We start from the raw sequence: 72,089 nt of genomic DNA, 5'->3' as shown, positions 1-72,089 counted from the left end.
ACAGGCAGAAACATGGGTGTGCCATGGGCTCCCCAGTTTCACCCATCGTGGCCAATCTGTACATGGAAGAAGTGGAAAAGAGGGCGTTTCTATCCTACCCTGGAACACCACCAAGCTATTGGCTCAGATATGTGGATGACACCTGGGTGAAAATCAAATCTCAGGACGTACCACATTTCACGGATCACATTAACTCGGTGGACCGACACATCAAATTCACCAGGGAGGATATGAAAAGTGGCAGGTTAGCCTTCTTAGACTGTGAGATTTCCATCAGTAATGGGGGACATCTAAAAGCTGACGTGTAACGTAAACCTACACATACGGATCAGTATCTAAGGTTTGACTCTCATCATCCACTGGAGCACAAACTGGGTGTCATCAGGACGCTACAACACCGAACGAACACCATCCCCACTGACACAGCGGCCAGGGAGGCAAAAGAACAGCACAACAAGAAGGCCCTGAGTAAATGTGGTTATCCCAGCTGGACTTTTGTCAAAGCTGGAAAGGCACCTAAAGAAAGCTCCAGCTGATCCATGAGAGAAGGACAACCGCTGCCCAAGCGAAAACCTGTAGTGATCCCATATGTGTCAGGAGTATCGGAGCAGTTGAGACACATTTTTTCTAAACACCGGGTCTCTGTGGCTTTTAGGTCCCCCGACACAAACAGAGTAACATAGTGTACGCTGTTAAGTGCCAGGAGGATTGCCAGGATTTATACATCGGGGAAACCAAACAACCTTTGGCGAAGCAGATGGCACAACACAGAAGAGCTACCTCGTCAGGCCAGGACTCTGCAGTCTATTTACAGCTACAGGCCAGTGGACACTCTTTCAAGGATGGGGATGTACACATCCTGGACAGGGAGGAACGCTGGTTTGAGCGCGGAGTCAAGGAGGCCATTTACGTGAAAAGGGAAAGACCATCTCTGAATCGAGGAGGGGGCCTAAGGGTACATCTTTCACCATCTTACAATGCTGTGATTGCAGCCATTCCCCAACTCTCTGTGAATGGTACTCATGGCCATTGATCAGTGGTCTTTGATCAGTGGTCTTTGATCAATGGGTTTTGGTCAGTGGTTGTTGATCAATGGTCATGAGAATTTGCATAATTATGATTAAGGAACTGACCTCCCAGCCCATTGTCCCTTCAGTGGGCTGGTTTCAGTCATTATGCAAATGTACTGTTTATAAGATTGGGGAAACCTGCAGTCAGCTGAGACTGAAGAAGTCACTTGGATGAGTGACGAAACGTTTCTCCCACAAAACGCTACGTCCAGATGAACAGAATCAACTTTTGGAGAGAGTCTATTCAGTCTTTTAAATCACGTCTTAAAATTCACTTTTTTACTTTGGCTTTTAATTCGAGTTCAGCATGAGTACCATCAGGCCTGTTTTATGTTTTTATTGTTAATTCACTGCCTTCTTATCTACCTGTATTTGTTTCTAATTTATCTACATTTGTTTCTCTGTCATTTGCTCTTGTGTTTAACCGATTGTGAAGCACTTTGGTCAAGTCTGTTGTTTTTAAATGTGCTATACAAATACATTTTGAATTGAAACACAAACTACATGAGAAAAATAAATAACATAGAATAGAAGCATATAAATGCAGTGAGAGTGGTGGCAGTCAGTCTAGGCTCCACCTTAACTTTGACTACAATGGATTTATTTTGTCACGTTTGTGAATTTTAGAACATTTTTAAAGCAACCATATAGAGGGATAATGTAGTTTTGTTGTTAATTGTACAAAGATTTTTTTCTTTTTAATCTAACCAAGCTAGCTAGCATTAGCTGATAGGCTAGCACCCAAACACCAAACACACACACACACACACACACACACACACACACACACACACACACACACTACTTAAAAAAAACACAATACCCATCGTAAAAGAAGCAAAGATCTTAAACTCAAGGTTTAAAAGTCCTCTCCACACAGCTACTTTCATCTTTTATATACAGTCAATGGCTCTGATGCCCTGTTAAAAATTTGTATTCCTCAATCATCTGATACAAACTAGCCACGGCGGTCTACATCCCACCCCAAGCGGACACAGGTATGGCTTTGTCCGAATTACATGATGTGCTGAGCTCGCTTCAAAACAAGGACCCGGGCGCAGCCCTCATTGTAGCAGGAGACTTTAACAAAGCGAACCTCAGACAAGTCATGCCAAACTTTTACCAGCATGTCTCGTGTCCAACGAGAGGGGATCGGATTTTGGATCACTGCTACAAGCCATACAAGCAGGGCTACAAAGCTGTCTCACACCCGGCTTTTGGGAAGTCTGACCACAACGCCATCTTCCTCATTCCCCAGTATAAACAAAGCATACGGAGGGAAGACGTGACCAAGAGGGAAGTAAAACGGTGGACTGCCCAATCAGAAGCTACGCTACAGGACGCACTCAACGACGTAGACTGGGACATGTTCAGAGCATGCGCAGTCGACATCAGCGAGTTTACGGAAGTAGCAGTATGCTTCGTCAATATGCTAACGGAGGAGATTATCCCCACTGCGACAGTCACCACATTCCCAAACCAGAAACCGTGGATGGACAGATCGATCCGCACTGCAGTAAACGCCAGGACCGCCTCCTACAACGCGGGTCTCGCCACTGGCGATATGAGCGCCTACAAAGCGGCCTCATACGGCGTGCGGCGCGCGGTGAGAGATGCCAAACGCCGGTACCGGGAATGTGTGGAGTCCCGCTTCCACCAGGGCGACACACGGAGTATGTGGCACGGACTACGCACCATTACGGACTACAAAGCCAGGGACACTGCGCCGATCAACGCCGACTCTGCATTCACCAACGAGCTGAATCGGTTCTACGCCCGTTTCGAGGTTAGCCAGGCGGCTAATGCTATCTACCGCCTGACTACCGAGGACAGTGACGTCATCAGCGAGAGACCGGTGACCAGCATCGCGGAGCATGACGTCCGAGCGGCACTGAGGAGAGTGAACACAAGGAAAGCGGCGGGGCCAGACGGCATCACCGGCCGTCTGCTGCGCTGCTGTGCTGACCAGCTAGCAGGTGTGTTCACTTACATCTTCAACGAGTCCCTGGCGAAGTCTGTGGTCCCCACATGCTTCAAAAGATCCACCATCATCCCTGTGCCCAAGAACAGCAAACCCTCATCCCTGAACGATTACCGGCCAGTTGCACTGACCTCGGTAGTAATGAAGGTGTTTGAGAGGCTGCTGAAGAACATCATCTCCTCCTCCATCCCAGACACCACAGATCCGCTGCAGTTCGCCTACAGATCCAACAGATCCACAGAGGATGCCATCGCCCACGTCCTACACACCACTCTCAGCCACGTGGACAAGAAACAGGGTAACTATGTGCGAATGCTGTTTGTTGATTACAGTTCAGCGTTTAACACAATAGTGCCCTGCAGACTGTTCACAAAGCTGAGGGATCTGGGACTTAACAGCCGTCTGTGTGCATGGGTGTTGGACTTCCTCACTGGCAGAACTCAGGTGGTGAGGGTGGGCAGGTGCTTCTCCAACAGCATCACCATCAACACAGGAGCACCTCAGGGATGTGTCCTCTCGCCACTGCTCTACTCCCTCTACACTTCAGACTGTGTGGCCACCCATGGCTCCAACACCATTGTGAAGTTTGCTGACGACACAGTGGTGTTGGGTGCCATCTCCAACAACGATGAGGCGGCCTACCTGGATGAAGTGAAGAATCTGGCATCGTGGTGCCAGGACAACCACCTCCAGCTGAACGTCAGCAAGACCAAGGAGCTGGTGGTGGACTTTAGAAGGGGTCAGCACAGAGACTACAAGCCCATTATCATCAATGGAGCTCCAGTGGAGAGGGTGCAGTCCTTCAAGTATCTTGGTGTCCACATCTCCTCAGACCTGACATGGGCTGCCCACATTCAGGTCCAGACCAAAAAGGCTAGGCAGCGCCTGTATCACCTACGACAACTGAGGAAGTTCAGGGTCTCTCCAAAGATCCTCACACAGAACATGACATCGTGGTTCGGGAACAGCTGTGTGAAGGACCATAAAGCTCTCCAGAGAGTGATCCGTACAGTAGAACGCTGCTGCAGGATTGCTCTCCCCCCGCTTCAGGACACCTACACCAGGAGATGCCGGACTAGAGCAGCGCAGATACTGAAGGACCCGTCCCATCCTGGCAACAAACTGTTCCAACTTCTGCAATCTGGTAGAAGGTTCCACATCTTCCGGGCAAGGACAGAGAGACTCAAGAGGAGCTTCTATCCCCAAGCCATCCGTGCCCTAAACACACACCCGCCCTCTCACATCATCTATAATTGACTGAGACAGGACTCTCTTCCAGACACTCTAAACCAAGGCACAATGTACATTTCAATTCCTTTAATTTTAAATATGTTTATATTGTCTATCCTGTAAAATAGTCAGATGTCTATTCATATTAATGTACAGAATTCACCTGCTTGCTGCTACTACTGCACATTCACCCAGTGTATATACTATATGTATATATATATATATATTAGGGGTGCAACGATATTTGTATCGATATTGAACCGTTCGATACAGTGCTTTCGGTTCGGTACGCGTATGTATCGAACAATACAACATTTGTAATTTATTTTATCAACTTTCCTTCTGACGATGCTGTCTGTGTGGAGCGCTCAGTGAATCTGTGTTCGACTACTCCGCCTAGGCTGCACTGTCGAGCGCAGATCCACTGAGCGCTCAACACAGACAGCATCGTCAGAAGGAAGAGCGCAGGGCACCTCCCCCACCCTCATTCAGATCTGGCGTTTGGAATTATTTTGGTTTTCATGTGACGTATGACCCTGAAGGTAAGCGAGTCATGGACTAAAGTAAAACAGTATGTTGGATGTGCCATGCAATGCTCAATTACATGGGTGGGAACTAGTGTGTTAGCGCAGTTAGCTCGTTAACGTGTTGGCCGTCTAGCCCCATGCACGGGGCGATCGGCGGTAGCTCGTTAACGGAGATTTGCCATGTTGTGGTGTTAAGGTCATTTCAACGAGATTAACCTGAAAGCACTAGTGGGAACACAACGAATATGACTGCACATTTACGCCGACATCATCCTAGTGCAAAGACAAAAACAACAAGCATGCTACTAACTTTAGCCGAGTCATTTAGACAGCTGTTAGCACATGATTCTCCTTATGCTGCTGAGAATATAACCCAGAAGAAGCGGATAGTATAGCTTTTATTTTGGAAAGAGCCATTTCTCTGTAATAAACTCTCTTTTCCAAAGATGCATGATTCCTCAATCAGATACAGGGCTTGCAATATCGCTAGCCTGACGTCCTGGGGCTAGCGATTTTTTCAGTCGGGCTACCAAAATCTATCTCTTCCCTGCCCGTCGGGCTATTGTAAGAAGGAAAAATATATGTCAATGCTTTTGCATTCTTTCAGAAATGTAGCTGGGTAATTATGTCATTGGCATCGGTGAGCCACTGTCAATATGTGACATATTGAAATCGCGTTTGAATTTGCGCTTGTTTTTTTGCTTTCACTTTGCAATCGTGCGAACTGTGTATTGAGAGCGACAGCACTGATCTGTGAGTGATGATAATTTGTGCACCAATTCCTCTGACATCGTCTTATTAATCGTTAGCTTACTATGCAAACATGACAAGTGAAATCTCCCGCAGCTTAAACATGTGAGAGGTTGATCGCGCAGAGAATCGCTGAGCTTATGTGAGTGCGTGTGTAAAAGCATTTCAGTTCTGCTGAGCCAAATAAGACAGGTCAGGGTGAAGAAGTGACAGCCAAAGAAAAGCTTACCACAAAACGGAGAAGTTATGACAAATCAGACTATAAGGCAAAAAGAAAGTGCAGCTTTATGGTTTCATGGACAAAAGAATTTCTGTGGCTGCAATATGACAAGCTAAATAACCAGGGCTGCACATAAGTGGTCCGCAGGTGCGCATTCGCTGTCAAAATAAAAAACACGCACAAGGGTTAGGGTTAAATTTAAAAACTGTACTTTTGAGTTAAAATATATATTTATAATTTTAATAAATGACAAATTAAAAAGGCATGAACATTTTTTTGTATCGAAAAAATATCGAACCGTGACACCAAAGTATCGAACCGAACCGTGAATTTTGTGTATCGTTGCACCCCTAGTATATATATATAATGTTCTTCCTCTACACTCCCCCCCCCCCCCCCCCCCCCAATTTCTGCACATGTCGAGGAGCGTGTCAGGCTACATTTCACTGTGTGTTATACTTGTATAACTATGCATGTGACAAATAAAGAACCTTGAACCTTGAACCTAGCTCATAAATAAATAAGGTCTTTAAAAAAACCTGTTGTTTCCATCTTGAAGCTCTGACTGCCATTTTTCCTTGGTTAAGTGGAATTTCCTACAATCCACAATCCCAGAAAACACCAAAAGAACCATAAAGTTACATAAAGGCATTGAATGATTTCTGTTTCATGGCTGTTGCTCCTGCTGAGTTTAAAGCATTTAATTTCAGATCCCATTCACCCCTTTTCTACTGTTTCCATCTTCATCTTATCTCAATTCATGAGATTTTTTCTATTTTACTGCTGCTTTTTTAAATACTTTGATAGTTTGATTATTTTTGTCAGACAGCAGAAGAAGTTTGCAAATAAAATGTGTTTCATAGCAAAAGTAAACCATTCAAAAGTGGTTATTTTCCTTAAATATGGTGGGTTTTTTTGTTTTACTGGCAACACTAATCTGCTTTCTTGTTAATTCTCCTCTCAGCTGCTCTGTCATCAGTGTCATGCTGGTTTGCTTTACAACAGAACCTGCCATTGTGGCCAAACACTGATTCCTTTCAGTGTAAAGCAGAATTACAGTGAACCTATCAGCCGCACTGACTTACAGGAACTATAGAGGTCATTCTTGAGTCATCAGGATGTTTATCAGAGGAGTGTCTGCACTCCCTGTGGGATAAATACAGGGAATTGTTATGCAAAGCAGACTTTCATCCAGAATAGATGAAGCTCAATCCTCTCAGCGCAGAGCTTGGTGGCTTGTGTGTGTTTGGCTCTAGGTATTGGAGGTTTTAAATCAAATCCCTCTTTAACTGGACCCTCATCCACTTACCTAACGCTCACCTTGCACACACAGCTCACGCCTAAACCTCCTCTAATTCTATGTTATGTGTGTGACTCACCTAATATTTTCTACCATAAACTACTATTGCGAACCTGGTCACCCCATGGCCTGACAGACACGTCACAGCACCCACTTGGAGCAGAGTCAGCGAGAGGTGTTACAAGATGAGGAAGGTTTCCAAAGCTTAGCGCTGTACGAAGCATTGAAGGATTACTGAATGGGTCGTCATAGGCGCCATGGGTCTGGGGATCTGGTCCACAGCCTTTGTTGGAAAGTCAGTAAAAACTGCAGGCAAGCATGTAGAGAGAGGGACATAAATACAAATAAAAAATCATCACAAATGACCACAAGCAGATGATATAAGCGACCCTCGAAGACCACAAGCAACCACCATCAGAGAACAAATGGCCGCAGAGATATAAGAACAGAGAATGTCCACACATGCACAAAACTATCCAAAGAAAACAAAAAGGAAACATCCGTAAATATCCGTGAAATGGCCACAAACATACAAAGTATATTTAAAAAGTCTGCAAAAAAATGCAAAATGTCTACAACCAAATTCAAACAATCACAAACATACACTTGCTTTATATAGTACACCTGTCAAGCTGCTCATACCTAATGCACTAGATATCTAATCGGCCAATCACATGGTAGTCAATGCTTTTAGACATGTAGCAGTTGTGGTCAAGATGGCCTGCTGAAGTTGGTCTGAGTATTTCAGAAACTGCTGATCTGCTGGGATTTTCCCACATCTCTAGAGTTAAAAGAAAGAATGAAAACATCCAGTGAGCTGCACTTGTCTGAGTGAAACAGCCAGATTGCTTCAAACGGAAAGAAATTTGCCATCAGCAGCATGAAAGCACGGATCCATCCTGCCTTGTGTCAACATTTACGTCTGGTTGTGGTGGGGCGAGTATTGTTGCTGATCATGTCCATCCCTTTTTGATCACAGTGTACCCATCTTCTGATGGCTACTTCCAGCAGGATAACACAACATGCCACAAACCTAAAACCATCTCACACCTGTGCTTTAAACGTAACATTAAGTTCCCTGTATTCAAATGTATCTCCACAGTCACCAGATCTCGATCCAATCAAGCGCCTTTCGGATGTGATGAAAAAAGAGGGTTCACGTAGAGCCAATAAATCTGACCTGCAGCAACTACGTGATGCTATCAAATCGACAAGGATTAAAAGAACTGTTGCATCCACGTCACAACAAATTTGCTCTGAAGGCATGATGTGTACTCAAAATGACCTCAAAAGAGAATATCCACCAAAAAGATGCAAGGAAGTCACAAAGACACAAAAAAGCCACATCAAAAGGAGCATCACGTGTGGTTATCTGCATTGCCAGGTCATTGAAAATTGAGATTGTCCATCCATCCATCCATCTTCATCCGCTTTATCCGGGACCGGGTCGCGGGGGCAGCAGCCTAAGCAAAGAGGCCCCTCTCCACAGCCACCTCCTCCAGCTTATCCGGGGGAATACCAAGGCGTTCCCAGGCCAGCCGAGAGATATAAGACTGAAAATTGAGATTGTTCACAAGGAAATCATTTCTGACAGCTTATGTCACCTGCACATGTAGACTTCTCACCCCATAAGTAGAGCTGGGCGATAGAACGATAACGATATGTATCGCGATATAACTTTTACTCGATAGAGAAATTAAGCTATCGCGATAGACCTCACCGCTCTTGTCCTCTTAAAAAAAAAAAAAGGTCAGCCAATCCAAATTAAGTAGCGCAGAGCCGAACCAATCACAGCCGCAGCATCACGTCGCGTGGCTTGTTAGGTACAGCACAAGTGCCAAGCCGCACGTGTGTTTGTTTGGGAAGCGGGTAATGGAGCCAGCGCGTAATGGAGGAAATGAGTGTGCCGACTAGAAAAATCAACCGAGCGTGACCGAAGAGAAAACAGATGATGGTTCCAATGCCGGAGAGATTGTCGAACGGAAGAGCCATAGAAGTTCCGTAGTGTGAAGGTATTTCGGCTATTTCAAGTCTGACAAAAAACAGAGTAGCGTGCACTGTAAATTGTGCCGAAAGCAAGTCTGGAAATACAATAAACTGGTGCATGCGTCACACTGTGCGCCACGTTATTGTTTCGGTGAAATGAATTTCTACAATACTGTTACTGTTAATTCTACTCTCTGCAGTGTTTAAATGCTTACATATACACACAGTTACTGTCCCTCCACACATACGACTCTTTTCTGCTTCTATGCCCCAGCTTTGTTTACTTTTTCCCACCGAGGCTTCTAGACTTCTGATTGGCCAACATTTCTGCACGGTTAGGAATGTAGCGCCACCTGCTGCTTTGGCATGTTCATAGCAGCGTTTTCCTTCATTTCTGCCTTTATGTGTGGACGGGATTATTTTTTTAAAACGAAAACGGAAAATCTCCGTTTTCAAAAATACCCGTGTACGTGTGGACGTAGCCTCAGTCTCTGACTGGAAGCGCTAATTCGTCATTCGGCTTTTGTCAGACTAAAGTAACTGTTTGAAAAGCTCAGCTATACAACAAGGAGAGATTGAGAATTTCCTTTTAGTTCTCAGTTTATTTGATATTGACAAAAGTTAGTCAGTTTTGTCTGTTCTTCTGTAAAACAAACTAAGATTTATTTTTAGAATTAATATTTTGTTTCTAAGTGGAATTGACAATTTAGTCTGTTTCATTTGTTCTATTTTGAAACTTAAACGCTTTAGCGGCTGCCTTTTGTGTAGTTTGCAATATTTGCCTTTATTTATCTGAAAAAGTCTCATGTTCCTTAAGTACATCTACCCTGTTGAACTTATTATGGGAAATAAATATTTAAATAAAAACAAGCTGCTGATTATTTCACATTTTACTTGTGAGCAACGGCACATTTAAATCTTACAAATATAGTTATTTGGCTTATATCGTGATAGATATCGTTATCGCCTGAAATGAAAAAAACATATCGTGATATGAAAAAATCTCATATCGCCCAGCTCTACCCATAAGCAGTGATGTTTGTGGGATTCATGGAGCTAAGTTAATGTTTCCATAATGTGTTGTTAGTGTGCTCATTTTAAAAGTGAAAATGTGTTTCTTGAAAACCCTGCAATACCAAAATCAGAGGCCTGGGTGAAGTGAGACGGCGGCAGATGGAGTGCTGGATGTACATTCCCACATATACAGAGCACATAAGGACATGGACAGCTGCACATGAGCAGGCATGTTTGTAAAGCCAATTAGGCGTACTCTGTTCGCAGAATCAACACACTGACTAGACCAGCCAATAAACCAGATCCGCTGTAATCAGCAGACTGTCAGAGCTCTGACTGTACCCGACTGCAGCTTAGGTGAATCTCCCGTGGAGCCACAGGGTATTAGATGCTGATATGAGTTCTGTCAGAGGAAGATTTTCCCAGACCTTTGACTGGAAGTCTGGGGAGTTTGATTTATTTTCTGAAAAATGAAAAACAGAAATGTTTCTCTCTAATATTTAAGAACCTCAACCTGTGTAATTGTGTGTTTTTGAAGTTAGTCTGTCTTTGCACTGATGTTCTTTACGTGAACTAGGGTGCCATGATAGCCTGGTACTCAATGATAACTGGGATATTGTGATAGAAAAAAGGAAGGAGAAAAAGATACATGTGTTTATGAAACTCAAGTTTCAAGTCTTTCAAGTTTTCTGTAATAATTTTTACAATATTATACCTATATTATCAAGTTAGATTTGCTGTTAGCCAAATTTTACTTACTCATGTTGGTTGGAAAATAATCTGAAGTTTATTTTTCCCCTCATAACAACTGTGCACAGGATGATTTCTTCAGATGACTCTTCATTTAAAAGGCTTCGATGCTTACAGTTATGCAGAGTCAGGCTTGGAAAGGCTGCTCTTTGTGACAGGTGGGTGCTCTCATACATGGGTGTAGCTGCCAGATGTCATCTAGGCTTCACCTCTGCTAAACCCGTGTCTCTGAGCTGGACCTCGTCAGTGTTTGTGGCCTCATAAGCTCTCCTGTGATATTCAGTTTGCATACTTGGATTATTCAAATGAATGATTAATATAATATGCTACATCTATACAATTTTTCCCACATTGGATATGACAGTAAGAGTTTGTATACCTCTATTAAAGTCTCCCTCTACAGCCTGTTGTTTCTTAGATTGTGCAATGAAACTGAATTTAAAACAAAACATAGATCGTCTGTCGTCTAGGCAACCACCAAGATCCCATTGCCTACAGACATTCAGTAAAATGTGCTGGTCATTGGAGAGTGTTAATAAATATCTTTAACTAAATATAAAAGTTTACATTATGGAAGAAGTTATGAATGAGAAGGTCAAATACTTTTCCACTAAAAAGTCATCGTCTACTTTGACTAGGGTTGTTTTTAACAACCATTTATTAAAACCTATGTTTTGCTTTTATTTTATTTTTTACTGCAATTCTGTTCGAATAGCTTTTATAGTTTTAATTCAACATATACTAAAAATAAAAGTCTTTCCTTACAGTGGGTTTGTGGGCATATTATTTTGAAATGTATCCAATCACAGCACTACAAAAGGCACAAAACCTGTGATGTCATCACATGGACACAAAGCATTTCACTACATGTTGTACCCCGTATGATTTTGTATGTGCCAAATAAAGTTTGTTTATATGTTTTTTGTTGTTTAAATGCATAAAGTGGGGAGAAATTCGGCCAACTTAAACAACTTGGTTGTTAAAACAAAGATAAGGCAGACGCAGAGAAATGCGGACGCAAACGCTGAAGCATCTAAAATGGCAGAAGCAAAAATGGAAACGGCCGTCAGACCAAAAATAAGGATTTTGCAAAGACCGAAAAATTAGCATGAAAACCCCAAAACCCCAAATCCTGAAACATGTCCTGTGGCACAAGCTCAAACACAAGAAACACAAGAAAAAAAAGTGTCTGAAGAACCCAGAAGACCGATTACTCGGGCATATGCTCGGGCTCTTCTAGAAGCTCAAAACAACACGGCTGATGGAACAAACCAGAGGAATGAAGAAATGCAAGAAAACACCGAAGCAACTTCCGATAGGGAAGACCCTGAATCCCTCACAATTTCAGAAGCAAAGGAGGATATGAATATGGAGACAAAGGGAAATGCGAATAACCCCAGCCGGCAAAACCCTGGGCATAATGGATGGACTTGGCAACATCAGCCCAATCCCAGATTTAGACCCCATCAGGACAGACTCCAGCTTAATCCATGGAGTGAGATTGCTGCTCTCAGACATCAACTTCAAGCCTCCCAAAACCATCAGAACGAGCTTTATTGGAAACTGGTAGCTGCTAATAAGAGGGCTTCTTATTACCAGTCTAAGGTGAACAAACGTCATGCACAGACAAACTACGACAAAAAGAATGCATGAAGAAACAATTAAAGAGCTCATAGAGCAGCTGGAGGAGGCTTCTAATAATAAGCCTGATAACAGGGAAAAATAGGTTCGCACAAAAGACAACCAAGCAGTTGTCATACTGGATGACATTATCCGTGTCCTGCACGAAGATGTCAGCAACCCTACCACAGAGCAGTGCATGGATTCTTCAAAGCAAAGCACAAAGGCTTCACACATGGACTCCGTAGGCCTGAAGGAGGCTGAATTTGAGGTCCAATGCAGGACTCAACAAGAGCAGATAGAAATGCTCCAACAACAGCTCCTAGAAGCTCAAAACCAACTCAAAGAATAGGCGGTTAAACATAGGCAAGACCAGGAGACACTGAACATGGAAATTAGTGAGCTTAAATCCCAGGTCTGCTGCAACAAGGCCCTTCATGACATGAAGGTAGAGACTCTTGGTCGAGAGCTGAAAGCAGCCAAAGCGTCCTACCTTAAAATCACACAAGAGCAACATGAACAAAATTCCACCATTGCAAATGAAAAATCTGAGCCTCTGGTGGAAAAAGACGCTGGAGAACAGGACAAAGAAGAAGAGGACTCCCTGCTAAAGACTGCAGTGTCTGTACATAACTCTTTACAACAAACAGAAGACAGACAGAAAATGACTACTAGCAAGCCAGCTGAAGTCAAAACTGAAGCTAAGACTGTGCAAGAGAAAAAAACAAAGAAGAAGAGGAAGTGGGGCTGCTTGGGCTTTTTAGCTGTGCCAGTCCCAGATAGACAGATTAGACAATTGTGGGGGGAACAAATAAAAAAAAAAAGGGAAAAAATAGATTTCATATAGATTTCTAATAACATACCATTTGATGTCAACATATTTTTGTTACATTTGCAGTGCTAGTGGTGTTATATTCTTATAATTCTGTTCATCTTATATCATCTTATATCCTTCTGCCTTGCTTCACATATTTACTGCTGCTTGGCTAGCTTTACTCATGCTTGCATCAGCAAAGGTAGAAACAGCCATGCATCGGCCAGTCTAAATACAAAACATTAGCTAAGTTATTGGCTAATGAGTGAGATGCTAAACTGAGGGGTAAAAGTAGAACATGTAATTTAAAAAAAAAAATGGTTGTAGCCACCAGACGCTAACAGTCCTTCTAGTAAAGACCAAACCAAACAAAAAAGCCTTTGACTGTTTTGAGAGGAACATCGCTTTTTAGTAATGGGATGCAGAGTCATGATGCACTTCACTCAGCTTTATCACTCTCTGTGTTTATGCACCACTGTGCATTAGTTAATAATAACTTATGATTAAATTAGTTAATATTAATCTCTGTCTCTCCTTCACAGTGCATCTTTATCCCATGTTCCTCCCCTTGTGCTCAACCGGTCGTGGCAGATAGGTGCCCCTGTCTGAGCCCAGTTTTTCCTGTTAAAACTGAGTTTTTCCTTCCCACTGTCGCAAAAGCACTTTCTCATAAGAAGTCATCTGATTGTGTGATTTTCTCTGTATTATTGTAGTTTCTATACCTTACAATTTAAAAGTGCCTTGAGGCAACTGTTGTTTTTATTTGCTGCTATATAAATAAAATCAAATTGAACTTAATCTTTCCATAATTTATAGAAAGCCTCTCATTTCAGTGTGGTTTGAAAAGAAATACCCCACTGAGAAACAGAAACGGAAACATAGTCAACAAATCAGGCTGTTACATTGAAGTCATGTCTTTCTTTCTTTTAAAAATGTTCTGCTGTTACAGAAAAGTGAAATTTCAGAAGCTATTTGCAAAATTCAAATTCAAAATTCAGGTTTTTGTCTCCTGGGTTTGAGTCGCTGAGAGAGCAGCTTTAGGGATATTGATGCAAAAAAAAAAGAAGAGGCAGCTCACCAGCAAAGCAGCAAACAATAAATAAATCAATCAATTGAACTATGTGTTTACGCTTCTCTTAAACTTGTATGTCTTGTGCTGTACCATAGTCTCTCATTATCCGTTTAGGGCACTTTGTAATTATATTTTAAGAGCCATTTAAATAACATTTTATATTTTGGCATAATGACACGGATAAGTCAGAAATCACCGCAGATATTTTCTTCGGGACAAACCAAATAAATGTTTGGCTGTCACAGTAGAGGGGCAGTAACATTCCTAATGGAATCACACACACGCACACATAACTCTAATCATGCACAATTACTGCTGGCCTATATTGCTACATCCAAACCGCGTGACATGGCAGGATAATAGGAACATGACAATTTATGAGGAAAGATGAGGTCCTATCGCTTTGCCCCTGCTGTGTGTTTTTGTCATTCTGTGGTTTGTGATGACATCTGACTGTCACTGTGGATTTGAAGCAGAAACGGTATACTGGTATTTCTCCATTTGTGCATTATTAACATGAATCTTTCTACATCTTCACATCTGACTAAAAATTTGTCAATCTTCTTTCACAGGAAATGATGTAGGTACAGTTTGAAGTTCCAGTGAAGTGTTAAATTAGACCACAAACTTCCTTCCTTCCTTCCTTCCTTCCTTCCTTCCTTCCTTCCTTCCCTGGTTTTATTTTATCAAGAATTTTGGTGGGTTTGCAGGCATCTTTGTTTTGTGTTGCTCATTACTTCATTGCTCACGCTTCCCCACTGCTGATAATACCGACACTACAGCTCATGGTTTCTTGTGAAATACATTAGTGGTTATGTCACGGCCAGAATGGCCAGTGTTTTTGTGGAGCAGACCTAAAGGCAGACAAGCGAGAGACGGAACTGAATCATTAACAAAAAGTGAGCCGTTTATTTTGGGCTGATGTCAAAAACAGAGAACAAGGCTAAACGTACTGGGAGCAGCTAAATTACTATGATAACTGGAACATGAAACCAAAACTGAACAGGTATATGCGAAACATGAACCTGAGCAGTAGAAATAAAACTCTGTGACCAGTCGTGACTTGACGTGGAGACAACAAACAACCTGACAAAGAACAGAGAAGGAAAGAGGACTCAAATACACAGAAGGGTAATAAGGGAAGTGGAAACACCTGGGGAAACACAGCTGACACAAATGAACCTGAACACCACAGGGGAAACAAAACTAAACACACTGAACATGGAATACGACACACCTTCTCATTTAATGTTTTTTCTTTACTTTCATTCTACATTATAGATTCTCACTGAAGGCATCAAAACTATGAATGAGCACATATGAAATGATGTATTAAACAAAAAAGTCTGAAATAACTCAAAGCACCCCATCACTCTCCTTCCTGGTCAAACAGCCTGGAGGTGTGTTTGGGGTCATTGCAAACCGGATTGGATGGTATGTCGCTGCAGGATGCTGTGGTAGTCATGCTGGTTCAGTGGGCCTTCAATTTTGAATAAACCCTCAAGGTGTCACCAGCAAAGCACCCCAACACCGTCACACCTGAATTTGCAGTCTTTCTGCTTTTGCTTCAAATACAGGGACCAGGTCTGCAACCACTTGCAGTCTTCAAAGCAACTTTGGTGACAGTACTAAAAGTCCTTTGTGATTATAGGGGGATTAACCATAGAAGAAAAAATCCACTGATGAAACAACCCAGACATTCAGTATGTTCAGATAGCTTCATTTTTTTGGACTCATAATGTTGGACCAACTGAAGGAGCCCTGGATCTTAACGATGACATCATCGGTTTATATAAGGTAGGCACTGGGCATCACTTCACATGCCTTTTTTCCTACCCAGGAACAGAGTAAATCTGGACTCGTCAGATCACATGACCCTTTTTCCATTGCTCCAGACACTAGTCTTTATGCTCCCTAGCAACCTGAGGCCTGTTTCTTTTTTTCCAGATTAGCCTCACTGAGAAGTGGTTTTCTTGAGGCTTTTACTTTCACACTGAAGACGTTGGTTCACCACTTTTCTTTCTGCTATTCATAGTGTGTTGGGCTGTTCTTAATCTGGTTTTAGTAGTTTCAACAACCTCATTAGTTGTCTTCTTTGCTTGATGCATGCCAGTAGTTTGACCCTTCTGAAAAAACAAATATGTTTTCCACAACCACACAATATGTCTTCCAATGAGAAATGAGAAGCTTCTCTCTGCATCACTGGGTTAAATAGCCTGTTGGTAGCTGTAGTAATTATCCAGTGGAAAGTGCTTACCTATTTGCTTTGTTAAATCCAGGTGTTTACCTGATGATTTCATACATGTCAGAAAAAAGACAAAGAAAAGATGCTGAGATGGTTGCAACCGAAACACTGTTGTTTAAACATGATCTGAAACCTGAGACTCTTTATTATATCAGCACTGATTACTTCAGTTAAATGTCTGGCAATGACTTCTCCATTTGCTTTCTAGGGGCATGATGATAGGATGTGGGGATTTGTGCAAGCAAGGCTTCCAGAAAATATGGAAAAGTGAGGGACATGAGTGCATTTGAAGCATGAGAACGGAGCAAGCCTGTGTGTGTCCTGGCTGTGCAGCTAGCTGAAGTAAATGCTGTGTAACTGTGAGAAATGTATCTGATCCCAGAGTTTGGTCACATCATGTCTCCTGTGTCTTTATACGTGAACTCACCCGCTCTTCCTTCCAGTGATGTGAAGCTTTTATTAGGAAGTGGAGGTCACAGTGGACGTAGATTTATTTAGTTACTTATTTTCTGAATGGAGAGTATCAATGATTTCCTCAGAAGCAACATTTTATTTTCCCCACGATCTTTAATCAAAAGAATATTTTTAATACAAAAACTATTGTAGTTGAATTGAATGTAAATCATTTTCATATTTCAAAAAAATGAAAAAATATATTAAGATACAAAATGACAGCTACTTACTTGCATTCCTTAAAAGAAAAAAAAAAATAGTTTTAGTGGTTGAATATTAAATTTGAAATACATATTGCTTGTCAAGGAAATACACAGACTTTAAAAACTTTTTAAAACTTGCTTCACCCAATTAATGTCTTTTCTATGAACATAATTTTTCAGACATGTAACTGGTCAGTGAGCAGTAATTTCATATCTACTGATCTTTTATCATGAACCTGATCCAGTCCAGGTTAGGTCTGCAGTGTAAGTTATCATTACACTGGTTTTAAAATGCTAAAGACGCAGGCTTAAAGTGACCTCAGTACGCTCAAATCTGCTGTAGTACAGGCCTCTGATGAGGTCATGCAGTGATAACACACATAAATATCACATTCAACAGCTGAAAATAACATGTAACCCATGAGCAGTACAATAACTGCTATTTTTCAACCCTTTCTAATTGCACCTCTGCAGCACAATTCTGTTGCTCTATGGCAGCTTTTAATGAAACCGTCTTAAAAAATAATCTAAATGCACACAAATGATTTACTCCAACCACAAATGATGTCAAACCAGAATCAGCTCTTTGCACATTCACTGGTGAAAATAAATTTACAACGTTACTGTACTTAAATCCAGTTTTTAAAGTATTTTATTCAAGTGCTTCTATTTTACTCTTCTTTCTTCTAGTATATCATTATGGTGTATTTTACACTATTGATACATAACATATAATATTAAAGTAATCCTGCAGATTGCAGACTTCATTCTGCTTTATATGTGCTAACAAAATGTCTGGACATTTGTTTGTAGTAGCTTTGATACCATGTATTTGTGCTTCTTCCATCACTGGTCAGAGACCTTTAAGAAAACAACTTTAGAGAATAGATGATAGTTTTTGAATTGCTTCACCCCCATCCTCCACCCCCCCCCCTCCCACCATCTCATTTTAAAACCAGGCCACCCTCATTTCTCTTGATCCCTGAAAACAAGCTCCATGTGTGTGCCTGAGCGTGTGGAAGGAACACGCTGTGAGCTCTGTTTATGCTTCTTGTCGGGGGGGTTGCAGTGTAATAAAGGGTCTAAGGTACAATCAAAGCCTACTGGAGACAGTCTGGGTCAGACCAACCTGAACACAATGTAACAATGTTACAGTAGCAATCGTTTTATAACTACACTGTGACTGGTGCTACATGAAAATATTATTCTATAAGTTTGCTGGTTTGGTGCTTTTTAGAATCATTACAGAGAACTTCCATAGCTCATACAGAGCTGTTATAGTAGTATAGATAGTGGTGAAAGGTAATGGCAGAGTTAGACAGACACTACAAGATCGCGAGCACATGTAATGTGTATAACTGAGGTGGTGGAGGTAAAGGAGAAGAGGTGGAAATGGAAGGGGAGGGTAGTCTGTGCCACACAAGTTGCCCCTGGGGCCTGAGCGGTCATGTTGGCTTGGCAGAAGGAGAGAGGAAGCACAGAGGGGGGAGTGGGGCATGTGGGTGTGTGGAGGGAGGGCAGCTCCGGGTGCCACGTTTGCATCACAGGACTGTATTTCCTTTCACCTCAGAGCAGAGCCGGCACAGTGGCTGCTTCACTTTTCTTCTTTTTTTTTTTGACTTACTTCGACCAGTCGTTGCTCAGCTGACACCCACAGAGGGACATTTTAACATCAGAAAATAGCTTTACCATTTTTAGACTATGACCGACAAAAGTGGGCTTTTCTTTTTTACCCAGTGACCGTGAAGTTTGCCATTTAAAATGACTTGTTCTAAAAGTTTGCACGTGGGGTTTGGACAACCAGGTGAATGATGGGAAACTGAGGTGCGTGAATGTGATTGTTCTGAAACATGTACAAATGTGCAGATGCTATCAGGCTAATCTTTGTTTGGCGGCTGATAGAAATAGTGAGTTGTGGGGGTCAGAATTTGCTTCTAAATTGGGGCAAGCCAGAAGGCGTTTGAGAACCACGTTGTTCACAGGAGCTGAAAACATATTTGTTGCTTTCAGCTGTGCGTAGGAGTCTTCCCTTCCTTTGGGGAGCAGGATCCAAAGCAAGAGACTTGCACATGGCACAAAAGTGGGAAGTTTGATAGTTATTCATAACTATTAATTATTAGTATTAGTTTAGTAATAGCTGACGGTTTTTATGTTACAGTTGTAGATTCTTTGTAGAGCTGAGGACTGACCCATTGTGAGTTATGATAACAAACACAGCTTAATGCGACAAAAGTACATGTATTTGTGGTTGGTGGAAAGCGAGTGGACCCACACAAACACATCTGACAGGATGTTCCTAACTGTCATTTCTGTTGCTACAAAGATGGGATATTGTACGAGCTTGCAGCCATCATATCTTGATTAATATAAAGAGTGTGGAAGATTAAATTTAAATGCATTCAGGACGTTTTAGTAAACTGAAGGTAATATACACTAATATATTACTTAATACTGGGTTGGAGCCTCTGTTGCCTTTGGAACCGCCTTTAATTCTTCCCGACATCCATTCAACAAGGTGCTGGAAAACGTTCTTCAGAGATTTTGGTTCACATTGACATCACAGCATCACATAACTGCTGCAGATTTGTCAGCTGCACATTCATGACATGAATCTCTTGTTGCACCAAATCCCAAAGGTGGAGAACTGGACTGAGATATGGTGACTGTGGAGGCCATTTGAATGCAGTTAAAAGAGTGAATTGGCGTGTTCAAGAAACCCGTTTGAGATCATTTAATGAGAACACTGTGGTCATAAAGGGCTGGACAGCAACAATAACTCAGGCAGGCTGATGCATTAAAACCATGCTCAGTTGCTACCATAGTGTGCAAAGTATATCCCCCACACCATTACACCTTCACCACCATTGTTACAAGGCAGGATGGATCCATGTTTTATGTTTAAGTATGCCACATTCTCACCTTAACTTCTGAATGCTACACAAGAGATCGAGACTTATCCACTCTTACAATCATCCAGTTGTGTGTGATTTGTAATCTCATTTTCCTGTTCATAGCTGACAAGAGTGGCACTGAGATGCTCCTCTGAAAAAAGTTTGATGTAATTAATGGTTACTTGAGTTACTGTTGCCTTCTGACCATTCTCCTCTGATCTTTAATATCAGTGAAGCTTTGTCACCCAGAGAACTGACACTCACTGTTATTTTCTTCTCTTTTTCTGATTGTTCTCTGTAAACCCTAAATATGACTGTTTGGGAAAATCCCAGCAGATCAGCACTTTCTGAAATACTAACACCCGCCTGTCTGGTCCTAGCAACAATGGCACTTTCAAATAGTGATGGGATTTCCAGCTCTTTTTAGAGAACCGGCTCTTTCGGCTCGGCTCACTAAAAAGAGCCGGCTCTTTAGGTTGTTTTGTTGCTTTAATTAATTTATTCTTAACAACAATATAAAATCATGCACAAAAGGAATTACTAATGTAAAAAAAGTGGTTTTATTTATATATGTTTGTATATAAATATATGCATTTAACTATTTAAATTTTCAGCTTTTTCCTTTTAAACATATTTAAAATGAAACAACACAAAACACTGCAAACCACAACACAATTAAATATAAATTAAAATATGAAAACAAACAGAAGATGCATATTCTCTGTCATATGGACCTGCATGAATAAACTTTCTGAATCGTTTATCATCCGCAACTGAAAACAGTTGTGGATGATTACTATACCTTTCTAATGTGACGTTGTTGTCCCTGGCTCTCTTTCTCTCTCTCTCCCTCCTGCTCTGTTCCTGTGCTACTGCGAGTGTAACTACGGCCCCTCCCCTTCCCAGTGCAAGCACAAGGCTCGTGTGCGGAGTGAAGCGGGACAAAGTGCGAGAGAGAGGGTGAGAGAAAGAAGAAAAAAAACCACACAGCTCGCGATAAGGAGCCGGCTCGCGTCGTTCACGTCAAAGATCTGGCTCTAAGAGCCATTTCGTTCGCGACCGACACATCACTACTTTCAAAGTAACTTAAATCACTTTTTTTCCTCATTCTGATGCTCGGTTTGGACTTCAGCTTCCATTAATGCATTGAGTAGCTGCCATAGGATTAGTTTATTAAATACATGTGTTATTGCTGAACTTGCTAAGTGCTAAGTGGCCAGTGAGTATACTGTATATGATTTGGCAGACATAGATCCAGACACTGGCAGTTGTTACTGTGGGGCATGATTAGGGATTAGTGTTAATACAGTAAGTGTAAATGAAAAGAGTTGAATGAAAGCCTGAAATCAAATTGAAAGCCGAACACACACACACACACACACACACACACACACACACACACACACACACACACACACACACACACACACACACACACACACACACACACACACACACAGTCTTGCAGCAGTATGAGTCAGCAGTAGCTTCCAGTGGAAGGTTGGAGCAGCCTTCTGTGACACTTGGGGTTTTCCAAAGTCCACAACATCACCAGTGCTGGAAAACTCCTTCAGAGTTGACGGCCAGGTGGTCTTTATTGAACCGATCGCGGGATGGCTGTCGCGACCTTCAATCTCAGGCTGAAAGCACAGATATTATGACCCCAGCAACGTGCACTTTTGATATATGATTCATATTTCCAAAATCGTGCTGGAGGTCTAAAATTTAGCTTTTTTTCCTCTTTACGATGCAACTCAAGTTGTCAATGCTGAGTAAAAAAGCGACATTAGAAATACGCTATGGCTAAATCTTTGTAACAAATGTATCCCCACATGCCCGCAGCAAGAATTGTGATTTAATGGGAAAAAAGAGATTCTCGTGTTGCATTAACATTTTCAAGTGACTGTGCAGAAATATTAATAAAGTTAAAATTAACATTCATGCGTTGTAGTCATGTGTGGAGGTTCAGAAATAGCAAATACGGTCATAATGAACCACCGCAGTGCTAACGGGACAGCTTTCTATCTTTCCAGCCTGCTGTTTGCACTAACACCAGTTACCATGGATACTAAGGGCATCAAAATACAGGCACAATGACAAATACCAGTGTGTGTGTGTGTGTGTGTGTGTGCGTGCATGCTGGGTCAGTGAGGTTCAGTCTTGGTGGTAATGTGAGACCAAGATGAAACCCTCAGCCATCAGCACATTCCTATGGGCCTCGGTTTTCTTCAGCCTCGAGAGAGAAAGAGGGAGGGAGGGAAAGAAACAGCTGTAAACATGTCTTGGACTATAAATGATGCAGCTGCCATTTAGTCACAATCATAATCATATGGCAATAACTCATCCACCTCTCATTACTCTGTATGTTGACTTAAATTTTACATAAAGAAATGTTTCGCGGGAGCTTTACGCAGATACATTGTGGTGTTTTGGGGGTGGATGGGTGGGTTGCCGAATTTACTTGCCACAAATATCGTCTGAATATCTGTGAGCCAGACTATAAACAGAGAGCTATCTTGAAAATTATTGTTGTGGTGTGGCTGCAGAGCCGCTTAATTCCCACTTGTAACCCTGTGCAGCTTTGTTAAGAGTAAATTAGGATGCAGAGAACTTTTTAGCTGTCAGCTGTAGGTTTGAGAAGTGGAAAAATATGTTTCTTTTAATCAAGGCCACAAAGTTTAGTTAGAGCACTGCTATAAACCTGAGATATACTCAAACTGTGCTTTGATAGAGCATTCTGGCTGAGCTAATCTCTCAGTGTGTGTCCAATTATCCAGGCGGGATTTATGGTTTATTATTTTGAACAAAAACAAAAAAGCAAAGACATAAACATTTAAGCAAAAGTGAAGGATGACAAGGACGGAGGATCGGGAAGGTGATGCGACAGGAAGGGAGAGTCCCACCTGCTGTTATTCTTACTTTTCTGCTTTCTTCAGCTCTCCCTCAAGTCTGTTTGAGGACCGACTGCCTCATTTTCTCCATTCTTTTCTCCATTTTTTCTCATTCAGCCCTCCCCTTTCAACATCCCACATCCTTCTCTCCTCTGCATGCAGAGGGGAAAAACGCAGACTCCACAGTAATTATCCAGCTGGATCTGCTCATGGGGACTGTTCAGGCTGTATTAAACTCATTACCAACCAAAGACAAAGAGATTCTGAGTATGCTCTAAGCGCAGATTGTGTCTTCATATATACTAATTTATCAGTGTTACATGGAGGGTTGTTGGCAATTTACTGAGCAGGAAGGTGATGCTCTGATACACTTGAATTCAGGTCTTCCTGTGACATCATTTCCTGACAATTAGGGAGGCAGAGGTTGACAGGTTACCAATAAGCTTATGATAAGATAAGATAAGATAACCTTTATTAGTCCCACACGTGGGAAATTTGTTTTGTCACAGCAGGAAGTGGACAGTGCAAAAGTTATGAGGCAAAAATTAGAATACAATAAGAATAAATACAGTACACAGCTGTACAGAATAGAATAAAATAAAATACTATATACAGTAGAATAAAATAAAATAAATATACAATAAGATAAAAATAGAATACAAATACAAATACTATATACTATATATCAGGAAGGAGCCAATGGTGTATTCCTGAAGTATTCAGGAAAATTAAAGGGAAATCACTCCATCTGAAATAAAGAAGCCACGGGAGAATGAAGGCATGTGGAAAATCCTCTCTGTTCCTCTCCCTCTCTCCCTCTCTGTTCCTCTCCCTCTCCCTCTCTGTTCCTCTCCCTCTCTCCCTCTCTCTCCCTCTCTGTTCCTCTCTCTCCCTCTCTGTTCCGCTCTCTCCCTCTCTGTTCCTCCCTCTCTGTTCTGCTCTCTCCCTCTCTCTCCCTCTCTGTTCCTCTGTCTCCCTCTCTCTCCCTCTCTGTTCCTCTCTCTCTGTTCCTCTCTCTCCCTCTCTGTTCCGCTCTCTCCCTCTCTGTTCCGCTCTCTCCCTCTCTCTCTCCCTCTCTGTTCCTCTCTCTCCCTCTCTCTCCCTCTCTGTTCCTCTCTCTCTGTTCCTCTCTCTCCCTCTCTGTTCCTCTCTCTCCCTCTCTGTTCCTCTCTCTCTGTTCCTCTCTCTCCCTCTCTGTTCCGCTCTTTCCCTCTCTGTTCCGCTCTCTCCCTCTCTCTCTCCCTCTCTGTTCTTCCCTCTCTGTTCCTCTCCCTCTCTCCCTCTCTGTTCCTCTCTCTCTCCCTCTCTGTTCCTCTCCCTCTCTCCCTCTCTGTTCCTCTCTCTCTCTCCCTCTCTGTTCCTCTCTCTCCCTCTCTGTTCCTCTCTCTCCCTCTCTCTCCCTCTCTGTTCCGCTCTCTCCCTCTCTCTCTCCCTCTCTGTTCTTCCCTCTCTGTTCCTCTCCCTCTCTCCCTCTCTGTTCCTCTCTCTCTCTCCCTCTCTGTTCCTCTCTCTCTTTCCCTCTCTGTTCTTCCCTCTCTGTTCCTCTCCCTCTCTCCCTCTCTGTTCCTCTCCGTCTCTCCCTCTCTGTTCCTCTCTCTCTCTCCCTCTCTGTTCCTCTCTCTCCCTCTCTGTTCCTCCCTCTCTGTTCTGCTCTCTCCCTCTCTCTCTCCCTCTCTGTTCCTCTGTCTCCCTCTCTCTCCCTCTCTGTTCCTCTCTCTCCCTCTCTGTTCCGCTCTCTCCCTCTCTCTCTCCCTCTCTGTTCCTCCCTCTCTGTTCTGCTCTCTCCCTCTCTCTCTCCCTCTCTGTTCCTCTCTCTCCCTCTCTCTCCCTCTCTGTTCCTCTCTCTCCCTCTCTGTTCCTCTCCCTCTCTCTCTCTCTGTTCCTCTCCCTCTCCCTCTCTGTTCCTCTCTCTCCCTCTCTGTTCCTCTCTCTCTCTCCCTCTCTGTTCCTCCCTCTCTCTCCCTCTCTGTTCCTCTCTCTCCCTCTCTGTTCCGCTCTCTCCCTCTCTGTTCCTCCCTCTCTGTTCTGCTCTCTCCCTCTCTCTCCCTCTCTGTTCCTCTCTCTCCCTCTCTCTCCCTCTCTGTTCCTCTCTCTCTGTTCCTCTCTCTCCCTCTCTGTTCCGCTCTCTCCCTCTCTGTTCCGCTCTCTCCCTCTCTCTCTCCCTCTCTGTTCCTCTGTCTCCCTCTCTCTCCCTCTCTGTTCCTCTCTCTCTGTTCCTCTCTCTCCCTCTCTGTTCCTCTCTCTCCCTCTCTGTTCCTCTCTCTCTGTTCCTCTCTCTCCCTCTCTGTTCCTCTCTCTCCCTCTCTGTTCCTCTCTCTCCCTCTCTGTTCCTCTCTCTCCCTCTCTGTTCCTCTCTCTCTGTTCCTCTCTCTCCCTCTCTGTTCCTCTCTCTCCCTCTCTGTTCCTCTCTCTCCCTCTCTGTTCCTCTCTCTCCCTCTCTCTCCCTCTCTGTTCCTCTCTCTCTGTTCCTCTCTCTCCCTCTCTGTTCCTCTCTCTCCCTCTCTGTTCCTCTCTCTCTGTTCCTCTCTCTCTCTCTCTGTTCCTCTCTCTCTGTTCCTCTCTCTCCCTCTCTGTTCCTCTCTCTCCCTCTCTCTCTCCCTCTCTGTTCCTCCCTCTCTGTTCCTCTCCCTCTCTCCCTCTCTGTTCCTCTCTCTCTCTCCCTCTCTGTTCCTCTCTGTTCCTCTCTCTCCCTCTCTGTTCCCTCTCTCTCTCTGTTCCTCTCTCTCCCTCTCTGTTCCTCTCTCTCTCCCTCTCTCTCTCCCTCTCTTCCTTCCTCTCCCTCTCTGTTCCCTCTCTCTCTGTTCCGCTCTCTCCCCTCTCTGTTCCTCTCTCTCTCCCTCTCTCTCTCCCTCTCCGTTCCTCTCTCTCCCTCTCTGTTCCTCTCTCTCTCCCTCTCTCTGTCCCTCTCTGTTCCTCTCTCTCCCTCTCTCTCTCCCTCTCTCTCTCCCTCTCTGTTCCTCTCTCTCCCTCTCTCTCCCTCTCTGTTCCTCTCTCTCCCTCTCTCTCCCTCTCTCTCTCCTCTCTCTCCCTCTCTCTTCTCCGTTCCTCTCTCTCCCTCTCTGTTCCTCTCTCTCTCCCTCTCTGTTCCTCTCTCTCTCCCTCTCTCTCCCTCTCTGTTCCTCTCTCTCCCTATATCTCTCCCTCTCTGTTCCTCTCTCTCCCTCTCTGTTCCTCTCTCTCCCTCTCTGTTCCTCTCTCTCCCTCTCTGTTCCTCTCTCTCTCCCTCTCTGTTCCTCTCTCTCCCTCTCTCTCCCTCTCTCTCTCCCTCTCTGTTCCTCTCTCTCCCTCTCTCTCTCCCTCTCTGTTCCTCTCTCTCCCTCTCCGTTCCTCTCTCTCCCTCTCCGTTCCTCTCTCTCCCTCTCTGTTCCTCTCTCTCTGTTCCTCTCTCTCCCTCTCTCTCTCCCTCTCTGTTCCTCTCTCTCCCTCTCTGTTCCTCTCTCTCCCTCTCTGTTCCTCTCTCTCCCTCTCTCTCTCCCTCTCTGTTCCTCTCTCTCCCTCTCTCTCTCCCTCTCTGTTCCTCTCTCTCTCCCTCTCCGTTCCTCTCTCTCCCTCTCTGTTCCTCTCTCTCCCTCTCTGTTCCTCTCTCTCCCTCTCTGTTCCTCTCTCTGTCCCTCTCTCTCCCTCTCTCTTTCCCTCTCTGTTCCTCCCTCTCTGTTCCTCTCTCTCCCGCTCTGTTCCTCCCTCTCCGTTCCTCTCTCTCCCTCTCTCTTTCCCTCTCTGTTCCTCTCTCTCTCTCTCCCTCTCTTTTCCCCTCTCTGTTCCTCTCTCTCCCTCTCTCTCTGTTCCTCTCTCTCCCTCTCTGTTCCTCTCTCCCTCTCTCTCTCCCTCTCTGTTCCTCTCTCTCCCTCTCTGTTCCTCTCTCCCTCTCTCTCTCCCTCTCTGTTCCTCTCTCTCCCTCTCTGTTCCTCTCTCCCTCTCTCTCTCCCTCTCTGTTCCTCTCTCTCCCTCTCTGTTCCTCTCTCTCCCTCTCTGTTCCTCTCTCTCCCTCTCTCTCTGTTCCTCTCTCTCCCTCTCTGTTCCTCTCTCTCTCTCTCTCTCTCTCTCTCTCTCTCTCTCTCTCTCCCTCTCTGTTCCTCTCTCTCCCTCTCTGTTCCTCTCTCTCCCTCTCTGTTCCTCTCTCTCCCTCTCTCTCTCTCCCTCTCTCTCTCTCTCTCCCTCTCTGTTCCTCTCTCTCTCCCTCTCTGTTCCTCTCTCTCCCTCTCTCTCCCTCTCTCTCTCCCTCTCTGTTCCTCTCTCTCCCTCTCTCTCTCCCTCTCTGTTCCTCTCTCTGTCCCTCTCTCTCCCTCTCTCTTTCCCTCTCTGTTCCTCCCTCTCTGTTCCTCTCTCTCCCGCTCTGTTCCTCTCTCTGTCCCTCTCCGTTCCTCTCTCTCCCTCTCTCTTTCCCTCTCTGTTCCTCTCTCTCTCTCTCCCTCTCTTTTCCCCTCTCTGTTCCTCTCTCTCCCTCTCTCTCTGTTCCTCTCTCTCCCTCTCTGTTCCTCTCTCTCCCTCTCTGTTCCTCTCTCCCTCTCTCTCTCCCTCTCTGTTCCTCTCTCTCCCTCTCTGTTCCTCTCTCCCTCTCTCTCTCCCTCTCTGTTCCTCTCTCTCCCTCTCTGTTCCTCTCTCTCCCTCTCTGTTCCTCTCTCTCCCTCTCTCTCTGTTCCTCTCTCTCCCTCTCTGTTCCTCTCTCTCCCTCTCTGTTCCTCTCTCTCCCTCTCTCTCTGTTCCTCTCTCTCCCTCTCTGTTCCTCTCTCTCCCTCTCTCTCTCTCCCTCTCTCTCTCTCTCTCCCTCTCTGTTCCTCTCTCTCCCTCTCTGTTCCTCTCTCTCCCTCTCTCTCTGTTCCTCTCTCTCCCTCTCTGTTCCTCTCTCTCCCTCTCTCTCTCTCCCTCTCTCTCTCTCTCTCCCTCTCTGTTCCTCTCTCTCCCTCTCTCTCTCTCCCTCTCTCTCTCTCTCTCCCTCTCTGTTCCTCTCTCCCTCTCTCTCTCCCTCTCCGTTCCTCTCTCTCCCTCTCTGTTCCTCTCTCTCCCTCTTTGTGCTGACAATCAAGCCAAACACCAACATCATCAAATATACAGTGGAAACCAGATATTTACTCTTCAGGTAAAAACACTTTTTAAATTGTAACATCAAATCAGACTAAATGTTTATTTTTTTAGATTGATAAATATAAAAACATATTTGTTAACTTCAAGAGTAAAGAGAGAAACTATCTGTATTTCTTAATTGTAAATGGCACCAAATTGTATTCATAATTGAGCCACACTTATGGAGCTCCACGATTCTTTTCCTGGTGTTTTGGTTGACATCTCTTGATTTTTCCCATGTCACAGAAACAGGCTCTGTGTTTACCTTATATGCATCCACAGCTGTGCCACCAATTTACTCACATGGACTCTACTAACCTATCAGAAGCTTCTTCAGCTCAGAACAGAAACGTCTGGAGTTTCTTATTAATTAACAATAAACTTAGTGTACATGTACTCCTAAATTTGATGAAAGTGATAAAAAAATAGACAGCTCTGTCTCTCTTTATTCTGACATTTAACTAATTCAAAAGATATTTCAATATTTATTTATCCAAAACAAAACAAGTTTTCTGAAGGCTCTGGACGTTGTAGGGCTGTCTTGGTTGACACGTCTCTGCAATGTTGCGTGGAGATCAGGGGCAGTACCTGTGGACTGGCAGACCGGGGTGGTGGTCCCCATCTTCAAGAAGGGGGACCGGAGGGTGTGTTCCAACTACAGGGGGATCACACTCCTCAGCCTTCCCGGGAAAGTCTATGCCAGGGTGCTGGAGAGGAGGGTTCGTCCGCTAGTCGAACCTCGGATACAGGAGGAACAATGCGGTTTTCGTCCTGGTCGCGGAACACTGGACCAGCTCTTTGTCCTCTCGAGGATACTTGAGGGTGCATGGGAGTTTGCCCAACCAGTCTACATGTGTTTTGTGGACCTGGAGAAGGCATTCGACCGTGTCCCTCGGGGCGTCCTGTGGGAGGTGTTGCGCGAGTATGGGGTGTCTGGCCCATTGCTACGGGCCATTCAATCCCTATACAACCGTTGCAAGAGCTTGGTTCGCATTGCCGGCAATAAGTCGGACTCGTTCCCGGTGGGTGATGGGCTCCGCCAGGGCTGCCCTTTGTCTCCGGTTCTGTTCATAATTTTTATGGACAGGATTTCTAGGCGCAGCCAAGTGGCGGAGGGCTTTCGCTTTGGTGGCCTCAGAATCTCATCTCTGATTTTTGCGGATGATGTGGTTCTGTTGGCTTCATCGGGTGAGGGCCTCCAGCTCGCACTGGAACGGTTCGCAGCCGAGTGTAACGCAGCGGGAATGAGGATCAGCACCTCCAAATCTGAGGCCATGGTTCTCAGCCGGAAAAGGGTGGAGTGCCCACTCCGGGTCGGGGATGAGTTCCTGCCCCAAGTGGAGGAGTTCAAGTATCTCGGGGTCTTGTTCGCGAGTGATGGGAGAAGGGAGCTGGAGATCGACAGACGGATTGGGGCTGCGGCTGCAGTAATGCGGACGCTGCACCGGTCAGTCGTGGTGAAGAGGGAGCTGAGTGTAAAAGCGAAGCTCTCAATTTACCGGTCGATCTACGTCCCTACCCTCACCTATGGCCACGAGCTGTGGGTAGTGACCGAAAGAACGAGATCGCGGATACAAGCGGCGGAAATGAGCTTCCTCCGAAGGGTGGCTGGCCTCTCCCTTAGAGATAGGGTGAGAGGTTCGGCCATCCGGGAGGGGCTTAGAGTAGAGCAGCTGCTGCTCCACATCGAAAGGAGCCAGCTGAGGTGGTTCGGGCATCTGGCAAGGATGCCCCCTGGGCGCCTCCTGGGCGAGGTGTTCCAGGCATGTCCCACCGGGAGGAGGCCCCGGGGCAGACCCAGGACACGCTGGAGAGATTATATCTCTCGGCTGGCCTGGGAACGCCTTGGTATTCCCCCGGACAAGCTGGAGGAGGTGGCTGGGGAGAGGGAGGTCTGAACCTCTTTGCTTAGGCTGCTACCCCCGCGACCCGACCTCGGATAAGCGGATGAAGATGGATGGATGGAAAACAAGTTTACTCTAAATTGATGTTGTACAGTAAAAAAAATGTTCTTGTGTTTTCCATAAAGTGTATGTAAATATCTGGTTTCAACTGTGAATATACTGTTGTGTATTGAAATTCCTCTTGTTTTGCATAGAAAAATACTGAACAACATACAAAGCATAATATATAAAATAACATTTACCTGAGTTTTTTCTTTGAAAGAACCCTCTAATGTCCATTCTTATATTTCAGTACATAACTGAAACCGATTTATGGAGGGAAACAACTGAAAATATGAAATAAACACATGTAAGCTAAGACTCTCTAAAGAAACAGCATTGTTGTTGTTGTTGTTCGGCTTTTCATTTCGCAATTTGTTGATTCACTTGAAGAGCAAGTAATGTAATATGGGTCAAGTGATCAGTTTGACATAAATCTTTCGTGATGCACCGTCATATTTACATTATTTGTACAGTACGAATGATTTGCTTTGGTACCTGCTCAAACTTCAGTTCTCCTCTGTCTGCCTGGCTGCGCTTCTCCAACAGCGCACTCGCAGGCAGCAGCTCCTCCCGCTCAGTCGCTTAGTGTCTGAGCTCGGATCGTACCAATATTAGGGGGGATTTACGCACAGTCGTAAATTCCCACAGTGTGCGCTATGTGCTTCGAATATTGTGTGAAGTTTTTGTTTTATACAGTTGTCAGCCAGGCATCTAACTATGAAAAAATTACACTCCAAAAGACCCCGGGCTTCTGACAAAACAACCCGGGCTTAAGCCCAGTAAGCCACCCCCCCCACTGCTTTGGATGACAGTTTGCCAGTAGTTCTCATGATAGATGCTGATCTGTCTGCAAACACTTTCCAACTGCTGACCAAATGATAAAGAAACTGTTCGAAAAGTGCAAGAAAGAATAAACAGTTAATGTTTGCCTTCTAACGAACTTGTGCCTTTTACATGTTGGTTTCAGTGGTAATGCATTAGTTTTTATTTTGGTGGCATTCTGTTTACAGAGAGGCGCAAATTACAGGTGAACTCGTCCATCTGCAAATGACCAAAGCAATCAAAAGGAATAGCCAGCGACCACATGCCAACTGATCAGCAAATAAACATTTTTCACTAGTGACTGGAAATAGTACATACATCTTGGGCCTATGAGTGAAGTCAAAATGTATATGGGGAGTCAGCTGGGAGAGTATGAAACTGTCCAAATCAGTAACGCAGGCATTTATATGAATCTAACAAAGATCACAAAGATGAAACTTTCTTTAGAAGCTTAGGAGTCAACCTTTATTGATACTGTTCAAAAAGTCACATCAAACAACAGAAAATTATATACGTCTTTCATATTTGCTTCAGTACTGCTGTTTATACTCGTATGCTGCATTTCTTATTTCTTATTACAGTTGAACTCAATTAGCAGAATATAAAAAAATATACCCAGTCTGCAAGACATACAAAAATCTGTAATTTATTGATGCTCCAGCTCCATAAAGCACAATGTTTGGGAGTCTGAAAACAATTAACATTTCTAAGGCAGAATCTTATTTTTTGCAGTGGCACATAAAAACAAAAAGGTAACAGTAATCCATAGCAGGATATCAAACGGAGCCATAGAAAACAGGGTGGCTGGTGGTATAATCTCCATTTTCATCCTCTTCCCTGATGTATATACTGACACCTTGTAGGGCCATACAACACCTCCAAGCAACAGGCAATGCAGCCAAATACGATGCTAGAAACTGCTAGCAAAGCATGTGTTTGTCTTGCTAATGTTACATTTTGTTTATGGACATTACAACAAACCAACTGGTTTGATTTAGCACGTTGACATCAAAGGTATGAACTACAATGAGCTAATTGGAGTTTTTCAGCTGTTACCAATGCATGTAGCAACACAACGGTACAGGACACAAGTGAATGACGTACATTGAAATTGTAATTATAAAAAAAAAAGATGATGAAGAAGAAAACTTGAAAGGGCATCGGATATAGGAGGAATACCAGCAGTTTCAACCTCTTTCCTAAACCAAGAAATCTAAATGTTTTTGCTAATTTCTGGCAGGTTTGATCTCAATTACGATGAGTTAATGCTAGGCTAAAAAATTGTCTTTTTATCTGCTAGCTAGAACGATTTTCTAATGTAGACAAAATCTTTTTCAGATTTACCAAAATGCTCATTTTTAGTGTAGCTAAGGGGCTGATAAATGCTGGTAAGCCTAAAATGACCTTTAAATGGTTATCTGTTGTGTTTCCTAACTGTTCACACAGTGTTCATCTCGGTGATTGGACACCTTGTCAATATTCAAGTACTCTCCTATATTTCTGTCGGGGAGTAAAATAAATTAGATGCGCTTTGAACTGCCCTGCAGTTGCAACGTGACCGGTGATGATATAACTGAAGACATACAATACACATAATAATGGTATTAAAGTACAGTATCAGCATTGTGTATAAAAATGTGAGGAGAGACATGAACCTGATTTTTGAAGATTGATTTCATCAGCTTCACTGCTAAAAAAAGCAAATACACATTGTAATTTCCCAGCAGTCTATGTGCGCAGTTACAAAAAAAACCAAAATCAAAACAAACCAAAAAACATAAATTGCTGTAACCTAAAATCAACTACATGAAAATGCGGTTAAGGACAAATTCCAAAGCCTCAAGATATCAACCAACAAAGTATTTAAAACACATCTCAAACATATACTGTAAAAACACACCTTCCACATAACCTCCGTACACTTCCCTGTCACAAAAGGTACAAAAACCTGACCACAAATTATATAACTGGATCATCTCTGGACTATATAGTCGGGATTTGTTACTTTGGCACGTTGTTGTTGGGTAACAAAACAGCACCAAATTGCAAATCTTTTTGAAGAAATTTAGAAAAACATATGTTTCTTATCAGTTACGTAACACCATTAAAAATATGATCAGCTAAGATTACTTGGAAATCCAGTTCTGAAAAACCCTTCATTGGTCACACAGCAATGGAGAAATAAGCCAATTGATTCTACCTAGCACTTAATACAGTTACTGTGATTTTAACTTAACAAAGGCCTAACTCAGTAGTTGATAGAGACAACAAAGAACTTTCATCCATTGCAGTAATCTTTCTTTTTGGACTTTTCCGTTCCCACATGCTTTGCTGTCCAGCAACAATCCTCCCTGATTTCACAAATGCAAAGTAAAATACTTTCCCAAATAGCCCCATTCACTTTATATGAGACAGAATATTAAGTTGAACTGCTATGCAAAATAATTTTTTTGCTTATCAGCAAATAGTCACATAGTCTTTTTCACAGCCATATGAAAAAGAAAGGTTTACCAGGACTCTAATCAGCTCTGTTAAAAACTCCTTACATCCTTACTGGAGTTCATAAAGTAAGTAGAAGCAAGTCGCATCATCACAGCAAAGTCACGCTAATGCCAGACCATGCAATGCTCAGAGAAACAGCAAAAATCTCAAGAGCTACATCTCAGACTCAACAGGCCTCGGTTAATATGTTAAGTACTAAAATTCACGACAGTAAAGTAACAAAAAGACTGAACCAGTATGGCTTGACATGACAGCACGAAAGCAGGGCTTAGGTTTGTAACGTTGCATCTGAACAAATCACAAGTATTCTGGAAGAACAATGTCCTTTGGACAGATAAAACCAAAGTGGAGTATATAAAGCATATAAACATAAACTTCCTAATACCAACTGTCAAGCACTGTGGTGGAGGGGTGATGATTTCAACTTGTTTTGTAGTTAAAGGACCTGGACAGCTTGTAGTCACTGAGTCAAGTGAACTTAAGCAATGCCATAAATATCCATCCATCCATCTTTTCACGTTATTGCTGCTAATGGTGGTTCTACAATCCTGGGTTGCACTTTGTTTTTCACAGAACTGCACAGAGGCCTGTGAAAACTTTTTCATGTGACTATATTTTATTTTTTTGGAGGTTCAATCTTAAATTGCCACATAAAAAACTACATACAGAGCACAGTTAGATATCCTGTATTAAAAAGGCTTAATTGTCAGCTAACAGTTTCACTTGATATGCTATCCCATACCAGATGTGGCACACAGAACAACTGGGATTCAATATACTGCTGATCTTTGGCTTATAGTAGGAGTACCTTTGGCAGTGAGGCCCACAACCTTCAAAGTGAAAGAACTAGTCAACAGGACGGTAATATCAATGTGATATCAAAGCAGGTGCATTGGTAAGGTGGGAGGAGTTTGTCTGTGTGATTTAGGGTCGAAGGCTTGGGGGAGGACGCGATGGCGGTGGACAGGGAAGCCCTGGGGGAGTGCGTGATGGCGGTGGTCCTGGGGGCACCTGGCCTGATGGTGGAGATCTGGCAGGGGGGCTGGTGGCAGTGGTAGATGGTGGAGTGGTGCGAGTTATGGGGCGGTAGTCTGGTGGTGGTGGCGAAGGGGTGTGGATAGGGGTACGAGGTGGGGCCTTGGCTGCCGCTGACTCCTCTTTCACTCTTGTGAAGTTTATGCATCGACCCTAAAGGAAAAGAAAGAAAAGTGGGATTAAAAAAGCTTTAAAATAATTTTTAAAATAAACATAAAATAATTATATAATCCTGTTTTCAGGTCTTTCATGTTGGTTGGACCCCAAACTTAGTCCAGACTGAAGTATTAGCAGATAGTCACGGTGATGAATGATATCTAATGGCGCCTAGCATTAGCAACCACGATGCTAATGTTTACAATGAAATATCTAACCAGCTGTAATAAGGCTCATCTTGAAATGATCTCTTTGTCTGATACAAAGAAATCTTGTAAATAGAGTCATGCAGAGAATACATGTAATTTTTTTCCTACCGGCTAGCATGCTAACAGGGCTTTGAATGTAAACCACACAGCCACAAATCTGCACAGTCAGCATATTACCATGCTAACTAAAACCACCATATGACCATCCTCACAGAGCCTTTTGCTGCAGACTCCGACCCCTTCCTAAAATAACACAAATTTTATAATTTACCCTTCTATGCGTTCACACTAAAAAGCACAGCTGCATGAAATAAAGAGTAAAAATAGGACAGCAACCTATAAAACAAAATTTCACCCTGCTCTCCAGCGCATTTTTAACTCCCGAATGTTCAGGTTGTTGTGGTGACCAACAGATCGCACAGAGGTTAGGGATGGAACGCCCTAAACTTCTGAGTCATTTTGATTACAAGGCAACTGATCAGGTTACCTTGAGTAGATAATCCTTCTCCAAACAATCACAGTTAAACTCAGATTCACTGCAATCATTCTCAGACATACTACCAACATGGTTACAATCAATCTCTGTCAGTCTGTCTGTACCAATGAGCTCAACTCATCTGCATCTCTTTGCAACTGGTCACAAAGGACCTGTGTCATTTTGCTGTTAATTTAGGGTAAATATGATCTTGGAGCAGTTTCCATCCATAGGATCACTGTAGCATAGCAACAACAGTAGTTTTCAGTCAGTGATGGTACGTGAGGTGGGTTTTTTTTGTGTGTTTATGCATGTTACGTTCTCATCTTCAGGATAGATAAATATAATATTACTTATGTTCAGCAAATGCAGCAGCTGCATGGCATTTGTGATCCAATGCTGCTGTACCCATTTCCAGTCATCACACTACCTTGCCAAAATTCAAGCATTGCACAAATAAATTAATAGAGTATTACATGGAAAAGTACTGAATGAAACATCTGAATTGAGACACAGAGTATGTGTTGTTAAACGTGGTATTTTTTTAAGATAACATGGAAAATACTACAGATAAAAAGCATCTGATGCAATATATAATACATAATCTATACATGAGAGTTGTTTTAGATTAAAAAGAATCTGGAGGAAAAAAGTGTCTAATCTAAAGTAGGCTACATCTGGGCTAAGAAGGCATCCGAGCTCAGGTCATGGTACAGTCACTGCTCTTTGTATGCTTGTGTGTGCCAGTCTGTGTGTGTGGCCAGCTGGTGTTCCAGATTATGCTTAAATCCCCGCTTTTACGCCCCCACTCCAAATTATCCCTGCTAGTCCAATGTTCTGTACCGAGAACTGTAGGTCCGAATGCCGACGGTCCATATGGAGAGAGAAGATTAGGGTTAGAGGCTGGGGCTGAACTGTGCCAGAGGTGGTAAAAGTTAGCAGTGAAGCTGGAATACTTTAACAGGTTGACTTATCAGGGCGTAAAAGCAACAAATTTATTTAGACAGAAATCACATTTTAGTTACTCATAAAATGTTACACCAACCACTGGTTTCAGCGAGTTCACAGAGGTCACTGTTACCAATGAAACTCTACCCGCTGCATAGCTGCATGCGGTTGGCAGTCAGGGTGGAATGAAGTAATGTTAATCTGCTAATAAGCAGTATCAGCGACTTGAGCCGCAGGTCCCTGGTTTTACATAGTGGAAAACGAAGGAATGGGAAATGATGTCACTTGTAAAACTCTAATGAAAAAGACCTTAGGCACAAGGGAAGATAGATTTTGATCTTTAATGTTAATATAATGTGACAGTGTTGCAGATAAAGCACGACAGTGAGTAAAAGTGAGACACAGAGAAAAATAGCCAGAGAAGAAATGAAAGACAGAATAATCCAAACTGAACTGAGAGAATTTCCCATTCTTAAGTTTTTCCCTTTATTCAAGCCAACCAACCTCTCCTGTCTTCTTCCATTTAGCAAGAACATCTCTGGATCTACAACAGACTCCACTCTGGCACTGATGTTGACGTTCATCAGAGTAACTTAAAGCTAAGAGATACTTTAGATGTTAAAAATAAGGTAAATATATAAAAAATGCATGATGCAGATTAAGCAGTGTCTTTTTCAGCAACACATACATACACTCATCAGCCACTTTGTTAGGTGCACCTGCTCAGCCCGCAAATATCTAATCAGCCACTCTCATTGCAACAACTCAGTGCAGACATGGTCAAGACTACAAGTAGGGTTTGATCCACCATGCAATACCAAGAAAGTGTTTGATTTGCAATGGATTTATTTTTCAGCATGACAATGATCTCAAATACTCCACCAATAATGAAAGCACACCTGGACGGACAAAAGAAAACGCAATGAAGAACTATCAGTCGTGGATTGGCCTCCCCAGAGCCCACACCTCAATGAATCAATCTGGCATCATTTTAACAGAGAACAGAAAAACGCAGCCAACATCCAAAGAAGAGCGTCTTTCAAGAAGCCTCGAAAACTTTTTCAAAAAAGGTGTTTGAAGAATAACAAAAATCATTAAACTAATTACACTGTGGGGGGCTGAGATAAGTATTTAACTAAGAAATGTTGACATTAATTGTATGTGAATTTTGTTTCAATTTCTTCATCCTTAATCCATCTTTGCTTCTTGAACGTCCCTCTGTTAGCACCCAGCTGTGGTTTGAACCTCTCGACATTTTCCTGGATTAAAGAAAGCCACACTCGCTTGGTCTTTTTCACTGACCTCCACCACTGTCTACAGTCTTACCAAGGTCATTAAATTGTCTAGGACAACGCAAAATGTATGTGTGTGTATGTGTGAGAGAGTTTTGTTCAGTTGGCTTCTGAAGACGGGCCTGGCAGACATCTGCCAAAGGCATTACCTCGTGTCCTTCAGCCAGCTAAATGGCTCCCTGTAGAGCTCCGTGTTTATGTCAGTGAAAGACAAAGAGGGGAGGCACTAGCTCTGCTTCATACTGTACACTCTGACGTCAGTGTAATGGATGTGGTTTGGTGACACACATTCGCATAATGGCTAACTCCGTTCTCCAGTTTAGAAACTTTTACTGTAACTCTTCAAGTACACACACACATTCTCACACACTGCTGCTGCAGTATTTTTCCACGGTTAAAAACAGGCTTTTAGGGATGAAAACTCACATATGGCAAAGAGTCAATGCTACTGCATTCGACAGCAAGTCAAATTTGTGTTATTTCTGATTATTCGACAAACATAAATGTCTGTTATAGTTGAAACAAAAAAATCAAATACCAGCTGAATAAAATGCTTAAAAACAGAGTGATTTATTGTCACGCTGGAGATTTAGCTATGCTGCTGTCTCTGGCTGAAACCTCTTTGGGAGCACCAAAAATTCCTCAAACATCCCTTTGATGAACAATTTAAAGAAGCAGAGATGTTAGTAGGTTCATTGCTGAGCGAGAAACAGTGTAGTCATTGCTCTATAGAACACTACATATTTTTAAGCACTACAGGATCCTTAAGTAAATTTACCTGACGCTCAGGAGCACAAACACACTTCCTCTCTTTAACCCTGGACAGCTCATCTGAATCACAAATGTGGCTCTGGTATCGCCCACTTGCTAATTTAAATGGCATCTTCTTTCAGGACCAGCTGTCCCACTAACAGAACAGATGCTGGTTTGGGTATTTTTTTGGCAGAAGGTCGTTCCTCACCAAATGACCTAATTTTAGTCAAGTCAGTCAATCCAAGTCTTTTGCATTCATTACCATGAATCCATCATCCTATATTAAAAAAGCACAATCATGTTTGGTGCTGTTATCTCATTCAGTCGTGGCCGATAGCCGCCCCTCCCTCAGCCTGGTTCTGCTGGAGGTTTTTCCTTTCCACTGTCACCAAAGTGCTTGCTCATAGGGGGTCATATGATTGTTGATTTTTTTTCTCTGTATGTATTATTGAAGGGTTTAATTTACAATATAAAGCGCTTTAAGGCGACTCTTGTTCTGATTTTGTGCTGTATAAATAAAATTGAATTGAACCGAATCGTCATACTTGATCATCACTGAATGTCCTCTGACTTTTGTTTTAGCAAGGGAAAGTTTTAGTTCTATCTTTTTTATACACTGAACAAAAATATAAATGCAACACTTTTGTTTTTGCTCCCATTCCCCATGGGATGGACGTAGAGACCTAAAATTCATTCCAGATACACAATATAACCATCCCTCCCAAACAGTGGTCACAAATCAGTCCAAATGTGTGGTAGTGGGCACATCTGCTATATTGAGATAATCCATCCCACCTCACAGGTGTGCCACATCAGGATGCTGATCTGACATCATGAGTAGTGCACAGGTGTACCTCAGACTGCCCACAACAAAAGGCCACCCTGGAATGTGCAGTTTTTTGCGCTATTGGGGGTCTGGGGACCCAGAACCGGTCAGTATCTGGTGTGACCACCATTTGCCTCATGCAGTGCAACACATCGTCGCATGGAGTCTATCAGATTGTCAATTGTGGCCTGTGGAATGTTGGTCCACTCCACTTCAATGGCTGTGCGAGGTTGTTGGATATTCGTGGGAACTGGTACACGCTGTCGTATACGCCGGTCAAGCACATCCCGAACATGCTCAATGGGTGACATGTCCGGTGAGTATGCTGGCCATGCAAGAACTGGGACATTCTCAGCTGCCATCTGCCCTGAACAATGTGAACCATGATTCATCCGTGAAGCGCACACCTCTCCAACGTGCCAGACGCCATCGAATGTGAGCATTTGCCCACACAAGTCTGTTACGGCGACGAGCTGGAGTCAGGTCAAGACCCCGATGAGGACGACGGGCATGCAGTTGAGCGTCCCTGAGACGGTTTCTGACAGTTTGTGCAGAAATTGTTTGGTTGTGCAAACCAATTGTTCCAGCAGCTGTCTGGGTGGCTGGTCTCAGACGATCTTGGAGGTGAACCTGCTGGATGTGGAGGTCCTGGGCTGGTGTGGTTACACGAGGTCTGCGGTTGTGAGGCCGGTTGGATGTGCTGCCATATTCTCTGAAACGCCTGTGGAGACGGCTTATGGTTGAGAAATGAACATTCAATGCACGGGCGACAGATCTGGTTGACATTCCTGCTGTCAGCATGCCAATTGCACGCTCCCTCATTGCTTGTGGCATCTGTGGCATTTTGCTGTGAGACAAAACTGCACATTCCAGGGTGGCCTTTTGTTGTGGGCAGTCTGAGGTACACCTGTGCACTACTCATGATGTCAGATCAGCATCCTGATGTGGCACACCTGTGAGGTGGGATGGATTATCTCAATATAGCAGATGTGCCCACTACCACACATTTGGACTGATTTGTGACCACTGTTTGGGAGGGATGGTTATATTGTGTATCTGGAATGAATTTTAGGTCTCTACGTCCATCCCATGGGGAATGGGAGCAGTAACAAAGGTGTTGCGTTTATATTTTTGTTCAGTGTATAATCGTGTTATCAGTGAAAAGAAAATGGAACAGCCAAAAAAGATTGAGACTGTATCTGATCCTACTGAGCAACTGCGTGGGTGTCTGATAATACCAGTGTTTCTAGTAGAGTGATCACAATCATTTCGTTACTAAATTAACCGTCAATCAGATACTTTTGGATAAAAAAAACCCCAGACATACACATTTGCTTTCTTATTTGTTTTGATATAATAAATAGTTCTTTCTTGGTCAGAGTTTTTGATTGGTCCACTGCTGTGTGAGGACTGTAAACATCTGTCTGTGCAGTCTACAGCGTACAGGTTTAGACTTTGTGTCTTAATGACAGAAAATAAACCAATGAGCAACCAAGCAAACTGTGAGTTTTCTGACAACAATAGGAAACAGCTTGTGTACTGCTTGATTATTAAAATATTTTGGGGTTTTTACCATCATTAAAAAAAACAGGAAGTTGCATTACCACAAAATGAGTTCACTGTTACAGGACTGCAGCCGAAGTCAGTCCCCAGGGTGACAGTCATGCTGTTGCAATTAGCATAAAGAAACATGCATGCGGGAATGCAGATGGAACTAATTTAGAGAGTTTTCTTATGGATTTGAATGTGTGCCAGCTTTGCAGTGTGAGACTGTAGATCTGAAAACCTCAGGATGAAATTGAAAACCACCAGCTTTTCAGGTAACATAAAAGGGAATGAGGTGTCTGACTCTTGTTTCTGCTGTTTCCTCTTTAATAAAAACATATTATTCTGCCTGGAAACGAGCCGGCACGCTGGCCTGTAGGCCTGCTTCTTTTGTTACAAACCACAAATGACTGGTGGAGGCGACATCGTTGGAAAGAGAGGATTTCTTCAACAAAATAGGCATTGCGTCATGTTGAGCTTGCCCGAGCAATCATCATTAAAAAAAGCTTTTCTGAGTAAGAGAAATTTGTCATTAAGGAAATCTCTTTTTATCTGTGTGCCAGGTTGTCTTTGGTGAAGATGGAATTGGAAGCTGAGGGTGACTTTTTTAGGTCTTGGGGAATCTGAATGTTTATTATGTGGCTGCAAATTCTATCGCTGTACATGTTCGTTGTGCCCAGAAAACAGTCTTAAATGTGGAATTCCTGCTAAAGAAGATCACTGGAAATTTTCTGCTAATAAGGCCGGATTTTAACTAGTGCTTTGGATGGGTCCCGATCAGCAGGAGAGTGAGCTATGGAGAGGAAAGAAAAGAAACAGGGAGGAAACAACTGGCAAAAGGAAAAAGGTGGAGAAGAATCAAGGGAGGGGGAAAAGGAAATGCTAACAACTGTATATGTCACCAAAATGGCTTTGAGTCAAACCATAGAGAATTTGAGGGTAGTGCAACACAGTTATGATCTATCATTGAATTACAAAGTTGCCTTTAAGACCAACAGAGTTGAAAATAATAAGCAACACATTTAAACATTAAAACGGTCTTTGCTAAGATTGTCGGCGGGATTTAAAGCATCCCTAGAGAGCTTCCTCTCCCAACATTCAGCCCAAACTCTTATCTAAGGCTTTTTGATAGAAAGGCCTCAGGCATTAAAACTAAACCATGTGGCTTATCTGCTCTGAAGAAGAGAGACTTTTTACCAGCTTACGCGCACGAACACATCACAAAACTCTCCCGTTGAGCTACAAGGATGTGAGCTGCGGTTTGGCTTAACATCCGATTTATGGCGTATAATGTGAAGCAGGTGTGAGATCGAGGCTAGCTCAACAGCATGGAATGGGCTAGCTGAGGTGTCAGCCAGCACAGCCACACCAGGAGTGAATGAAGTGCGCTCCCAGACGGTGGAAGGGAGGGCAGGGTGAGCAAACAGCACAGATGAGCTGGACACTTTTAAAACTGCACCACTTCTCAGCCTATAGTGGATCACCACTCATCTTAGACACTCAATACGCACTTGGTCAAAACTGTGCAAGTAAATGGATACATCCATTATTAGTGAGTTCGATTTGTTCCTACTAATTGATGCACTTTTATTGCAGCTGACCAGTCACAATGTTGTGATGTCATAATTTTGCAACAATCAATTCCAGTTTCTTTATATAGTACCAAATAACAAGACAACAACAATTGCTTCAAGGTGCTTCACATTGTAAGATAAAGACCCTACAATAACAGAGAGAAAATACTTGGCAACAGTGGGAAGGAAAAACTCATTTTTAACAGGAAGAAACTTCCAGCAGAATGACGCTCAGGGAGGGGCAGCCATCTGCCATGACCGGGTGGGGGTGATGGAATACAAATTTAACAGGCAAACTTCACATGAGAGCGGCTAAATTAGGCTACTTCTGACTGCCCACTGATCTGCAAGCAACTTTGCAACCCAACTTGACCATAGCTCCTCCTTTTATGCTGAATGTGACTTAATGAACAGTGTAGCTGTTGTCATTGACGCCTGCTCTCTGTGTTAGGGTGTTGCTCTTCCACCTCTGGCTTTGCATGTGTGTTTAGTTGCCTTGGTAACTAGTGATGATTAAATCTATCAGCAAGTGTTTCAGTTGATTTATAGTTTTGAATTGAGACGCTTGAAAACCAAGGCTTTGAAATCAGGGGTTCATTATTCCTGAAAAACTCCCTTGATTTATGTGCCACTCGTATTACTATTGGATGAAAAATAAATCTTTCTTACTTTTGAATTCTCGCTGTCCAGTGAAAAAAAAAAATCAACAAGATGGCACATATGAAACGAACATATAAAAACATGACATATAATTTAAGATGGAGAGAATGCAGTGAAGGAGGGATGACCTTGCAGATGAATTCTTAGACATCTGATGAAACAGAGATACTTACATGATCACCGGGCTGGGGTCTCATTAGAGAGACCTGGTCATACCCACGGCGGAACAGAGCCCAGATGGCGTCCAGTTTCCCCTGAAAAAGAAGCAGAGGAGCAAGAAGATAAACAGCTGGCCAGATGTGAATTGCACACTTCTCCACACTGCAATCTATCACCTAATAAAAGACTGCTCATACTGACTTTTCTATATCAGCAAACATTTGGTCTGTGGTTCTTTTTCAAGGCTGAGACCAGGTTTTAATCCCAAACAAACACCACGGCAGCTGATTTGACTGATTAGTTCCTTCCCCTCTGGATAAAGCTGCTGAATCACTGATTAGTCACAAAGACTGCTGGATATATTTTAGTTAACTCCGGTCATGAACGCTTTAACCTTTAGCAACATAAAGCAATTAATAAAGCATGATAAAATACACGATCTGCCAAGAATCAGAGCGTGGGCTTACTTCTCAGAGACAGGAAAGAGCTGATCCCAGCTAAAACAACTGTAGGAATCCAGCGTGTATTTTACTGTAGACAGTATTTAACATTTGACAGAGCTGAAGGGCAAATGTTTTGAGATAAAATCTTCTGGATTAACCGAATAAAAAAATGCTAAAAGATGTTGCATTTGCTTGGACAAATAAGCAGTGGTGGCATGGATCCTAAACAGAAGTGCACTCACACATCAAAAAGTTTTAGAAAGATGGGGCCAGCCACAGCCCAATTTCCACATTCAGTGATCAATTTACAGTATTTACCCCACAGTTCAGTGTTCACATTCACCTTCTGTACATGCTGTTAGGCTGCTGTGAATGAATTATGAATGCAGCAGTGTGTACAGATAACAGTACGCTTACTGTATGAAAAGCGTCACACAGAGTGGTTTTATTTTAGGAGTAATATTTATGCTGTGCTGGCAGTCTCACTATGGGCATGTGTTGGTGCTATGGCACTATCAACTAATTACATGTATATAGCATGTATATAGCATGTATATACATGTGTGCTGTGTGCTGGGAAACTTCTGCTGCCCTCATGCCTTTAAAAAAAGTCGGTGGGTGAAAATTCAAAAATGCAAAGTGGTCTGAGTGTAAACAAAGCACATTTTTGACTTTCTAAAAAAGGAGGGTTTTTATGTAAGAGTGGTGAGCGTGAATTCCTGAACTAAATGCAAACAGTACGAGCGTCTATACGGGATAACAGAGTGTGTGGGTATATTTTACATTACAGTGTCCCATTGTGTGCTGATTCTGTGAGGCTGTGTTTACCCGGATGGGCGTGTACCACTTCCGGCTCTGAGGTGGCTTCTTGTTCTGAGGTTTCTTAGGTTTTGGCTCATAGGGTTCGTACTCCTGCTCTGGCATTTTCACCACAGCGTTCTTTGGCTTTTCCAGCTTAGCCCCCTCCTCAGTTGAACCCTTCCCTCCCCAGCGCACCTACAAGACGGTAGACCATACAAAAACAGAAAAGGTCACTGTAATCTGTTGTCTACAGATTTAATCGTGACTTTATTTCAGCAGCGTAAATGCATCGTTTTGACACCTCCATCCTCTTGATTCCCCCAATTCCTCTTCCTCCATAATATGAGGCATCCACAGTGGGCCACTTCTTTTTGGGAAGACCGTCGTCATCGTCATCTGACTCCTAAACACCGGTACACAAAAGAGTTTGTCTTTCACAGATGAAATAAAGGTGCAGGAAAGTCTTGGGGTATTACTTAGTTAGGCTGTATTTATGTGCGTGTGTGTGTGTTTTGACTCACAGGCTCAGGAGGAGGTGGAGGAGGAGGCTCTTTGATCACCTTTAGACAAATAACAGACATGCCATGATTTTAAAATAACATAACATCAATGCAAGTGTTTATTATTTGTGAAACTAGTCGGTGTTTCTTACCACAGTGCAGCAGAGCGGCCAGAACCACCACAGGAAGAGCAGAGCAAGGAGGAGGAACAACGCCAGCAAGGTGATCAGGAGAATGGTGCCCTCGAACTGGAGGGCAGACACAAACACACGATGCTAGAACATTACGACAAGTGCACCGTGCACATCATGTTTCACAGGCTGGACATAGATGCTAGCTAAAAAAACATGCAGGCGCCGTATCTCCAGGAGATAGAAGGAAGATGGCAACTGGCACAACACCTGATAAAAGTAGTAGTACAAGTAAAAAGGGAAAGTAACGCTGACAATTTTAAGATACTTGTAAATTATTTTAAAAGTACCTCAACTACCAAATTTGTGGCATGTATACATCCATAGCTCTGATCTGGGACCTCGCTGCCCTTCTTCACTCATGCATAAAGTGCTAGCCTTCCATGTATGCGCATAGAAATCTTGACTTACTTGTTGTGTAGTGAGATAGACAACACATATATAATAAAAACGGTGATGTAGTGACTGAATGCTCGTATTATCCACAGTGGTAGTGCTGACAAGAAGAAGTAGGACAGTATTTTCAGCACTAATAGCAGTAGCGACAACAGATTAATCATAGCTGTGGTATGACTGATTTGAAGGAAAATAGTAAAAGCATATAGGCTCTAATATTCATGTTTTCCTTTCTCGAGGACAGTGGTTAATGTGAGCTTTTGCCATCCCTGACTGAATCCTTATGTTGACATTTCTCGCTTTAAGCTAGGCAGACGTCCGCTGGCCAAACATGGTTCTCATTAGAGACCACAGATGAGGATCACATGTGGTTAGACTTTCCCCTATCTATCTATCTTGTGGCAAAGCTGTGGAGGATTTATCTGAACTCAGCAGTGGGGCCCGCTGCAGAAAGCACGTCAGCGGTGCCAAATGATTATTTATTAAAAATCACCCGGATTATGATTTCCTGTGACAACAACTTAATTTGCAGAAAAGTTAAAACAATAGATGGTGGGGTGGGGGTGATGGGGCAGGGTTACTGCTAGCAAACAATGCTGAAAATTTTAATAGTGGCCACATCTGCATTTTGCTGCTTTTTCACATGTGAAGTGTGCGTTTTCTCCCATGCAATATGGGTGTTTTTTGTGGGCTAAGTACAAAGGCTGAAACCCCTCAGTGTGACACTTTGACAGATTCTGGGGAAAGGATGCAGGGGGTCAGTGGGTTTGTGGCTTTTGCTTTCAGCTTTGATTCAGAGACTCCAACTTGCACGTTGTTTATTGCACCAGGCCCTCCAATCTCCAGCTGACAACTTTCCGTGCCTTCTCGAGCCTGGTGTGACTTCAGTCTATATGTTTTAGTTTAGTGCCATGAGGCAGCTAATTGCAATGGTATGTCTAATTGAGGTCTCTTTATCATGAACCACAACACAGTTGTTTAAATTTGCAGCGTCTTCGTGGATATGATGCTGCGTGGATGGAGGCGGTGCAGCTTCAAAGACTGCATATCTTTTTGTTTTTTGGGCCTATTTAATATGTTCCAACATACCAACTTCATTTAGTTAAACTGCTTTAAATTGCATTTGTTAACTTGTTTTCATGGACTGAAAAGCTGCTCCGTTTCACACATGCACCACCTCTAAATAGCAGTACCAAGAGTGCATCTGTCACAGATGTTTCACCCACAAAACTAAAATATTAAACCGGGAACTCCAAGGTCACCAAGCAGCTTCTTTAACCTTTTTTTGTGCCCAACACACGGAGGTTCATAAGGTCTTTGTTGGGTGGCTCACTGCTACCAACCTCTGTGGTTTGGCTACCAAAAAAAAAAAGGAGAAAAACAAAACTGAGAGTGGAGAAAGTGAGACAACTAAGAAAAGAGAGAAATGTTGGAGAAAGCAGAAGAAGAAGCAGAAGAAGAGTACAAACTACACAAACGTTTTTTCTTTCTATTTTTTGCACAATTAAAATCTTTGCAGTGTCCCTGCGTGGATACATGAAGCTTCCACTTACACACTCTGTGGTGGTGATGTGAACGTTGCTGCTGATGAAGGACAGACCGTCGTTCATGCTCACTTGGAGATAAATCACCCTGAAACAACACACACACGCACACGGATGAAGGAAAGGAGAGTAGATCAGTGTTTGGGTATAACATTACAATCCACGCTAAGCGAATTTAGATCGGTTTATTTAGTCTGTCTGAAGTTTTTCCAGCTCAAGCTCGACTTTGTTTGATGGGAATGATGTCATTTAAACTTGGGTTCGTGCCAAATAACGTCACCGAACTGTCTGCGAAAGGCGAGGTGGTTCGTTACATGTGAGAACGAAATCTGAACTAACAGGGAACGACCACAAGAGCGGAGGATTATGAGCTGAAAGTGACAGATTTTTAGCTTAGGAGAAAACTGAAATCTGAGCAATTTCTTTTCTGCAGTAACTCGAAAGAGGTTGCTTTTGACTGTTTCCAGCTGCGAAAATCTCAACCCAGCAGGAGGAAATGTTATTAAAAACTCTTCCTAATAGATGAGGTATGCGCTGAGTCGTGTGACTCTTGTTTACGAGCCCCGTATCACTTGCAAATTGTGTAATCTGACTCCAAATAAACCAAACCTTTTTTAAAAAAAAAGAAAATAATCGGCAACGGTTAATAAACAAAGACAGAAAGTTTAGAGTGTTTTCATGTGACTGATTGTGCAACACAGCAGGCACGGCAGCCAATCCAGGGAAGAACTGAAAACACAACCTGCTAGTTCAGGCTATTTTTTTATGGTTCTGGACAGGTTGTGTGTGTTTTTTTGTTTTTTTCCAAGAAATGACAACATGCTAAAAGCATCACGAGGAATAACAACAACAACCACTTCTCCTCTTTAAAGGCAGTTCATCATATCTACTTGGAACTACAAAATAATTTGTTCAACAGATCTCAAGTAAATATTTTTCTCACTTCAAAAATGTATAAACTTGCCAAAAAGAGTACAGAGTACAGATTTGTGTCTGTATTCCAGTGGAAACCATGTAGGTTTTCCTGAAGGCCTGAATCCCTTCTCCCTTTGAGAGGTGAAAAACAATTCAAGTGACCCCCAGAGACCTCTCCGAAGCCTGTTGTTATTCACTTCATAAAAACATGGATGAAAGGCATGCCTGGATGTGAAAGAGGTATAACAGATGGAAAGAAGGTGGGTGCAGACAGAGAGGTGAGCTGGGTTAGTGGGTGAAGTTCATGATCAACATCATACGGATCGTGCCGACGACAGACATCTGGACACGAGTGGATCGAAACCTAAAGATAGCCTAGACCCGAGCATGCGTTTGATCACTTCTGCATGGATGCCGACTCCGTCTCCTTAGTTCAGGTCTGGACATCTGTAGACAGAGTGTGGTATTAATAGCATCAGTCCACGTATGCATCCTAGCTGATCTCAGTGGCTGACTGACGGCATTTTAGTTTCCATATTACCAATAAAACCAATAAAAATGTCATTTATATAGCACCAAATCCTAATGCTAACTAGCGCATCTGTTAAGGGCTAAATAGAGATTAAGTCCTTTTGATATGTAGCCATGTCATCAAGTTTACTGCAGCAAAAAATGCCAATGGGAGTAAAAGGCCAATGACCATCACTGATCATAGTGGTCTGTAGTATAATGTAGTGTCTCATAAAAGGAAACTATTACAAGAAAACCTGGGGAGGAAATGTAGGCTGGTGTAATAGACAGCTATTAAGTAAGGAAGTGAAACAGACAGGAGAGATAAACACCCACTCACACTTTTAGATGTGCAGTATAGAAACGATACACTGATTAATTGGTCAAGAACCTACTTTATTAGTCTGAGTTTCAGAAGAGTTTCAAAACCTCACTAAGAAGTTTTTACACTCTGCTGAGAATCATACATAAACACACATGGCAAGGCCAGGGTAGGCGCTACATAGCTTTGATCAGCCGAAGCTGCAGAAGCAGACAGCGCAGAGGAGTGATGATGGGCTCAAATAAGGAGGTAATGATAAAAGACAGAAAAGAGAGAGAAAAATAAACAGATGGGCAGGCAGGAGCTGTGGTGAGGTTCCACAGAAACTAGCAAATAGGTCAAAAAGAGCCAGCCTGGCACTAAAAGCTGCAGAAGTGGAGTAAAAGAGAGAGTCTGGAGGTGGTGTTTAGATTTGAAAGAACTTGAAAGTTTACAAGTGCTAAGGTAAGATCAGAACAACAAACAAAGATCCAAATGAATCTAATCAGCGGGAAGTTGTGGGGTTGTAATGCCACCACATCTGCTTTACAGTCCTTCCACCTTTGACTGAAGTTTCAGCATCGGAGCCATCACTCCAGGTTTCCTAAATCTTTCTCCAAGGACGCAAATCAACTTCTCTCTGCTACCGTACCACAGCCAGCACAAATATTACCTCTAGTGTTAAATAAAGGAATTTGTAAACAATTATAGAAATACAAGAAGTACCCTAAAAAAGTCAAGAAAGAAAGCGTGAGAAGAGAACCTCTGGTATTAGCTGACAAGGTCTCGCCTGCCTACTTTGTGTGTTTAAAGTCTTTACCACCATCCACTCAACCTTGTATTCTGTGGCCCAGTGTACTTTTCTTCCCATAAAGACTTAGGTTAGAGAGGTTTGTGGATTGTTGATGTTGGAGCATAGTTGGGCTCTAAAAGGAGAACACAGCTAGCTGATGAGAAGCAATTCTGGCCCCTTCTTAGGTTACACCGAGAACTTGTGTGACAGTCATGTGGTCAAAGTTCGAGTAGGCCAACCTCAGTTGTCTTAGTTTTCAGAGCCCTTCATTGCCCCTTTGAACACTGACAGAAACACTTCTTTTTAATGCCCTGTGATCCTGAACTTTAAAATGCAGCTCATTTTTTCTATTGCTTCATGAACCTCAACAAGCACAGATCCCTGATTTGAATCTCATCTAAACTTGGACTACAATAATTTGAAAGTCATTATACCAGAACTGATTCATTTTTGGACACTTCAGAGCAAATTTTAAACAAACTATTGATGTGGTATCAATTTACATGCAGATGTGGAACAGTGTTAGCTTTTATTACGTTTTTCTTCTTGAGGCAGTACTTTCTATCTATGTCTACCAAGAATTTGCTTTAGTTTTCACTGCTCTGTTCTAATTTACGATAGAACTAAGACGTATTTATGAAGGGTTTACCACTGAATATGCTGCCACAGTGAGAGAGCCTCTTTTATTTTGGTAAGCTCTACTGGGATCGAGAACGGAGGAATCTGGCCTCGGATGGGGATCATAAACAGCTAATGTACAGCAGGCGTCTTATGGTCTGTGCACATATACATGCGAATATATTTATGTGGTCTAAGATGCACATGGACGGCACTGAAGTATGAGCACTTTTGCTTGAAAGGGTGATGAAAGTGGATCTGCATAACTAAATGAAATCATGAAGTTATAAAGAAGAGGGACTTACTTTCCAACTTCATCGATAACAGGAGCTGGACACAATAAGAATGTGTCTTCTACATCAGCTGGCTTTTCATCTACAAGAAAAAAGAACTGAGCTATGTGGCATATATGTAGCATGTACAGACAACATACACGAGTGAAAAGTGAATTTTGTTTCTTTGTGAGGGTTTCTACTTTTTCCTCATAGAAACTGTATACTAATAACACATGCATCTGTCACAATTCAGCTTGATTTATATTAAGGAAACAAAGCATAGGTGTACTCACTGATGGTGATGGTGTCATTGATTTTGAAGCTGCAGAGCACCTGGTCGATGTTTCTTGCATGGAGAAACCCATTCCCTTTCACCACCACTTGAAAAGACTCTGGTTATACAAGGTAATTTTACATTTTAGACACTTGGCAGACAGTCTTTGCTAAGAAAAATCTGACACTTTATTACTTTATCCTAAACAAAGCTCACTTTCCTGTTTAATGTGGCACAGTTGCACACCAGCATGGTGTGATGTCTCTCTAATGATGTAGTATTATTTCAGAAAAGCCAAGAAGCCTCCAGCTCAGCTCAGCTTAGCTTATCAGTCTCACACAGGTCGTTCTATTTAAGCCTCTCCACAGTTGCTGCGCGTCTGCAAGCTGCCTTGCAACCCACCCTTATTGCAGCTCCTGCTTTTCTTGCTGTTTCTGACTAAATCAGTGCCACAACTCCTGTTATTAATGTCCTCCCTGGCTTGCACTTATGCACCTTTGCAAATACAAGGGTTTTCTCCATCTTATCCATGTCATAAGGTGGATGAGAAAATAACAATATCTTGACTGTAGTGGACCTGAGTGAAACTGAGCTTATTTTTCCACCATTGTCATGTAGAGAAAATAGCATGGGCCTTAGTCTCCTTACATTGCTTTAAAATACAATAAAAATGAATAATATAAAATAAATAGAACTAATGTCTCTGCTGGACCTTAAATAGTTACAATGTTGCCTGTCAAAAATTGAAACTACTGTTATATATCAGCCGTATACGTATATAATAAGGTTAAATCTGTGAGGCAGCTTGCTCTAGCAGCAGGCCATGGTATAATATTCAGTGTGAAGTTAAATAATTTCCCTCTTTATGGGTGAAAGTAATTCATTGCTTCATAAAAGGCAGATGTGAAAAACAGTCAAAGTCCTTCTGCTATTGCCAGAAACTTTTAATCCAACCCTGCTTTTATCTGTTCATTTGTGGCTTTTAATGTCCATTTATTGTTGCTTTAACTGTCATAATCTTTCTCTTGGCAGGAGAGTAAAGAATGGTGTCTACTTTACATCATATCTGCAGGAAATCTCACCCCTGCCCCCCGTCTCACGGTCCCTCCTTTTAATGAGACTCTAATATTTAATGAGACTGTAATATTATTCCCTCCGTGTTACCCCATCCCAGCAGATTTCCTGTAAGTAACCTGGATGGCCATAAATGGTCATTTCTTTCAGTCTGGGATTGTCATAATTCAAAGAAGCCGAGACCAGGCACCCACTAATGAAAATGACACAGTGGAAGGAGCAATGGTTTGCTGGCATATGTGTCGATGACTCAGGAGGGACCGAGTTCAGGCTGTAATTGTGAATGTGTGAGTTTTATAGCTCCTCACCTCCTGCACAAACACTGGAAGGCTCAGCTGCCAAAATTTCAATGCAGGATTTCTTGATGATCTGGGGGAGAAAAGACAGCAGTGATTTTTCCACATTTATTTTGATACTAGCCTTGTTCATGAGCCAAGAGCTCAATTAATATGTTTTGAGTATATTTGGGAGTCATCTGATGTAAAATAATCCTTAATAATACTTATCAGTGTGTGTCTAAAAAACAAGTTTGGGTTAAACCTCTTCCCAGAATACTCAAAACTCTCCCTGCTTTGCAAATACAGCTGAATACTTTCATGTTTTGATTTCCTTATTATTTTAGTACAATGATGAGTTTTTCTCCCTGGTGATATTATTATTGAGTCTCTAATTTCTGTCTTTTCTTGACGACTGATTTGTTCTGAGTTTCAGTTTCATGTGTCGTGGTTAATGTCTTGATTTTTATCTATGACAGTTGCAGTTCGCACCCTTTGTCTCATTTCTCTGTTTTTGTGTTGGTTCCTCTTTGTTCCCCTGTCTGAGATCTTGCTAAGTGTAAGTATTTATGTAAGCACTAGTGCTCTTTTAGTTATTTCCTGTTATTTCCTGCTTTGAAAGATCTTATGTCTTGATTACCTCCATCAGCCTCTAGTTCCCCATTCTGTTTCCAATCCCCAGTTAGTCATGTGCATATAAATAATCCTGTTTGATTTTTGTCACATGATTTGTAATGCTTGCGATTCATTCCCCTCTTTTCAACCCTTTGAGATCTTCAGTTCTCTTTATGGATTTATTTTACATTGATATACCTTTTATCCTACCTTTTAGCAATTAAAGCTTTTAGCTGTTGGATCCTCCGAGTTCTGAATCCTGCCTTTTATGACTCTGACTCTACACTCTGCACATCTCATTGTGACAACTTTATCTTAAATTATCAAAGTGAAGGGACTAGTGTAACTTACTTTCCGATGGTTATGTTCTCCAATCTTAATACTTTTACATTAGAGATGTTTAAAGCATTAATAAAAGCAAGACTTAAAAATGACCGATCCTTTAAATAGGAAGTGAAAATCTTTTAAAAGAAATTCCAGCCTTAGATATTTTTCAGGGTTTTTTTCTTTTTTATATACTCTGCGTAATAAAACAGTGAGACACACAATGCATTCCATTAAGGTCAAGGAAAAATGATTTGGTAATTACATAAGATAATGTTTTTAGCTATTTGACCATTATCAAACTCTTGGAGCTACAACGGATTAAATGTTCAAATGACAATCATTTCAGCTGGAAATGATCTGGTCACTGGCTAACGACTATGAGCCTACCTTTGTTTATTATTCGCCGAAAGGACGACTGCAGCTGAGAATATTAGGCTTTAGAAAATTGTGATTTAGCTGAGTATATTGAGATTTCTCATGTGATGTCATTGCCTAAAATTTGGATGTGATACAGCCACAGATTTCAAGGGAAAATTACATTTTCCCAGACTGATTGGCAGCCGTTCCTGGAGGTTGCTGGCTGTTGGTGGGTGAGAAAGACAGCTTTGCCTGTAGATTCACGTCTGTCTGCAAACACTTCCAACTACTAGCTGAGTGGTATTAAACAGAAATGGAGGTTTGCCTCAGAGCTTCAGCCAACATGTTTCAAAAGAAACAACTTTCACAATGAAGGTCTCCAATTCCGGTTTGTATTGCAGTTCTTACATTTTCACTTCAGCTCAGAGAGCAGCTGGCCAGTGTTTGTAGACAAGTCCATCACTTCCATGCAAACCACGGGAGACCGCAACAATATCCTAACAACCAAAGCAATCACAAAGAATGTTTCTGCCGACCAGCTGAGGAACACACATTTTTCCCAACTGACAGGTAGGCTGCTAGGGGAAAATGGGGGTCACTGATCAGTCAACAAGACCATGTGACTCGAGATTTATCAGTCATTTTCCCAATGACTGCCATAAACCTCAAACAACCACTCTCTACCAGTTGATGAATACTAATTTGACCCCCATGACCGGTGGTTGCCAGATGTTCGTGAACAAGTCTCAAACCTGCGCGACTGGTCCTTGATTCACTTGATCCTACACTGTCACTGTGATTGTCACAGATCCGAAACTGAAAAAGCAAAATATTGCTCAGTGAGCTGATAAAAAGCTTTTTTTCCACCATGCTAGCTGTAGGAGAGAACGCAAGTTGAAGTAGCTTACCCTGCTTGAACTGAACTCTGACTGTGTGTGTTTCAGCCAGTATACACAAAGAGTTACAGTTCTGCGTGTTGCATGACAGAATACTGAGCAGAGAGTTGAAACCTAGACAAGTCGAGCACTGTATTAACTGGTCTGAGAGAAAATAAAATCTAAAATCTTAAAGAGATATTCAGTCATTATGAAATTGTACAATAGTGTTTTCAAAAGTCAGGTTTTGCTTTCAAATAAACAACTGTTTAAAATGACATTGCAGTGAAAAGGGATCTTGTGTTGAATATGTAAATACAGATGTCTGAACGGAGCCTGTATGGGCTAGTTTCTCTGCAAGGAAAAGTATTTATTTACCGAATCAATGACACCCCGCAGGGCGTGGAAGCCTCCCAACACAGGAAACACATGTTCAATGGTGTCTGCAATGGTGGCCAGCTACAGTGGGAAAGAAGTTCAGACAGAGGTACACAAACAGAAGAGAACAGAGGAAGGATTAACAAACTAAATAATCAAAGGAGGCTAAATAAACTTCAACAATGAAAGATGAGGCCATGACAGGGGGAAAGCTGCCTCAAATGCACTCATACTCATTTGAAGCAATTTCAGATGTTTTAGAGGTAAAGAACTGTACAGTAAGAGAACATTTGAAGAGATCAGAGTTAAAAATCACTGGAGTTGGTTCACAGGGAAAATGATGGGTTACCCAATTTGTAAGATTTCTTCTTTTCCAGAATAATGAGCACATGTGGTAGAGTACATGTCCTGTGGTGAATTTTTGCTTTTTTCTCTAATCAAATGTCTTATATTTGGGGGATTAAAGGGAATAAACTTCCATATACTGCACAAATTTGTTACATCTGAATTACCTGTGTCTCGTTGAAGTCTTTGACACCAACACAGTACACAATAGCTCCCAGAGATCTGGCTTCATTCGCCTGTTTGAACAACAAAGGCAAAAAGTTGAGCAAACTCCAGAAAACTGTCAGTCATGAAGCTAATGAGAGCAATTCTGCTTCCAGTTTAGCCCTGTTACTGAGCTCTAACCAGAGTCCCCTGGAAAATCAGTGTTAGTGTGAATTTGTTACCTGATGTTGTGCATCTCTAAGCTGATGCTCATGTAGCTCTCCATCAGTCAGAGCAATAATCACGCTGGCAGTACCTGCAAATCATATACGCTGTGTTGTAACTTCACCATGTGCTCCATTGTTGCCCAAAAAATGAGATAATTATGTTTATTAATACTTACCAAAGTTCTCTTTCCTTATCTGCTGATTTGCCTTTAAATAAAGTCATAGCACATTTCAGATTTAAACAGGTAATAGAAGGAGCCTTGAGTAGCTCTGTTCTTAACAGACTGATTTTGCAGTGTAAAAATGTTACACATTACAGCACACACTCACAAGCTGTAATCCGAGGTGCATGAAGGTATCTCCACCGGGAACCTCTCTGTTCAGTGCGTTCAAACCCTTCGTGATGTCGACTCTGCAGAAAGTAACAAAGCACAATTGGATTCCTGTCCTGCCTGTGCATTTCTGGAAGCTAACCTACGGTACTGATTAAACTTTTTTGGTTATTATATATAAAGCAAATACAGAGTTTGTACAATTCTAATGAGCTTGAAAGTCAATATTTGGTATGACCACCATTATTCTTCAACACAAACTCAACTCTTATATTCAAGCTTTCTTATAATTTTTTTAAGTATTCAGGAATAGTTCTCCAGTGTCATTCAATAATGCTGAAGTTTGGGCTCTGGGGAGGCCAATCCATGACTGACAGTGTTTCATTGTGTATTTTTCTATCCAGTTATGCTTTTACTCCATTGGCAGTGCATTTGGGATCATTGTCAAGCCGAAGAATGAAGCTGCTGCCAGTCAGATGCTTTCCTGATACTGCATGGTGGACTGAACTCTGAAACTACTTTTCTGCATTCATAATTCCATCAATTTTTACAAGATTCCTACCACTGACTGAAATACAGCCCCAAACCATGACAGATCATTCACCATATTTTATGGATGGCTCTAGATGCTCATTGTTATACTTCTCAGCTGACCTCCTTCATATATATGTAGGGTGATTATTTGCACCAAAAATTTGAAATTTCATCATTCCACAAAGACCTGTTGCCACTAATTTTCAGTCCAGTTCTTGTATAATTTGGCATACCTATGCCTTTGTATGTATGTAGAGCAATGTGATTCCCAGCAATCAGCTGAATCACCTTGGCATATCTCTGCAGAGTATGCCAAGGTGATTCAGCTGATTAGTGGGTATCCCACTCTTGGTGCAAAAATACTATTTTATATTCTATTTATCCACTAAACTATGTTATCTTTGCCAATTTCTTGTAGATTCAACTAAGGAAATGAGAAGAAATAATAAGATGCTAATAACAAAGTGCCTATAGATACAGCTTAAAAGTTACGTGTAGACACAAAACTGGTTCAGAACTTTTTCTCAAAAATACTTTTAAAACACAACAAGACACTTGCACACCAAGCCAAAGGAAATAGTGCTCTGGGGATTCTCAGAGCACCAGTATTTTGCATCAGTTGCTGTTTACATTTTTGCTTATTAATTACTGACTCACTTGGGACTTCCTAGCACTCCTGTTTTCAGTTTTGTCTTTATTAGTTTAATTTACTACTATTAGCTTCTGGGGGATCCCATCTTGCTTACATGTATTCAATATTTGCATTTAAGATTTTTTTTTTAACTGCATTAAAATCGTTGCTTCTTATGTGTTGTGTTCCTTTGAGCTGTGAATTTATTGACAATGACATATTTGGGGGCTTGACCAGCAAAATATCTGAATACTTTCACTACTTAAGGATTATTCTATTCTAAGCTATAGCCACTTCTGTTAGAAATGAAACTTGTTTACACAATAGCAATTATCAGTGCTCTCATTCTCATTCTTGTCTCTTATTCAACAAATGTTATTCTGTGACAGTTCCACAGTGACATGGGCCAATTTTCAGTTTTATCTGCATTGATTCTGATGCAGTGGATTAAGTTTACTGTCGCGTGAGATCACTTCATGCTACAAAAATTTGCACACGAAAACACTCAGCTAATGTTAGCTGTGTCTAAATACTGACATTAAAAGGTTGTATTCATTGTAAGGTTATATAAGAGAAATTAATTCACCTGTTTTCCGTCAGTTTCAAAATGATGGACGCTCTTGAGGAAAATGTTATGAAAGACATCCTCAGCATAGGACTATAAAAGGTAAAAAGAAAGAGCAAATAAAGCATCACACGTATTATTAACGGTTCACCCAAAAGAATGACCAGGAAGTACAGATATTAGTATTCGTCCACTAAGGACAACACCATGTGTGAGCAATACAAACATTTCTATGTCATCTGAGATTGATCAGAAACAGTTATTCTAAGTAATAACAATAAAACACAAACAATATAACAATTTTCCTAGAAAACATAAAATAACTCTTCGTATTCATGACTTTTCTTTCTTCTCTTTTCTTCAACAGATATCTTGCTGGAGACAAACGACTTAACTGATTCACTCCAGCAATCTGTGTTTCTAGCTTGAGATCGATTATTTGTTTAGAGCACACAAAGAAGCCATGTGACATGAAGTTGTTCCAGTGTGCAGGATTTGAACCCTTTGTTGCGTGACAGTGACATAAATGTTGATATTGAGGCTGCATTGCTGAATCTTCAGATGTGGAAAAGTTCTGTTTACTGGTGAAAGGAATTACTCACACTTCAATTATTTGAAGCAAGAATGTGTGTTTCTTGTTTGAGACAGTAAGTTAGCACAGATTTGGATTGTTTAAAACTTTTTGCATAGTTGTTAAAAAACTACAGCTTTGAGGAGGAGCTGTTCTTTGCTATGACTAGGCCACAAAGCTCCAGGTGTTGTGGCCTTCAAACCGTGTGGGGAAAAAGCCTTTCAGTCTGGCTGACAACTGGCTATTTATTGAAACTTTTTGCTTTTAAATATATGCCATATTTTAAGAATGATATTTCAATTTTGAAATTATAGATGCAATATCTGCATCTTAGAGAGATGAGAGAGATCTTAGAGACATTTGGAGGAAAAGAACTTTAAACTAAAGACAGTCCATCAAACCAAGCCAGCTCACATACATAAAGACATTTTTGCCTGTAGTCACTGACACAACTACTGGAGACTGAGTGAATCATCAGCCCGGATACTGAGTGACTTAGCATATGGCAAGCTGTAGCTGTAAGGACAGATTTTTTCACTTTACCAGAGTGACTACGCTGTAAAATGTGCTTTTCTCTTCAGTAATTTATATCTCTGGGCTCCAGGAAGTCGAATACGAGGCAACATGCTGTTTGGAGACTGACAATGTTGGTTCCAAATGTTGATCTTGCACTATACGGTGTATATCACCTATATTACCACATTTATCTATGCAAATCTGTTGGCTTAATTGTGTCTGTTCACACACGCTCATTAAGTGTCTCTTACCTTTTAAATTTTTCTGCTAAGTTCTTCACAAACTCATAGATTTCATTCCAGTGATCCTTCACGCTGCCAGATCTAGAAAACGGATGGCACATTTTAAAAAAAGGTTATATCAAGAAAAATGTGAGAAATATGACTCTGCTTGATATCATAGTAAGTGATTGTAGCAGTTCAAATAAAAATAAGAAAATGAAAACATAAAAAACAACTTCATAAGTTATCTACTGTATCAGTTAGACTCTAACCTTCATATGCTAGAGTACTCATACAAGAGGATAAGAGCTTCGTTAGCCAAAAATGACAGGGGGTCTAGTCATTAGCTCCACAACATGAAGAACAAGCTGTATATATGCCAGGCAAAACACAACTGCTCAACCTGTTAGCAGTGCCTTTACTGCGTGTCATTTACTTGCAATAAAAGTACTGTTTTAATTTATTTAATTAAAGTAATTTGACTTTCATTCCTGAGCTGCCAAACATAACAAACATGCTATCATACTCATTAGCAAGAAATAGTTAATCTAATACGCCATTTGTTAGTGATCCTCAGAGGGATAAATGTAAAACTTAATTTTGTTATGAATATGGATTATTTTGTAACGAAAATATGTGTGTAATAGTCATTTGTGGCAGGAACGGGAGTATGATTTAGCAAACTCCTGTATCATTAACGTGGCCCTTGAGGATGAGGAAACAGACCGCGGTCTCCCTAGATGATCCTCCATAAAAGTGAACTATCATAAAATGATACCCTGTGGAGCTGCCTTCATTTCCTCTAGCCAGACACCATGTGTGCTGTGGGGCGATTTTATTAAGAGCGATCATTAGGGGAGAGAGTTTTGGGCATAAAGTAACCAGCTAGGGAAGAAGCCAGAGAGATAACAACGTGTAAATGAGCCAACTGATGGTGGTAAAATTGGAAGAGGATGAAGCAGGAATTATTTAGTGTTATTTTCAGTACTGATATGAGTACGTTTTGTTTGTTTGTTTGTTTCAATCTTAATTCAACTTATTCACCTGCATTCATCTATGCAGTTCTCTAAGAAAGAGACGAAACACAAAGGCATGTCATATGCTTAAAGTGGAAGTTCATATCCTTGTGATGGGAGAAAATGGGAAACAGACTAAACATCCACTCTGTTATCCTACTTTCTAGCTGAATGAGTTCCTTGCACACTAATGGTCCATATAGCTGTCTGAGACCTCTAGACACAACAAGGTGAATCAACCATTCCTTGCAAGCAGGTTTCTCATGCTTTAAGCTGATAATAGTCATGTGTATTTGTATTTGTATTACATGGATAGCTAAACTTGCAGGAACCAACTTAGCCTTTCTTATAGGAGTTGGGTGTTTTGGAAAACAGCGCCAGTTGCATGGCCTGGCTTGAAATGGAAATGAATTGTGACTAATGTTATTTTCCTGCAATAGCATGTCAAAGAGGTTTTAACCCCTGGTGTTTTTGTGTTATTGCTTGGAAGCAGAGGGGTAATTATTGAATTTGGCCAGGATTTGGGGAGGATAGAGCCAGGGAATACCAGGGAGTTTCCCATCATGCCTCAGTCATTCAAGACTTTTTATCGTGCCAAACCAGACTCTAAGCCTTCATTAAATGCTTTGTTAGATGTATTTGTTTCATATAATTTTTGTTTAAAGTAGGAAATAATACTTCCACTGCTCATTTAATATATCCAAGAGGTCAGTACAGCTGCCCACGAGCAACGCTGACATGTCTGACTTACAAAGCTCAAGACTTATTTTACAGCTACTGCACAGAAATTTCAAGCGTGGTTTATCAGAACTTCTTTGACTCATACAAAAACCTTATCAAGAGCAAATGCTAAAAAAACAAACCAATTGATTGCTCAAATGAAGCCAAAACGCCTCTGCACTATTATATCTATGTATTATGTAACTCTTAGTGGTTTTATCCTTTAATTCAGAATGGTTACAAACGCCGGTCAACTGGGGAAAAAAGCCTCTTCTAAGCGTTTTCTCTGTGTTTTTGCAGTTCTGATGACATGACTTGCTCCCCCCACATCAAGGCTTACATTCCTGGGAGGCTGACTGAGCAGAGAAAGAGGACAAGACCTACAAGCTAAACAAAATTCTCCCAAAATAATAAGAAAAAAAAGGTCTGAGGTAGACTGTAGCATTTAGTTCAATAAAAAGTGCAGCGCAAACAGAAAGAGTCCCACATACACATGCAGACGGGTTCAAACCTGAAGGAAAGGCAGCAGCCAGGTTCTTGTGCAAATTGTTCCATTATAGCAACAGAGGAGGGGAGAAAGAATAAAAAGTCTGGTGAAATTTGCAGCTAATACTTGTGACGAAGTGTGGGGATCATTCTTGAGTATTTACTTAACACGAGGGTGAATCTGAGGACATCCACGTTTGGTTTTTAGCTGCTTATCTGTGCTTCTGGACTACTGTGGCTCATGTTTGCCTTGGAGCAGTTGTGATTGTCTGAGGTGGCTACAGTCGTGGGATTGAGGCCTAGCTTGCAGTTTCACTCACCTGTCCAAACAGTGCTGGGAGAGGAAGTGGTCCTTTTCATTCTCTGATTCTTGATGACACCATTTTATACGGTGTCTTATTCCCACCACAATCCCTTGATCTAATTTTAATGACCTGAGTTGAACACCGAAGTTTAGCAGTGTGCGGTCTGGACTCAGAAAGCAAAAGTTCAGAAAGGTGAGGGCCGGCCACAGATTGCCGACTAAGTGATGACGCCCAACGGCGGTGTGAAGTTGTGTCATAGCAACTTGTCATAGCCGAGTGACAGCGTTTTCTCTGTACTAATGAGATGAAAACCATGTGTCTTGTTGTAAGCCATCTGAGAGCCGAGAAACAAAGAAGCAAAAGAAAAGGAAGGACAGAGCAAGGGAAAGATGAAGAGCTTTATCAGTCAATTCCACTGTGGGAGTGAGATAATGGGAAAAACCTGTTGGCTCATATCAAAGTGCAAGAAAACATGCCAGTGGTTCAGTGATTTAGTTCAACTCCAAGGCCAAGTTTCTGACCTGCTTTGGTCTGTCTGAGCCAGCATGGCCACTAGAAGACCGAAGCAGCAAGTAAACAGTCTGTTTAGTCACTGTGCAGTTCTCTGTTTTACAGAGACTGGAGATCTGTGTTGCTAAATAGCTAGTTTTCAGTTGTTTTGCCAGATTTAAGACCACTCCTGGAAAAACACTGTAATCCATTAAAAAAAAGAGTAAGCACGCTTAGCTTAACATGAAAAATACTGTGGCAGCCAATTACATAACACTGTATAATTTGACATTAAAAGAACATTGAATGTACTAATCTGATGAACATATTGCAGATAAATCAGATGGAGGAAAAGGTGTTTAATGTAGGTTTTGTGTAGGTTTATAATGAAAATACAGCTACAGGGCCTCTGCCGTTTCACAGTGGCTTTTGCAGTTTTGCTCTCAAGTGCAGCAATGGTTGCTTTTACGTTGTCCTGTAGGGAACCTGTAGGGGTTTTCTTGAATTGTTTGTCTAATAATTTTAGATGCAAGGACAGGAAATGAAGAAGAAGAATGTCGGGTAAGAGACACATTTAAGCTCTTTGTCCAAACTAAAGTGAGATCTCAGGGAGCAGCGCTTCAGACACGCTAGAATGAAGCATTTGAACATCCAAATTACTTGTGGTGCAATTCCATCTGATTTTCAGTAGAAGTAAACTCAATTTCCTTGTTAATACAGAAGATCAAATGTGACAATATGTATTTAGATAATATCTATTTTTCTAAAGTTTTAAGACGCATAGTTTCAGGTTAGATTGCTGAATTTACAATCGGGTGGTCTTGCTTTCTTTTGTCTCTGCAGCTGAGTCACATCATACGTGCTACATTCAGGTTTACATTCAGCCCTTAGACCAAGCTATTGTGCATTATACAGTATTGGGAACATCGTATCTTCTGCAACATTATGCATATGTATGATTATTTGTAGCAACCTTGAGTTTCCAAAATTGCTAAAAGCACAAAGGGAGGTACTATGTATCATTACTAGTCACTGATGCTAAACACACTGTGACTTGTGGGTTGAAGTCCCCCATGGGTTTGAGTAGCCCTGAAGAATAAAAAATCTTTAATCATTCTCAGTAATGTCTTTTTCTGCTGACTGGATAGATTTCGCAGTGAGTGGACCTGCAGAAAATTACTCAGAGACTGTGTGTATATCTCGAAAGCACAAAGTTCAGCAGGAGGGGAAGGGCAGAAGAAAGACAAGAAGAAAAACATTGTAGAGGAGACAGAACAAGCAGGGTACGGCATCAACAGCACAAAGAACTTGAAGCGTTTATGACCTTCTATGTTCATTGGCTTTCTTTTTATTTCCATCCACTGAACAGTCTTGACACACGTATGATTTTTTACTTTTCAGTCATCTCTTTGTTAGAGATACTTGCCATTTCAGTTTAGAGTGATAGACTGCTAATATTTGCTAATTAGTATAATGAGCTGAAAAGCTCAGAGCTTTCAATGGTTAAGTGGGATAAATGACACACTGCAACACGATTAGCATTATGTAAGAAAATACCAGTCTAAAGCTGCTTTGGAGAATATTTCAGGTTTTCACCAAACCCAGATAATTAACACACAGCTCTGCACTTTATTAAGTTTATTAAGTGTTGTAGCATCTCTCAGCTCACCTCTCTGGGTGTATGGCTATTTTGCTTCACTGCTCTCATCAGCCATGCGAAGAAAGCAATAAGCCTGATGTAAAGTACCTATATAGCACCAGTTGACACACAAATTTAGTGACGGGTTTGACGATTAGCTTTGGAGCTGGTGGAAACCGAAACAGACCTTAACAGCTATTTGACCATTAACATACATGATCTAGAAAAGGCTTTCATTTCCTAACAACAAATTAAATTAAGGGAAAAAAAGTAAAAATTATTTTATTGTTGCATCCATTGGTTGCTCTATTACCTCCAGTTGGCTAGGTAATAATAAAATTGCTCAACGTTGCAGTCACAGTGGAGAAAACAGTGGTTGCCGACCACAGTATCACCAAAATTGTTAAGACCATGTGCAATAAACTTGCAATCTCGTCTTCTATCAGTTTGCTAATGAATGGGGTCGAGTACGGAATTGTTTGTGATAATAATGTGAAATTGGAGAAAACCACAAATCTGTTCCTGTCTGTTGCAAATATGTTGCCATCTGCTTCGACAGAAATTCAAATTAAACAGAACATTCACATTAACTATTTACACTCAAATTCCAAGAAGTAACTCTAAAACACAAATTCCATTGCAAACATTGACGCAGCTACTGAAGTATTCTGGATACAACCAGCTGGAATGGGAAGTACAGCTGTGTGGTGGTTAGCATCGTTGCCTCACGGCAAGAAGGTCCTGAATTTAAAACCAGAATGGGACTTTTCTGTGTGGAGTTTGCATATTTTCACTGTCTAGTGTGGGTTCTCTGGCTTACTCCCACAGTTTTTGGCAATCTCTCCATGTTTAGTAATTAATTGGCAATTATATAAACCTCCAATCTGCTTGAGTGTGGTTGCAGTCAGTCTGATATGAACTGTGATTAATTTGTAAATAGGTTGGCTCCAATCAGCTGGTCTGTGCCTAGTGATGGAAAGTGGTCGCCCAGAGGTTGAAAGTGTTGCACACATGCATCTCTGGGCAACCAGCTGGCTGCTGCAACAACTTGCAATCAGTTGCCAAATGCAAAAAATAGACAAATAAAAATTAAATGCAATCACCAGGGGGCAGCATGCATGTGGGAAAAAGCTCCCTACACCTTAAAGCTTAGTGGTGCGACATTCTTCTCGTGGTTCAAAGTGTTGAAGATGAAAAAACAATCCCCCCAAAAAACAAACAACAAAAAAACTCCACTAAGGAGTCCATCTACCATTCCAACTGGGCCTACCCACACCACCCCAGCCTGCAGCCAATGATGCCGCACCAACTTAACTGAGTGGGAACAAGGATTTGTTTGTTTAAAATCACTAACCTACTTTTACAGCCACTGCAGAAGTCAGAGTCTTTACTGCGTGATTGCTGAGCTAACGCTGCGTGTCTATTCCAAAACCGAGAGGAATCGTTAGGTTTGATACTAAGTAACAAGCTGATGAACATTATGTATTCTTCAAAGCATGCTCTTCTTTCTGCATCAAATATTAGAGCTAGAATGAGATACAGTATATCTACTTTTTATTCCCCCAGTCTTGTTTTTGCAACCCAAATTCTTGAATGACAGATAACACAATATCATGTCAACAGGCATTTGTCCTTGCTGTAAACGTCACAGCAACATTTTGTAAAAAGCCCCAGACAGCAAAACACAGAGTGGGTGTCATTCCACAGCGAGAACGTATTCAGACATTTGAAATGTATTCACAGACTGCAGCTGCACTTAAGGTTTTCCACTGACTCGTCTGGATTCCGGAAGCATGACCCAACGCCCAGCCGGAGCGCTAACTTGTGACTACATTAAAAGACAAGAGAAACATTTTGCAAAAACAACGACAAGACTTGATGAGAAAATAACAGATAAACTGTTATTTTTTTAACACAATTAATAAACTGAATAATGTGTTTCCCCATCTGTAGTCAATAAAAGTAATACTGTAAAATGTAAAGAGGATGTGGAAAAAAGGACTAGTACTGCATAACACTGTTGTAATGCATTTTTGCATAAATTCAATCACCGGATACTGTTGATTTACCATATTTGAATCTGCACCCACCCATCAAAAGAAATGCAAACTTCATTTTGAGGTTTAACATTAACATGTACCCTATATGTGAATTCCTTTATCTGCTATGAACACACCCAAAACCATTCCTCAGGCAATGTGTTCCATATAAAACAGCAAGCTGCGACCCACCCGGTCTGAATCAGCAAATGCAAAAAGTATGCAAACCCGCAGCTATATAGGACTTAAAGATATGCAACATATTATCACAGCGGTTAAAAGGCTTCATGATTTTAGGAACATCATGCACAGTGCACCAAGCTAACTTAAATGATAAATTCATAACGTCCTGTTTGGAAAGTCGGGACATCATCTGTTGGCTGGTTTAGTTTAGTTTGCACGCTGTTTGTAAGCCTAAGTCTGTAGGTCAGGGCATGTTAGTATTGGTCTTGGGACCCTATCATCCTATGAGATTTATTGCTATTCAAAAGCCTAAATCTAAATCCTTTATTATTATCCAAGGCAGTTTAAGGGCTATTTGACCAAGAAGGAGAGTCCTGGAGTGCTGTGCCAGGTGGCCTGGCCTCCAGAGTCACCTGACCTAAACCCAATCGAGATGGTTTGGGATGAGATGGACCACAGAGTGAAGGCAAAAGCACCAACAAGTGCTCAGCATCTCTGGGAACTCTTGAAGACTGTTGGAAAACCATTTAAGGTGACGACCTCATGAAGTTCATCAAGGGAATGCCAAGAGTTTGCAAAGAGGGTAGCTACTTTGAAGAATCTAATATTGGGGTGGCTGTAGCTCAGGTGGCAGAGCAGGTCAGCCACTAATCAGAAGGTCGGTGGTTTGATCCCAGGCTGCATCCTGGCTGCATGCCAAATATCCTTGGGCAAGATACTAACCCCATGTTTGCCTACTGGTGGTGGTCAGAGGGCCCGGTGGCGCCTGTGTCCGGCAGCCTCGCCTCTGTCAGTGCGCCCCAGGGCAGCTGTGGCTACAATGTAGCTTGCTATCGCCAGTGTGTGAATGGGTGAATGACTGAATGTAGTGTAAAGCGCTTTGGGGTCCTATGGACTAGAAAAGCGCTATACAAATGCAGGCCATTTACCATATATAAAACATATTTTGGGTTATTTCACTTTTCTGTTTACTACATAATTCCATATGTATTAATTCATAGTTTTGATGCCTTCAGTGAGAATCTGCAATGTAAATAGTCTTGAAAATAAAGAAAAACCATAAAATGAGAAGGTGTGCCCAAACTTTTGACTGGTAGTGTACATGCGCAGTTTACTTAGAAAATGACTGTGCCACGAACAGCCCAGGGTTGGCTGTCCACAGCCAGGGGCCCAGTATAGAGACGAACGAAGATTAATACACTGACTTCTGTGGAATTAGCACGAGTTTGATGATGCCATATCGCTGACCTTTATTTCACTAAACTTCTTCTTTTTTTTTGCTAATAGCTGATAAAAACATGTTGCGTTTTGGCAGCATGTCAGCATGCTTACAGCACAGCCTCGCAGAGCTGCTCGTACACTTCTTAGTCTTGTTACTGTGTTAACTTGAGGACCATAAACAATACACCACAACAAAGGCATATGATGTCACATTATTAACTATGGATGGTTACTGTGCCTAAAACCCTTTTTTTATTAACTTTTATTTACTAACACAATTTTTAGTTTTTGTCAGCGAGTACTCTTCTTTCATAACATTTTATCTGGACACCCTTTGTTTTCTACATATGTATACTGTAAATCTTACCACCATATGTGTTGGAAGGCATCCATTTACACAACCATCTGTATTATATTAGATGTAATGGCCTGTGTATTAAAGTAGAACTTAGATGTGTGTGGTTTGGGGGCTTAAAATGAGACCCAACATCTATATTTACTGGATTTCAGGCTGTGACTGGACGCTCCTAGAGAATTTCACATACAGATCTTCATGGCACATACCATTTTAAAATAACGTATATTGCTACAGCAACCACTTTTTCCAAACACTGTCCCAGATGTTTCAAATTCAGCAGACTGCCATGCAGCCATTAGCCACCTTGTCATCAGAGTGCAGCTACCCAGATGTCTAAACAAGTAGCGTCTCACAACTTTGAGCCATCACATGACATCATATGCTCAAGGCTGCAATAAACTCCACTTACAGCATGCATCCCTTTTTCTACATTTAAACTGATCCATCGAATTTTCTACAAACTACCAATTTGATCTGCAGTCGATCGATCAGGTGGTTAGTCTGTCCATCACGATGGTGAGGACTGAAACAGAAGAACCTAAACTGTACTGTGTGTTTAGGGTATAAACACTAACATTTACTTGCTAAACACCAACATGTTAGCAATGTCTTTGTGAGGATTTAACTCAAAGTATGGCTCTGCTTAACTAGAGCCTCAGAGCTCCACTAGCACAGCTTTAAGCTTTAAAACTGATCTTTAAAAAGTGAAAAACAACAGAGTTGAAATCTGTGAATCTGGCTTGATCTTACTATAAAGCAACTTAACACTTCAAAAAGAATGAAACACACAACTTTGCACCCAGTGTTGCCTCACATATTTAAAAAAACGAGAATGACTACAGCGCTTATGTATTAATAAGCTAAATGATTTCACCTTTCATTAAGATAAACCAGGGCACAGGGTCGAGACTGTGTCTCATAAAGCCAGCTGAGGCCTCAGGGATCGGTGGTGAGCGACGGCTGTAGGAGGCCGACACCGGTCTCTAATGAGCTTCCTCTCGTTTGAAGTCCGCAAATGATGACTTGTTAGTCAACCTTGGAGTGGGCACCGCAGCACGCAAGAGTGCTAACAATAGCATCAGACACACAGAAAAAATGAGCAGATTCTTTATTTGCAGCATGTGTCAGTGTTTACCTCACAGCACAAGACGAACACAGCCGTCCACATCTGGGAAGCAGTCCTGTGTTTTGCGTGTGTGTGTATGTGTGTGTCTTTGCATGTGTTTTCTTGGGACTGAGTTCCAGGAAAAAACTAAGCCTTACTAAGATTCTGTAAACTTCAATGGACATAGGAAGACCCTTTTACCGTCTTTACATATGGAGTCTTTTTTTCCCCTCTGGAAAAAGCCAATGGCAACGGAGATGCTTTAAATACCCCATGAAGCCCCCCCTCCCCACCAAAAAAAAAAAAGGTGCTGTGTGCAACATTTCCTTCACCAAATTAATACCACATTATCCATAAATGTTGTTGTTTCCTGTCTCCTCTTCTTTCCCCTCCCATTTCTGGCACTGGTTCATGTTCGCAAATTAGATTGTAGGTGCTGCTGGTTAAATGTTTTTTAATCATAGTAAGATTATCTCAAGATAACTGCTGGCAGTCAAAACATGAGAGCAGCATCACTGCTTTAAACAGATTCTCCACAACATTTGTACCATTTGTGCTCTAAAATAAACTGAATATAACTGAATCACAGTCATGTTCATGTCTTCAAAGTAAATGCAGAAAAAATGACATGTTAGAAAATAGCGAGCAGGAGAGAGGGCAGGCACTCCAGAAGTTTCTCTGACATTTTATTTTCTCTCCAGCTGTTGAAGTCCAGTTCAAAGATGTCACTTAACCACAACATTTTTCCTATGTGGGCGTACAGAGTGGAAATGAAAGAGCGAACGGTGAGCAGTCACATTAAAAAAAAATCCCTTCGGAATGGATGGGAATAAAGGAAACTGCTTAAAAAGTTGTATTTCTTTATAAAAACGAATTGCCAGATATAGAAGACGAGGGTTAAACAATTTAAGCCAACATATATCGCGGGATTTGCTTCCAAAACCCCACTCGGTGTTTTCGCTTATTCAGCAGCCTGAACTCTGACAGTCAGCCTCCTCTCCAACGTCATCACGCGCGCGCACACACGCGCAGATGCTAATCGGCTGCAAGCTCTCGAGCCCGACTTTTTTTTTCTTTTTTCAGTCTTTTTTTTATGTCAAAAGTTAAACTTTTCTATCATTCCCCTTTCCTTAAAACAGCGGCGGCTAGTTTGTTCACACTTTGAGAATGACATGCTTCAAAAGAATATTAAAATATAATAATAATAATAAAAAACCTCTGACAACAACAAAAAGTTAGCTTATTTGTGGTGTATTGCTAAAAACCTCCACTTACTTATCAAGCACGAAGTACAGGTCAAAAGCACCCTGGCAGGAGCTCTCCTCCTCCTCTTCATCCAGCAACCCCGGCTCGGCTCTTGCAGATGGAAAAGAGAGCAAAAATAATCCGAACAAAACCAAAACGAGACTTATGTTCAACAAAAATCTTGCCATAATCTCTCCTCCCGGCGAAACAGCGTAATTCCTTTATGGAGAGGGGGAAAAAATGCCAAAACAAGCCAAAGTACTTCAGCGGGTCTTTACATCCCACAAACAATATAAGTGGAGAGACAGGGATGCTACCGAGACAAAAGAAAGGATGCCGGTGATGATTCAACTATTTTGAGATCAGTGTACAATCAGGACCACCCGCATCCCGGCCTGATTGCAGCAGGAGAAGTGTTTTGACTCAGAGAGGTTTATTTTTTTTTTTAATGCTGGTGGTCTTCAGGCTCTTTTTCGGATAGTTTTGAATCCACATGCAACTGACAGGCAAAAAAAAGAAAGAGAAAAGAAAAAAAAACCTGCAAAAAATAAAAAGTTAATTGAATGGGTGGTTCGTAAAAACGGATAATATTTTCCTGTCAGTGTGTCAAAAGTGATTTAGTTCTAAAGAAGCCAAATGGAGCTGGGTGATGCAGAGCTGTGTTTGAAGCCGGAGGAACTGAGAGCCCGGGGGACAGACTTGGCTGAAATGGCCCAGGTTTCAAATTTCATCTTGAGGAGGAGAGAGGAAGGGAGGCAAAAAGAAAAAAAAAGAAGAAAAAAATGGCTCAAGATCCCATTTTGCGCCTCCCTCACGTGGCAGACCGGCGCATGGGTGACAACAATTTATATCATTACAATTATACAAGGTATATGAACTTCACTGTGGCACTGCGTCCTCAAGCCACACCAGCGCGTTTATTTATCGAGCCTAGCATTTTAGCACTTTGTCCTCATTTGTTCGTTTACTTTCAGCATGCTGCTGATGGTTAACTATAAGCAGCAATATCCACTGTAATTACAACTCAGTGAAGCAAAGACTGTAATGAGTGTGGCAGATATGGTGAAGGGCACATTTAAAGAGTAAAGCAAACCCTCACATGAAGTGTGAGTGCTGCCATACATCAATCACATGAGGTAATCTCTTTCTTCTAAAATATGTTTTTAGAAATAGGTGTACGATTATTTTGAACAGCCATGAATACACCTAAATGATGACTTAATTAGAAATTATGGCGTCCTATTTTTAAATGTGTGTTTTGCTTTGGTTTGGTTTGTTTTGAATAAATAACCTGTTTAGCTTTTCTTTGAGTTTTGGAGCTTGAATGCATCTTGTCATCTGAGCTTTCATTAGCTAATAGGTAATCATTCACTCTATGATCAAATATGGTCATTTGTTGCTCCAAAATACCAATATGACCAAAGGGTTTTTGACACACAAAAGTGTATGCCAGGAAAGACTGACAAAATCAGCTGCTACCCTGATAACATCTTGAACAAATAACATCTGAAAGAAATGAGAAATGACAGTTAATAGAAACAGGACAGAAAACAGGAAGAGAGATGTAACTGTGAAGCTGAAAGGAGTAGAGTTAGTGAAGGTAGATGAGTGGAAATACCTGGGATCAACTATCCAAATCAACTGACAGTGCATGAGAGAAGTGAAGAAGAGCATGCAGGCAGGGTGGAGTGGGTCAAAACAAGTGTCAGGAGTGATTTGCGACAGGAGGATAGCAGTAAGAGTGGACGGCAAGATTTACAAGATGGATGGTACACCTGCTATGATGTCTGGTTTGATGATGGTGGTGGTGTCCAAAATACACGAGGCCAAGCTGGAGATGCTAAGAATGACCAGAATGGACAGAGTTCGAAATGAGTACATCAGAAGGACAGCTCAGGCTGAGTGCAGCTAACAAAATCCGACAAAATCGAATCTAGTTGTTTTGTTCTTTCAGCTTACTTTCTACACTGATTTTTGTAGTAATTGCCAGGAAAAAGTCCTAGTTTTCTGTCTCTTTTCATATTTCCTCTTCCAAAGCCATATTTGCTGTGATCTATTATGCTGTCACTTGTACAAAAACCAGGCAGAAAAATAGATTCCTGAAAAGTAAACAGCAGCCTTGTTGCATCACTTGGACACTCTCCCTTTTTTCCATTAATCCCGTGGCCCCAGGCTCAAAACATGTGCTCACTTATCTATCCAAGGCAAACATAGTTCTTCAGTTTCTCACATAACATGGTGTAATCTTCCCAACTGAAATATCACTGAAGAAAAAAAAACACACCATCTGAAAAACTGCACATCATCCCTTGAACTAAATGTGCATTGCTCTGCAGAGCTAAACATCATGTAATGTATACTTTATTGATCCCCGTGGGGAAATTCCTCTCTGCAGTTAACCCATTCACTCAGTGAAGCAGTGGGCAGCCACCAATCAAGCGCCCGGGAGCAGTGTGTAGGGACGGTACCTTGCTCAGGGGTACCTCGGGGTAGCCGTTCACTGGATTCGAACCCCCGACCTTCCGATCATGGAGCCACCACTCTACCTACTGAACACCATCTGCACATCAAGTAAAGTCTTCTTTCTCCCTTAATCTGTAAATCTTGCATTTTATACAAAAATAAACCAAATATACTGTTAAAATAATGAAATAACTTTTGTAGTGATGAAAAAACATTTTATCTTATGTCATGCTATCCAAGGGGCGATCGTGGCTCAAGAGTTGGGGGTTCGCCTTGTAATCGGAAGGTTGCC

General features: G+C 41.9%; 1 protein-coding gene across 1 annotated transcript; it reads right to left on the bottom strand.

The window, feature by feature from the left end:
• Positions 1 to 33,942: 33,942 nt before the first annotated feature.
• antxr1c (ANTXR cell adhesion molecule 1c) lies at positions 33,943 to 70,053 on the bottom strand. The gene is made up of 18 exons (XM_026177156.1): positions 69,365 to 70,053; positions 58,559 to 58,630; positions 57,242 to 57,313; positions 55,489 to 55,570; positions 55,335 to 55,365; positions 55,174 to 55,247; positions 54,955 to 55,023; positions 54,443 to 54,523; positions 51,924 to 51,984; positions 50,561 to 50,659; positions 50,298 to 50,367; positions 46,865 to 46,943; positions 44,877 to 44,972; positions 44,746 to 44,784; positions 44,526 to 44,627; positions 44,252 to 44,419; positions 42,995 to 43,075; positions 33,943 to 34,536 (listed from the first exon to the last, which is right to left on the bottom strand). Exons 1-18 carry the CDS (start codon positions 69,520 to 69,522, stop codon positions 34,273 to 34,275), a joined length of 1,698 nt encoding a protein of 565 aa, XP_026032941.1. The 5' UTR covers positions 69,523 to 70,053; the 3' UTR covers positions 33,943 to 34,272.
• Between the last annotated feature and the right edge of the window lie 2,036 nt (positions 70,054 to 72,089).

This window comes from Astatotilapia calliptera, chromosome 8 (assembly GCF_900246225.1).
Source record: "Astatotilapia calliptera chromosome 8, fAstCal1.2, whole genome shotgun sequence".
Taxonomy (NCBI): domain Eukaryota; kingdom Metazoa; phylum Chordata; class Actinopteri; order Cichliformes; family Cichlidae; genus Astatotilapia; species Astatotilapia calliptera.
This window is presented reverse-complemented; position numbering and strand designations above follow the sequence as displayed.

Excerpts from the sequence above, each read along its gene's own strand:
- antxr1c (XM_026177156.1), bottom strand. The coding sequence starts at position 69,522 with ATGGCAAGATTTTTGTTGAACATAAGTCTCGTTTTGGTTTTGTTCGGA. Across the intron at positions 50,368-50,560 it reads CAATGACACCATCACCATCA|ATGAAAAGCCAGCTGATGTA; the intron begins GTGAGTACACCT and ends TTTTTCTTGTAG. Across the intron at positions 43,076-44,251 it reads AGTGGTACACGCCCATCCGG|GGGAAACTGGACGCCATCTG; the intron begins GTAAACACAGCC and ends CTTCTTTTTCAG.